Here is a 72,089-nt window from a genome sequence, read left to right as displayed (position 1 = left end):
CCAAACGTTTTAAGATGAATAAAAATACGTTTCTTCGAAAATGTTTTAATAACGTATTTATCGTGTTTTTCTGGGAACAAAATCCGCAACCTTTTTATAAAATGAAGTACTCTGATTTTCATAAAGCATAAACAAAATCGGTCTTTTCTGGCCGTGATTTTGGGGATGTCACACCCTGATACCTGCTGACCATGCTCAAAGCAAAGGCCACATCAGGGTGGGTACGAGTCATAGCATACATGATCGAGCCAACAGCGGAAGCATACGGTAATTGGCTCGTCTCAGCTATCTCTTCCTCTGTACTCAGACTCTGAGTCTTACTCAGCTTGGTATTGCTTTGGATCGGTAAATCTCCTTTCTTGGAATTCTGCATGTTGAACCTTTTCAACACCTTATCCAAGTAGGTACTCTAACTAAGTCCAATTATTCTTTTACTCCTTTCTCTTAATATCCTTATCCCTAGGATATAGGCAGCTTCCCCTAGGTCCTACATAGCAAGGCACTTCCCAAGCCAGGACTTAACCTCTTGCAAGGTTGGGATGTCATTTCCTATAAGTAGTATGTCATCCACATACAGTACCAAGAAGCTAACAATACTCCCGCTAGCTCTGACATACACGCAAGACTCATCTTCACTTCTCGAGAAGCCAAACTCTTTTACCTTCTCATCGAAACAAAGATTCCAGCTACGAGATGCTTGTTTTAATCCATAAATGGATTTCTCAAGCTGGCATACTCTATTAAGGTACTCTGCACTGACAAAACCCTCTGGCTGATTCATGTACACATCCTCAGCCAACTTTCCATTAAGAAAAGTGGTTTTGACATCCATTTTCCATATTTCATAATCATGAAATGCAGCAATGGCTAGCATAGCCCTAATAGACTTAATCTTTTCTACCGGCGAGAAGGTTTCATCATAATCAATACCCTGAGTCTGAGTAAAACCCTTCGCAACCAGTCGAGCCTTATAAGTATGCACTTTTCCTTCCATGTCGGTCTTCTTCTTGAAGATCCATTTGCACCCGACTGTTTTACGGCCTGGTACATTGCCAACTAAGTTCCAAACTTGATTGTCATACATGGACTGTATCTCGCTGTCCATAGCCTCCTTCCACTTAGCAGACTCCGGGCCTGCCATGGCTTCCTTAACACTGCTAGGTTCATCCAAATTTACCAGTGTACTATCACTGATAAATGTATCACCTTCTGTAGTAATATGAAATCCATAATAAAACGCATGTGTGTTCCTAACCCATGTGGAACGCCTCGGAGGTACAGACTCGTCAGCTGGCTCAACAGGAGTTTCCTCCTCAGGTTGATTGCTAGTGTCTGAGGTTCCTTCACTAATTGATTCTTGAATTTCTTCAAGATCAATTTGCCTCCCACTGTCTCCTTGGCTTATAAATTCTCTCTCATGAAAGACCCCTCTTCTTGCTACAAAGACCACATTCTCACTGGGTCTGTAGAAGAGGTAACCGAAGGATTTCTGTGGGTAGCCGATGAAAATACACCTTTCACTTCGGGGTTCAAGCTTATCATGAGTTTCACGCCTCATGAAAGCTTCGCAACCCCAAATTTTGATGTGGTCCAAATTGGGAACCTTCCCAGTCCACATCTCATGAGGTGTTTTGGTAACCTTCTTTGTAGGGACTAGATTAAGGATATGGGCGGCAGTCTCTAAGGCATACCCCCAAAAAGAGATTGGTAGCGAAGCTCGACTCATCATAGAGCGCACCATGTCTAACAAGGTTCGATTACGCCTCTCAGCTACACCATTTAGCTGTGGTGTCCTGGGAGGAGTCAATTGTGAGACAATCCCACACTCCTTAAGATAGTCAAGGAACTTGGTACCAAGATACTCACCACCTCGATCGGATCGAAGCATCTTAATGTTCCTGCCCAATTGATTTTCTACTTCCTGTTTGAATTCCTTAAACCTTTCAAAGGTTTCTGACTTATGTTTGATTAAGTAGACATACCCATATCTACTAAAATCATCAATAAAAGTCACATAATACTGATTAGCATCCCTTGTGGCGGTTTTGAATGGTCCACATACATCAGTATGTATTAGGTCCAACAAACCCTCACCCCTTTCACAAGTTCTAGTGAAGGGTGATTTCGTCATCTTTCCAAGTAGACAAGATTCATAACTATCATCTGATTTAAGGTCGAATGATTCCAAGACTCCACTCTTTGGGAGTTGGCCTATGCGTTTCTTGTTTACATGTCCAAGACGACAATGCCACAATGATGCTTTATCCAGGCTAGTAGAAGAATCAATATACAACACATTACTTCCTAAGTTTTCTACAATCGACACAGTTTCATACACACCATCACAAGGTAATGCTTTAAAATAAAACACATTTTTAAAGAAAGCATTAATACCACCACATTCATTATCAAACGAAAAGGTAAAACCTTGTTTGTACAAATCATGAAAGGAAATAATATTCCTTACCATTTCAGACGAGTACACACATTTATTCAAATCTAATTTTAACCCATTATTCAGCAACAAAGTATAAACTCCCATCTTGGAAACAGGTGAAGCCTTCCTATTCCCCATGATCAAGTTTATCTTCCCGTGCTCCACATCCTCACTTATTCTTAGGCCCTGCAAATCAGAACATATGTGAATACCACATCCTGTATCAAGCACCCAAGAGTTAGAGTATGGTGAGTTATTAGACAATATTGTGTAAATACCTGCGTGGGTAGGTTTCACTTTCCCATCCTTCAGATCCTGCAAGCATTTAGGGCAATTTCGCTTCCAGTGCCCTTGTCCTGGCAATAGTAGCAATCAGCATCCTTGGGAATGGCAGAAGGAGTGGCAGAACCGCTCTTGGTCCTTGATGAGGAGCCTTCAAGAGACTTTCCCTTGGTACCCTTCGAAGGGTGCTTCCTCTTTTTCCCTTTGCCTTGCCCGATAGCCAAAACAGGGGTAGATGTAGGAGTAGGAGTAGTAGAGGTAACAACCGACTTGCCCTTAAGACCGGTTTCAACGGTCTTCAAGAGTCCTTGAAGCTTGCTAAGGGTAAGTTCCTCGTTGTTCATATGATATGTCATACGAAAATGGTCATAACAAGAAGGTAAGGAGTGCAAAATGATGTCAATTGCCAACTCCTCAGGGAAGTTCACATTCAGCTTCAGCAAACGGTCCACATACCTTTGCATCTTTTGCATGTGGGCCGTGACGGATTCACCGCCCTTCATGCGGGTTGTTAATATGGAGGAGGTTATTTCATACCGCTCTTGACGAGCACTATGATGGTACCTTTCCATCAGGTCTTGGTGCATCTCAAAAGGTAGAAGTCCTCATAAGACTTTTGGAGCTCGGCTGTCATCGTGGCCATCATGATGCATGCCACCTTAGTAGCATCTCTCTCATGTGTCGAGATCTCAGCGATCTCCTCAGGAGTAGCAGTAGACTCATCAAGCTCTTTCAACTCCTTATAGAGGACATATTCCTTGTCCTCATAACGAGTTACCATCCTGATGTTCCTTATCCAGTCCATGAAGTTGGAACCATCTAAGATGACTCTCCCACAAAGATTCATGAGAGAGAAAGAACCAGTTGGGTTAGAGCCCGAAGCATTAGTGTTGGAAGACATCTGAAAGAAGAAAGTAAGTTTAGATTAGATATATAGAGTCCTTAATAAGACACCCAAATGTAATATTAAGGCTAGGATCCAATCACAATATATTATACTTAGAAGAGGGATGCCGTAATCTAAGTAATAATATATTTGAAAGGTAGGTGAATGACGATTCACCAATTTCCACCACGAAAACGAAATGATTTATTAGGTTTTAATTGGATTTGAAATTCCTAGATTCTTTTGAGATTCATTGAACTTTTCAATGGCATGTTTCAATCTTGATTGTGCCCTTCAAGTTTTGTGACTGGGATGCCGAGGATCACAAAACAAGGTGTGAATAACCATGCCAATTCACTTGGTACCCTTAATATTATCACCTAATCAATGTGTCGGTTAACCACACACGCTCCATTGATCTATGACAAACATTAAGTCACCCTTTGTGATCCTTACTAGTCCAAGTTAGTGTGCCGGTTAACCACACACGCTCCACCAACGACTTGGTAAGGTACAAAGTGTGAATTCCATGGATTAGCACCATGTTCACATTTTTCCTAAAGTAACTAAGATTGGGAATTAAATAAAAGATTTAGTTACTTTATAATATTCATCATACTTAATGAGAATTTATAAGTCTTTATCTTACCCGTTCGGCTAACAACCCTCCACCAGTCAAGCAAGCGGTGGGTGAGAGTATACACCCATTAAGTCGCTATTTTATAGGCAACAACCTTATACCCACCTTATAGACCGACTTCGTGAATGAGGCCTACGAACAGTAAAACGACTTGTTCCTATACATAGATACATATATATATATATATATATATATATATAATTAACCATTAATGTTATAAATAATATAAGTGTGTGAAACTTTTCCAAATTCCAAAACTTGAGGACAAGTTTTGTAACTCTTTAAAACCTTTCATTTCATAACTTATGAATTAAAGGTTCATAAAATGAAGACTCTTCATTTTATGTAACTTATGTGTTTTTAATGTGTGTTAAAGAAAAGTGACCTTTGGATATCCATAACTTGAGGACAAATTATGGACTCCATTAAAACACATAAATGATCAAGAATTAATACTAAACAATTCAACAAATAATTCCTATCATCTTCTAAATTCATAAGAACATGAACATGATTATCAAAGTTTCAAAAAAAAAAATTATATGAACACATACAAAGCATGAAATTTTGATATATGCTATTGTAAATGGATTAGAACAACCATTACACCAACTAAAATAAGTTTTAAAACATCAAAACAATTTGGGGTAAAGTTTCTAGTCCATTTCCAGCAGCAAAAGTCGAAAATCTGCATTCTGAACCTTCTACTCGCCGAGTGCACGAACCTACTCGGCGAGTAAGATGAATTTTGCCTTGGACTCGGCGAGTCCATCATGCAGACAGCAAAAATTTCGACTTTTCTCACTATTTTGCATCAAGTATCAAACAAGCAAGCCTAGGCTCTGATACCACTGTTGGGTTTTGAGCAATCTAACACTTCCTAAGTGTGCATGCAACCCTAATAAACCTTGGATCTATGTTTGTCTAAATACATGCAAAATAATAATTTTCCAAGGTTCATAACCTATCTAACATGGCATGGGGTACTTTTAAACATAAAAGAATTAGATGAGATTACATACCTTTTTGATGAGTTTGATTCTTAAGGAGTTTGAGGGCCAAGCACCAATAGTGTGAATGCCTCAAATGGAATCACAAATCACCACAAACTCTTGGAAAACTTTGAGAGAGTGTATACACACTACAATTTTCGGCCACACACAAACACACACACTAGTGGCTATTTCATGCAACATAAGCATGCTTATATAGTGTACATGATTAGGGTGAAACCCAAATAACCCATGACCTTTCCTTTTCCAAGGATCCATGGGTTAAAAGCTCCATGGATCATCCATGGACTTCCATACAAGCCTAGCCCATTAACAAATGGGTGTTAGCCCACACCATATAAAATCAATAGCCCACAATCTAATTAGTCTTCTTTTAATCTCTAAATTAATTCATAATTAATTTAAGACTAAGACTAATTAAATAACATGACTTCATATTAATATATTATAACTTATAATATATTAATAATCATATGTATATAACTCTCATAAAATTATCCATAAATAGTTTGGATGAAATGCAACCCAAATGGACCATGCTGGGTTGGGTCAAGTATATACCAAATAAGTTATGGACTTAGACACCTTATCCAACAAAACTCCACCTGCCTCTCGGGAGGCACACCCGGAAACTCCTGGGGAAATACGTCCGGGAACTCTGTCACTATCGGGACATCGTCAAGCAAACTTGGCCTCCCAGAGGCCTCCCGTGAATCCATCACATAGGCTACGAACCCCTTGCAGCCCCACTGCAAACTCTGCCTCGCCCTGGCAGCCGAACAGAATGTTGACCCACTACAAGTCCCCTCACCATAAACTGTCAGCACTCCCCCACTAGGATCTTGGATCATCACCAGCTGTTGCTCACAGTTTATTACTGCCCCAAATCGACTCAACCAATCCATACCCACGATAACACATACGTCCCCCATTGCAATCGGGACCAGATCTATCGGAAACCCAACGCCGAAGATCTCAAGTACACACCCTCGAATCAAATCTGTGGCATACACTACTCGCTCGTTAGCTATAGAAACACGCAAAGGTCTACTCATCGCCTCTCGCTGGATACTGATGTGCTTACTAAATGCTAATGACACAAAAGAATGACTCGCACCCGAGTCAAATAACACCAAGGCAGGTACATAATTCACAATAAAAGTACCTATGCATAACATAATATAAACACAAGATCTTATTAAAACATAAATAAATATGAATAGAATACATACCAGCCACGACGTTGGGCGTTGCGCGGACCTCCTCCGGTGTCAGCTGGAACGCTTTCCCTCGCGCCTTTGGCGCCTCGGCCTTCACCGGCCGACCCTCAATATCTCGCGTAGCAGCAGGGGCAGATCCCTACGGTGTCCCCTGTGCTGCCCCTCAACTGTGGACACTCAGCCTTCCGATGTCCGGCCTGGTTGCAATGAAAGCAAACCATGAACCCCTTGGGCAATCCTTGGCGATATGCCCCTCCTTGCCACACTTGTAGGAAGCACCAGACCTACAAACCCCCTCATGACCCTTACCGCACTTCCCACAAGTGCGACCCTTCTGTCCCCTAGATCTTGAATCGGCGGGCTTTCCCCACTTAGCAGCCGGTTGAGATAGTGTCGGTCGGCGATCCCTGCTTTGAGACTCGGCCTCCTCCATGGCCTGAGTCTCCAGCTCAATCTACCTCTTCCGGGCATTTTCCTGGAGCTCAGCAAATGGCCGGTTTGATGAGTTCGTCGTGAACTCATGAACGTCTCTCCTCATAATGCTCAGATATCGGCTCATACGTGCCTGCTCAGTCGACACGTGCACAGGGCAGAACATCGCCCTCTCATGAAACATCCTGTTAATCACAGTAACTGACTCCGTACCTTGCTTGAGGGTCAAGAACTCCTGAGCCAATTGTTCCCTTTCCACCAGGGTAATGTACTCATCTCTGAACATGGTGGTGAACCTCTCCCAGGTCACCGCTGAAATCTCCGCGGAACTAAGATGCGCAGTCGCAAACTTCCACCAGCCCTTCGTTCCTAAGCGAAGCTGGTTCAGCGCAAACTGAACCCTCATATGCTCTAAACATGAACATGTGTAGAAGCATCCCTCAATGCCAAATTTCCATCTCATCTCAGAAATCGGGTCCTGCATCCCATCAAACTCTAGTGGCTTTGTGTTGTTGAACTCTCGGTACAACAACGAGTCACCCCATGTGGCCTGGCGGCAGCAACACTTGCAGTGGCTGCAACAACAACAACCTCAGTAAGAGTAGCGTACCGCTCATCAAAGGTCTCAATCAGTGTGGTATTAATAGACCCGAACATCTCCGGAACCTCAGCTCGGACGACAACAACCACTTCCTCATGAATCATCTGGCGGAGCTCCTCATCGCTCACCCTTCCCTCGCTGGTCTCTGGTCTGTGGCACGTCCCAACCATGATGTCCCTGAAATACAACACAAAAAATATCAGGTAATCGCTGGAGTATACTCGCACTCGATAACCCAACCCTTCTTGATTCCTATTACCCTAAGGATTCCTACTTGGGCTACACACTGATCCAGTGTTTCCAGTAGTACGGGCCCGATACTACCTTCCACATTGTACCAGTATTCATCCCAAGTCATCCTCCAAGGATCCCAAGTCACAAGTACTATATCTCTTTCCACACGTAAACTACCCTTCGGTAGACTCTCATAGCACCTCACTACTACTTACTCATTCTAAACATCCCATGGAAACAGAAATCTTCCTAGGCTAAGGCATCACAAATCAGGCCACTCTAGTCATAATATGAATACTTAGCCTACTCTAGCATGCATAATACATTTCAATATATATATATATATATATATATATATATATATATATATATATATATATATATATCATAACACAAAATGTAAGGGTAATTTTGGAAATCACCCGTTCGGGCGTTGGCTGATCGTACACACTGTTTCCTTGTGCATCGTCCAAATTCTTTTACTCTTTTAGAAAAATTGTTTATTTTATGAAAATCTTTCTCAAATCCTCAATTTGATTTTAAATACACCCAAAGGTGAATCTGAATCCCTAAAACCAAGGCTCTGATACCAATTTGTGACACCGTTAAAATTTCAACAATTTTTCATTTAATTTTAATAAAACATTTCATTCCAAATCATCCCAAAATCATATGACCAATATTTTCACCAAAAATTAAACACAATACAAAATCCATATCCCAAGATCTCAAAAAGAAACATGTCATCTGCAAGTGTGTACTGATCATGCAGGCGCCTTCCTACGATCATCACTGGAACCTGAAACACATAACACACAAACGGTAAGCATAAATGCTTAGTATGTTCCCCAAAATACCACATACAACACATATGCCTTTCCAAGCCATAACTCTATAGGATCTTCCGATCCAAGTGTCTCAGGGGATTTCCATCCCATAACTCTGTTGACCTTTCGACCCACTCGGTTGACCTTCCTGTCCATATCATCATACTCATATCATAACATATCACATATATAACATGCATCACATAAACATCATACGCATAAGACCTTCCGGTCACACCTAGTTACCCCATCGGGTATGGCATAGTGAGAAGACTGACCTTGCTGATGTCGGATAATCTCTCGAGCTCGATTCCTCGATGTATCGCCTCCTATATCATTAGTACATCTCTAATTAATACCTTCCTAACTTAGTTTGACTTACACTATTAAGTCAACTCTAATCAACCCTGGTCAACGCTGGTCAACGATCAACCTTTGACCCGACTCGTCGAGTCTTGCATACTCTCGTCGAGTCCATACGTGAACTCGAGTCCTTTGAATCCCTTCTGACTCACCGAGTCACTCACCCAACTCGGCGAGTCATCCACTGATCTGAATCACGGGACAACCCGCTCCGAATCGTCGAGTCTGCTCATGGACTCGGCGAGTTTGTTTCATGCACAACCTCAAACGACCTTCTGAGATCATATCTATTCCTCTAATCCTTAAATCTAACCTTTCCAAGCTCAATAATCACGTAAAGTCTCTATCTTGATGTACATGCAACAACTAAATGACCATATATGATGATTTAGCCCCAAATACCACAACCAAAGGTCATAACCTCCATTGCTCTCCATAAAGCTCGATGAGTGAGGCTCTCTGGACCTCTATGGATCTAGATCCAAAGCCTTATCACCAGAAAGGTACTATTGGACATCAAATCAACCTAAAAAAGGGCATAAGAAACCCTAAATCCATAAATACTTCATAAAACAGAAGATGAGCCGAATTTAATACCTCAAATGCGATGATCTTAGATTTAAATCCACAGAATAGCAACCTCCTTTCCTTCCTCTTGGCTAGGACCTCCTTCTTCTTGCTAAACAACACCACAAAGGTCAAGAATGGCTTCCTTTCTCTCTCAAAATGCTCAAGCACTCTAGGGTTTCTCTCTATGGACTGGTAGCCACAAATGAAGGCCATAAGGGCCTTTAAATAGGTCCCAAACCCGAGAAATTAGGGTTTCTTTCGTCAGCTCTAACTCGGCGAGTCACTCTCCTGACTCGTCGAGTCCCCTCATTAACCACATCATCTAGTCGCGACCAGACTCGACGAGTCTGAGCACCAACTCATCGAGTCAGCCTACATAAATAAAGAATTGCAACATAAATTAATATACCTGGGAAACTGGGTGTTACATTTGGGTTATTGGGTTAATTATTCATTATGGTCATATTTATTGTTATTTGGCGCGAGCTTATCCAGTTTAGCGTCCCAAGTAGTTATTTGATTATCAACGGATTGAGGTGGGTCTCCTTACTATACTCGTGGATCAAAGGCACCAATGCCGGCCCACTAGGATATGTTGAGCTAGTTGTCTTTGTGACTCTTGCATGATATGTTGGGCTAGACCCATGGATCAGGAAGAGCTAGGCCCATTATATGTTATTTAGGGTGCTAAATGTCTTTATGACTTTTACATTTGTATGATCGGTCTAGGCCCATTGGTTTGGTAAGGATAGGCCCAATATGCGGACTGGGCCCAATGTGAGGGCTAGGCCTAATGATATATATGGTATTTGGTATTTTGGGGAACTCACTAGGCTTTGTGTTACGGTTTTTATGGTTATGGTTTTAGGTACTTTCGGTTCAAAAGGGAAGGGCCCGACATGATCGCAACGCATCCACCTATGTCTCCACATTGTGATGATTTTGGGATAGTACTCTGATGACTGTTTTATTATGAAATACTTTTAGATGTTTGAATAAAAGATAATTACTATTTTGATTGAATTAAAATTGAAATTACCTCATAATTTTTGGGACGTTACAAGTTGGTATCAGAGCCTTACTTTGAGGGATTCATGCACACTCTCAGGTATTTTTGAGCTCAAATTGAGGAATTGATAATGTTTTGAAAGAAAATGAGTTTCTAAATTTTTTTTGTAAAGGGAATAAAATTGTAAAAGGATTTTATAAAGATGAAGGGGGTGTGATGCGTGCAATCGGCGGAGCTCAAGTAAGTGATTCCCAGAATACATATACATGTTGATATGGTATATGAATGTTTACATGCTAGGATAAGGCTAGGGATACTTACAGGAATTGCATGATAGATCGGCTTGATATGTGATGCCTTGTTGCCTAGGAAGCATTGGATTCTAAATTGAGAGTATTTAATGGTATCAATATTTGCTAAGTGTATGATCTAAAAATTCTATACGAGTAGGATCATATAGCCATAGAATGTCTAATCTGGCCTTATTTCATGTTCCTTGTCTGGTTGTGGTCCTAGGGTAGAGTCTTTTATTCGGTAGTCTATGTGATCCTGTATTTTGTATAAATTGCATGCATGAGGCAACAGACAGTGAGAATGGAAGTTCCTAGAACGAGTTGTAGTAAGTGAGCAGTGAATGTCCCTTGTTTGATCTATGGCTTGGAGTATTACTGCATGAATGTTGCTTTCTTTGTGCTTTTTTGAACTCTTAGGTTATGTGAGTTAAGTATTAGGTGAATATGTTAAGTCACATGTGGCAAAGGTTGAATAATCTCAAAGCGATGAATTTGACCCTATTACGCAGTTCTTGTCTGAGTCCAACCGTTGTGGGGATGGTTCTTTACTCAAAGGATTATCCAAGCTTTATTGCATGTGATGGTATTCATGAGGTGGTTAGCTGACATTATAGGGAGTACTTCAGCAGCCGATGGTAGGGTGAGGTCGGAAACCTAAGAAAACCTAGGAAGTGTTTTAGTGGGTTTAGTTGCGCTGTTTATTGAGTACTTAGAGTACCGGTTTGAGAAGGCGACCTTGAGGATTCGGGATGATCCTTGAGGAAGGTATGGATTGGTGTGGAAGGTAGTATTGGACATATACTACTGAAAGAACAGGATCCATACTCGAATTGAGGATAGTCTCAGAGAATATAGGAAGCCTGTGGGATGAGGATTCATGGTTATGTTCTGATCATTCACATGGTTGTTTTTTTTTCAGAATGACGATGATCACTCAGGAAGGGGGTTCATGTTCTGGTTTTGGCTTGGGTGCAGGAGCCGATCGATGAGCGGATGCGGGAATTCATCTCGTCGGAGATTACCCGCAATATTTTGGAGCAGATTCTAGTGATCTTCGGTACGGTCAAGGAGGGGATTATGGAGATTTTAAATGAGTGTCTGGGCGCGATCTGTACTGATATTATGGTTATTGTTGGACATCACACTCTTTCCTTCCGTGAGTCTCATGCTTGTATGGGGAAAATGACCTCATTGCTAGTAGGAGATGGTTAGCGGATATGGCTAGCACCTTTCGGATGATTTTCTGCCCCATGGGGTCGAAAGTCATATTTTCCTCCTATCTTCTGAAAGACAGAACCCGAGATTGGTGGGAAGAGGTAGACTTCACTTTGAGAGTCGAAGCCCTGGAGACGATGACTTGGGATGAGTTTGTGACCTGGTTTAGGGTAGAATTTACACTAGCTATTAAGGTGCAACAATTGGCGAAGGTGTTTCAGGACCTTCGCCAGATGACTGAGACTGTGGCAGAGATCACTACCAAGTTCCAGAAAAGGGCTTTGTTGGTTCCGCGATATGCAGCAAACGGGAAGATGGAGAAGGTAAGGTATCATGACATGCTAAGGGACGACATCATGGATTTTATAAGTTTTTCAGGGTGCGAGACCCTGAATGATATGATTACTAGAGCCCAGGAGCATGATATTGATTAGGAGTACCTCGGGAAGAGGAAGTCAAAGTAGACTCAGATTACGGTGGGCCAGGTAAAGAGGCCCAAGACTCAGGATTCACATTTGGGAGTCCATCAGGTTCGGGCCATTGTCTCAAGTGTGGGAGGAACAATGAGGGAGGATGTTGGTAGAAATGTCGAGGATGTTTCAATTGTGGTAAGATGGGTCATTTTAGTAGGGATTTCCCTTGTGGGTCGGTTATGATGTGTTTTCACTACAACAAGGTGGGCCACAAGAAGGTCGATTGTTCGATGTTGAGGAGTGGAGTAGTGAGTGCACCTCCTCCAGTTACTTTGAGGATCACTTCTGGTCGTGAAGGTAGGGTAGGAGCCCCAGCAACGAGGGTCGAATATTGCAGTGTCAGTCATGGGACGCCAAAGTTTCATCAAATGTTGTCGCGGGTATGTTATCTATTATATTTCTTCCATGCCTTGCTATCAATATTTATATTTCCTTTTAGAATCTTGTGTCAGTATGTGTAAGCGTCGTCTTTAGTTTAGTTCTCCACATTACCTAGGTTATATCATCAAGAATTGTTATATGCCATTTTTTTGCATGCCAAGAGTTATTAGTGGGTCGCATCTTGTTGAGCGAGATTCAGTGTGTTCGGTTTTCCTATTCTTTGATGAGTTCAACTTAAGGGTATCTCTTGGAAGATCTATAGACAAATTAGCAGGAGTAGTTCAACAATGAAGGCACAGTTCAGACGTGTTAGTGTTTGTTCAAGTAGGAATGACAATCGTTCATGGAAGGGCCGTTGGGTCCAATCACTATCGTTTCTAGGGAAGGAGTGGTAGCAGGAAGATGATGGTGGCATTCGCATGATTTTGTTTGGTTGTTAGAAACATTTAGGCGAAAACCTCGTCGAAATCTGAGTTATAACGAAGAAGTTATGACTCCTTAATGTTTCGCGACACAACCGGCACGCCGCCGTATGACGTAAAAATTGAGTTTTCGATAAACTACTTTTTAGCCTTTATGATCTAAATGAAATTTGTAGTATTCTTTAAACCAAGAACTTTCATAAAAAGAACGTCAAAATCTGACTTCGTATGAGGAAGTTAAGATTTTTCTAAGATTCGGTATAGCAGTAGACAGCTAAAAACTAGAAATAAAGATCGAGTGCTTTTTAGCCATCACAACCTAAACGAGAATAAAATGTGTCATCAATAGTAGTACAAAAGTAAAAAGACAGACAAAAATGGACGTCGGATGAAGAAGTTATGAATTTTGAACGGACTTATCATGTCCTGGCCTATTAAAAATATAACTTTAAAAATAAATTCAAAATTAGCCAATGGAGTCTAAATGAAAATTATAGAGTATAATTTCACCTATGCGTGGGTATAAAGAATGTTAAAAACGGAGCTCGTATGCGAAAGATACGAATTTTTGAAGTTTGTGGCACAAATTATGAGGCTGGACCGGAGAAGTACGCCCAAAGTACTTCGTTCGTACGCCCAGCGTACTCGGAAACAAGGTCAGGAGTCGGTCGCATCACCCTCTCTTCGCATAATCGACACGCAACAGCTACGTCTGAGGCCCGGGTTTCGAACCATCAACACGTCGCTAGTATGCCCTGCGTTCTCGCAGGTACGCCCAATGTACGAGGGTCAGACTCATTATAAATAATATGCATAGGTATCTGGATTTATGTTACAAAATTTCAATATCTTTCACTCTAAAACCCTTCTCTAGCCTACCTTTAACCCCCGGAGTCCTAGTATCATCCGTAACACCGGAAGCAAGCCCCGACGCTCCGAAGTTCCTGAGAAAATCATATTTTTCTAGCCGAAACTCTACTCAAGTAAGGCCGATTTTCAACTAAAATCCCCGAATTCGTCAGAGAAAGTCATATTTAGAGTTGAATTGTTACACAAATTAATCCCCGATTATTTCACGATGAGTTCAATATATAGGAACAATTGTATGTTACGTGTTATATGTGCCATGTGTTTTTCCGTGTTATTATTCTGTGCTATTATGGTAGCAAAGGTGTACCTTTGACCATGTAATCAATGGAAGGACTTAGATTCACAATGGTATTGGTATGTATCCTCTGGCAGTGTAGAGCATATCTCGTAAGAGAATGACTTCTACCCAATGGCATTGGTAGAAGGTTAGATAGGGCTAAAATCCTGAAATCTACCAAAATGTTTAAATTAGAAAGTGTATATCTTCTGTGCCATTTGGGCCGAAGCTTTATTGATGTATATCAAGTATTGAAATTGTTATGTCTCATTGATTGTATATCTTTGAATCAAATCATTGATTGATATGGAAAGCTTGTCACATGATTCGCATATGTCTTTGTTGTTCTTTGTTCTTCTTTGCTTTTGTCATATTGAAGTATATATGGCGTAATGTTATATTGTATCTATTATTGAACTCACTAAGTGCCACCGCTTACCCCTCTCAGTGTTTAATAATTGCAGGTAATAAGTATCCAGTATAGTCATATACTGATAGAAGATTTTGAATAGTTAAAACTATTACTTTTGTATTTGTACGCATGTATGTATAAAACTATAATATCCTGGGTAGTTATGTAACATATAACACTTTATAATAGTCTAAATAGTTGGTTTGTATCTAGTCTTTTGTAACCAGTTTATCAATGTAAAATATTAATTATGAATATTCATGTAGCATGTTTTGGAGTAATATGATGTAGTTAAATTATGAAAGGGGGTCTTTCAATCATGGTATCAGAGCAATAGTTTAAGTGAACTAAATTCCACATATTGGTATTTAGACTTAAACTATTGGAAGTTTAATATATGATCGGATTCGTTGTAAGTATATGGATACAAACCATAGGAAAGACTTAAGTAAAGTATTAGGTAATAATAAATCCTAATATTCTAAAATGCTATATTACTCCAAATTTCAGAGCAATGGCTGAACTGGTGAGTAGCCATACGCCAGAAGTGGGTGGAGATCCACGTCTTGATGAAGGAGATACTCCACTATCCCCTCGTAAGGAGCGAATTACGGATAAACTTACTGGTGTTATAAGATAAACTCTCGAAGAACACAATAAGAATAATGATAAAGGCAAAGAAAAGGTCACCAAAGAATCTTCTAAAGGGGAGGTGGAATGTCCTTCATTAAAAATGTTTAAGAGTAATGGTGCTACAGAGTTTTCAGGTGTTCTTAATCCTATTATTTCTCTGACATAGATCCAGAACACAGAAAAAGTATTTCGTATCTCTCATGTGGTTGATGATGACAAGGCTAATTATGCTTCTGTAATGATCATCGAAGAAGCCTTGGTCTGGTGGGAAGCAATATATGAAGCTCTCAATAAGTATGACCAAGAGAAAATATAGTGGGAAATGTTCAAAAACTCGCTTTTTAGGAAAGTAATGTCCTCTAGACACTAGGAGGAGATTGGAGAAAGAATTCCTCAAGCTTAAACAGGGAGGAATGACCATGAATGAATATGAAACTCAGTTCAATCAAAAAGCACGGTTTGCTACAAAGTATACTCCAACTAAAGACGAGAAAATTTAGTTATTCATGGAAGGATTACGACATGAAATCCACGATTTCGTAGTCAATCGAGACGTTCTATCATTTGATAAATCTGTTGAGTATGCCCGAATACACGAGCATGACTTAGAGATACGTGGTGCCACTATTTCTGTTCCAAAGCATCCACGTACTGATCAAACTTTTTCTATTTCCTCTATTCCACCAGATCAATCCATTCTATCTAAACCTAGCAAGCAAGTGCAATCTCATAATATCTCTTGTGGCCGCGGCAGGTCACAATCTCTTTTCTCTTCAATCCACATCATGTCGTATTTATGGAAAGAATCATCAGGCAAATGCAGAATAGAAAAGGAATATGTGGTCTGTTATGGATGTGGAGAAATGGGCCACATAAAGCCAGCTTGCCTAATGAAGGATGTTACTTGCTATGCATGTGGTGTTACTAGCCACAACAAGTGTTTCTGTCCTACTCTTACTAGCCAAATGGTAGGAAGTCAAGCTTCCGTTCAACAACCAAAGAATACTCTAACTAAAAAGGAGGAAATGCCAAAAGCTAAGGGTTGTGCATTCCATATTACCACAAAGGAGGCATGCGAGGACCCGAATGTTGTGACGGGTACATTTCTTGTCAACTCTAGACCTGCTCACATCTTATTTGATTCTGGTGCCTCATATTCTTTTGTGTCTCATGGATTTGCACATTCTTTTCAAATTGCTTGCTAAGCACTTGCGCAACCATTTCACGTAGATACTGCTGGAAGTATATCATTACTTGCTGATATAATCTATATGGATTGTGTCAGAGAAATTGAAGGAAATAATTTTCTTGCTAACTTGATCCCTATCTCCTTGCCCAACTTTGATATTATTCTCGACATGGATTGGTTGTCAAAGAACCACACAGAACTCTTGTGCTATGAAAAGATAGTACGCAATCCTATTGAAGGGGAGAATCCTATTTATGTCTATGGTGAACAAAGAATCTTAAAAATAATCTCTTTCCTCAAAGCCTGTAAATTCATATCGAAGGGATGTTCTATTTTTCTGGCCTATACAATTGATATCTCAAAAGAGGAGAAGAAAACTGTAAATTATGTTCCCGTTGTTAACGAATATCCTGATGTTTTCCTGATGATTTGCCTAGACTTCCTCCGGACAGGAAAATAGAATTCCGAATTGACCTTGTGCCTGGTGCTGCTCCGATTGCAAAAACTCCTTATCGTCTTGCACCAGCTGAAATGAAGGAAATGATGATCCAACTGCAGGAATTACTTGAGAAAGGCTTTATTCGATCGAGTACTTCTCCTTAGGGTGCTCTAGTGTTATTTGTCAAGAAGAAGGACGGTTTGATGCGAATGCGTATTGATTATCGTGAGCTTAATAAGGTAATTATCAAGAAAAAGTACCCACTACCTCAGATCGTCAATTTGTTTGATAAATTTCAAGGTGTTAGCTATTTCTCGAAGATTGATTTGAGATCTGGCTATCATCAGTTGAAAGTACACGAGTAGCATGTACCGAATACTGCTTTTCATACTCGATATGGGCATTATGAATTCCTTGTCATGCCGTTCGGTTTGACAAATGCTCATGATGTATTCATGGATATGATGAATCATGTATGTCATCCAATGCTCGATAAATCTGTCATCGTATTCATTGATGATATTCTAATCTATTCCAAGTCTGAAGCTGATCATGCCATTCATATTCACGAAGTATTAGAACTTGTTCGAAAGGAGAAATTATATGCTAAATTTTCGAAATGTGAATTTTGGCTTCACCAAGTTCAATTTCTCGGCCATATGATTTATGGTGAAGGTATATTCGTAGATCCTGCCAAAATTGAAGCCATTCAGAATTGGGAAGCGTCTTGTAATGCTTCTGAAATTCATAGTTTCTTGGGTCTCGCGGGATATTACTAGAGATTCATTAGAGATTTCTTACATATAGCTATATCTCTCATGAGTCTTACAAGGAAGGAAGTGAAGTTCGAATGGAGTGAAGCCCAATAAAAAGCTTTCTCAACCTTAAAAGATCTTTTGACTCATGCTCCAATCTTATCACTCCCAGAAGGTGATAATGATTTCTCCGTATATAGCAATGCTTCAAGGTTGGGACTCGGTTGTGTGTTGATGCAATGTGGTAGAGTAATAGCCTATGCCTCAAGACAACTGAAAGAGTATGAAAATAATTATCCCACCCATGACCTTGAACTTGCTGCAGTTGTGTTTGCCCTAAAACTTTGGAGACATTATCTTTTTGGTACAAAATGCCAATTGTTTACCGACCACAAAAGCCTCAAGTATATATTCAATCAGCAAACTTTGAATATGAGACAACAACGAGCTATGGAACTTATCAAAGATTATGACTATGAAATCATGTATCATCCTGGAAAGGCCAATGTAATTGCTGATGCTCTTAGCAGAAAAATTTATTGTAATAGTATGTGTTATACTATTACTCACACTACAGTAAAGTTCAATATTCTTGATGAACTAGAGAAATGGAAAGTAGAGGCCTTAAAGCCAGAAAATGTGAAGAAAGAATGGATGATACATTGTATTGATGTTTTACTTGATGATCCATGAGGATTGAAGGTATTTAAGAATCGGCTATGGATTCCAAAGATTGGTGGATTAAGACAGAAGATTTTGGATGAAGCCCGTAAATCTAAACTGTCAATACATCCTAGTACAAGTAAAATGTAAATTGATGTATGGGTTGATTATTGGTGGCCTGGATTAAAGAGAGACGTTGGAAGATATGTACATGAATGCTTAGTATGCTTACAAGTCAAAACAGAGCACCAAAAGGCTTACGAAACTCCAGAAAGTCTTAGTGTTCCTTTGTGGAAATGGGAAGAGCTGTCTATGGATTTTATTACCAAATTGCCAAAGATTGCTAGATAGCATGATAGCATTTGGGTAATTATCGACCGCCTAACTAAAAGCCCACATTTTCTCTCCATGCGTGAAACGGATCCAATGGAGAAATACGCACACGTATACTTAGATGAAGTTGTTGTGAGACATGGTGTGACACTAAAGATCATTTCCGATTGTGATACTCGCTTCACTTCTCACTTTTGGGCAAGTATGCAACGTGAATTGGGATCTCGAGTTGCTCTCAGCACAGGTTATCATCCCCAAACAGATGGTCAGACGGAGAGAACAATCCAAATAGTAGAAGATATTCTTCGTGGAGGTCTCTTGGTAACTGGGATAAGTACTTACCTCTTGTCGAAATTTCATATAATAACAGTTACCACGCTTCAATCAAAATGCCACCATATGAAGCACTATATGGACGTAGATGTCGTACTCCATTATGTTGGTGTGAAGTAGGACAAAAAATCCTTGGAGGCCCTGAATTGATTCAAGGAACCACCAACAAGATTCAAATTGTACTAGAAAGAATGAAAGCGGCCCAGGATCGACAGAAGTCCTATGCAGAAAAGAGGAGACGACCTATAGAATTCCAGGTGGGTGATTTTGTAATGCTAAAGGTATCCCCATGGAAAGGCATTATGTGATTTGGGAAGAAAGGAAAACTGAGTCCTAAATTTATTGGTCCTTTCAAAATCATCCAGAGAATTGGTAAACAATCATACCGCTTGGAACTGTCTGAAGATTTAGCAGGTATTCATGATGTGTTTCATGTGATTTATCTGCGTAAATGCTTGAGCATATATGATGAGATGGCCCCGTTATCCAAAGTAAAACTGGATATTAAGTTAAGATATGTAGAAGAGCCCGAAGAGATCATAAATGAAAGAACGACTAATCTATGTAATAAAGAAATGGAGTTGGTGCTTGTCAAGTGGAAACACCATCGAGGCCCAAATTATACTTGGGAAAATAAGAATGAGATAAGAGCAAAATATCTCCATTTGTTTAAATCGTTGTAATTTCGGGGACGAAATCCTCAAAAGGAGGAGATATTTGTAACATACACGTTCAGTTATCGTGTTTTGTAGTTTAAAAATAAATAATATTATGAAATATTATATGATATTGAGCGTCGGGTTCTAACAGATAGTTTTTATTAGAATGAAGTAAACTATGTTTATAATCACTCGGAAAATATTGAAAGTCTTATGAGATTCCAATCAAAAAGTCAAATATTGAAATTTAATGAAAATATAAAATTTGAAATAAGTATAATTTTATTATTGAAAGTTGTAGATAATTTCGTTAGAAAGATTTAGGCAAAAACCTCGTCGGAAACTAAGTTATAACGAAGAAGTTACGACTCCTTAAAGTTTCGCGACAGAATTGGCACGACGTCATATGACGTAAAAAGTGAGTTTTCAATAAAACTATTGTTTAGCCTTTATGATCTAAATGAAAGTTGTAGTATCCATTAAACCAATAACTTTCAAAAAAATAATGTCAAAATTTGACATCGTATGAGGAAGTTATGATTTTTCTAAGATTCGGTATAGTAGTTGACAACTAAAAACTCAAATTAAAGATCGAGTGATTTTTAACCATCACAACCTAAACGAGAATCGAAAGTCTCATCAATAGTAGTACAACGGTAAAAAGACAGACGAAAATGGACGTCGGATGAAGAAGTTATGAATTTTTAACGGACTTATCCTGTCCCGGCCTGTTAAAAATATAACTTTAAAAATAAAGTCAAAACTAGCCAACAGAGTCTAAATGAAAGTTGTAGAGTATAATTTCACCTACGCGTGGATATAAAAAACGTCAAAAACGGAGCTCGTATGCGAAAGATACAAAATTTTGAAGTTTGTGGCACAAATTATGAGGTTGGATTGGAGAAGTACGCCCAGCGTACTTAGAAACAAGGTCAGTAGTCGGCCGCATCACCCTCTCTTCGCATAATCGACACGCAACAACCACGTCCGAGGCCCGAGTTCTGAACCATAGACACGTTGCTAGTATGCCTCGCGTACGAGGTATACGCCTCGCGTTCTTGCAGGTACGCCCAATGTACGAGGGTCAGACTCCTTACTATAAATAAGATGCGAAGGTCTCTGGATTTATGTTACAAATTTTCAATCTCTTTCACTCTAAAACCCATTTCTAGCCTAATTTTAACCCCCGAAGTCCTAGTATCATCCCCGACACCCGAAGCAAGCCCCAACGCTCCAAAGTTCCCGAGAAAATCATATTTTCTAGCCGAAACTCTGCCCGAGTAAGGCCGATTTTCAACTAAAATCCCGGTTTTGTCACAGAACGTCATATTTAGAGTTGAAATGCTGCCCAAATTAATCCCCGGTTATTTCACGGTGAGTTCAATATATAGGAACATTGTATGTTATGTGTTATATGTACTATGTGCTTTTCCGTGTTATTATTCAGTGCTATTATGGTAGCAAAGTTGTACCTTTGACCATATGATCAGAGGAAGGACTTAGATTCACAGTGGTATTGGTATGTAGTCTCTGGCCGTGTAAATCATGTCTCATAAGAGAATGACTTCTACCCCTATGGCATTGGCAGAAGGTTAGATAGAGCTAAAAGCCTGAAATCTACCAAAATGTTTAAATTAGAAAGTGTATGTCTGTGCCATTTGGGCCGAAACTTTATTGATGTATATCAAGCATTGAAATTGTTATGTCTCATTGATTGTATATCTTTGAATCAAATCATTGATTGATATGGAAAGCTTGTCACATGATTCACATATGTCTTTGTTGTTCCTTGTTCATCTTTGTTTCTGTCATATTTAAGTATATATATGGCATAACGTTATATTGTATCTATTATTGAACTCACTAATTGTCACCGCTTACCTTTCTTAGTGTTTAACAATTGCAGATAATAAGCATCCAGTATAGTCATATACTAATAGAAGATTTTGAATAGTTAAAACTATTACTTTTGTATTTGTACACATGTATGTATAAAACTATAATATCCTGGGTAGTTATGTAACATATAACACTTTGTAATAGTTTAAATAGTCGGTTTGTATCTAGTCTTTTGTAATCAAATTATCAATGTAAAATATTATTTATGAATATGCATGTAGCATGTTTTGGAGTAATATGATGTAGTTAAATTATGAAAGGGGCTCTTTCATTATGTAACAGGTTGGATTTTGGTCAAGACTCGTGGTGGGAGTTGTTAGTGCATATATGCAAGATTTTTAGTTCAACAAGTTATAGATTAAGGAATTTGTATGCCAAGGGTATCAGTTGGAGGGTTTAGGGTCAAAAGGACGTTTTTAGTTCTGATGGTAGAAAGAGGCCCTGGTGATGGTGTTTTAGAATGGTTCTACCTGTGTGGAGGTCAGGAAAGTTATGGGGCTTCAAAATTATAGCAGTAACATATTGGTTCGACGATTAAGGGATTATTGATTTGTTCAACATTTGGAGGTTTTGTTCGGAACGTTGGTTCCCAGGATGGTGGTAAGGAGTGATTTCGAGGACGAAATCTAACTTAAGGGGGGGGGGGGGGGAGTCGTAACACCCTGTTCCGAAACGTTTCCTAATTCAGGGCTGCGACTCGAGGATCAAATATCATAAGGCTCAGGGCCTTCAGGAAAGAGGGATTTAGACCCTTATGAATGTGGGTAATTTAGGTTAAATGATCCAAGGGTTCGATTTGTGATTTGAAGCCCAAAGGTATAACCGTAAAGTGGTAGTTTGGACTTTTTATGAATTTTAATTTTTAGTTTGGGAGGCAATGATGAGTTGATAGAAGTGTAAAGTTTCTCGTTATCTTTAAGGGGATATAAGGATCATCGAAATCACACTTAAAACAAAGAAGTTACGACTTTCAAAAGTTTGGTGATAATTAGGGTTGAGTTTTGTCTATGCTCTCACCCATACCGAAAACACCGGGACTTCTTTATTATTATTTTTTTGTCTTGTCATTCTTATTGCTATGGTGTGAATTTTGAAGATGACTTTATTAAAAGAAAATCATGGTTATTATAGATCCTCTAAATGCCTATAATCATTAGTATGCAACAACGGTACATTATCAATTATTTTTTGACTACTAATGGTTGATTAGTGTATTTAATATGCTGGCGTTTTCTTAATTTCTTGCATCATTAAGATTTCAAAGTCCTTTGTTTCATCTTTTTTCCCTTTACATATTCTAAAATATACTCAATATTTATTTTTCACGATCTTCCAACTGTATGATAATATTTTTAAGCTTGTTGGCATTGTCTTGTATCACTAAAAAAAGAAGTAGGGAATTAGATACTTATTTCACAATATGATATGACTTTGTTACACAACATTTCATGAAGTATCTATCGTTCCCTAGATAACTCTATAAGTAGAAAATCAAAATGATAACAAGATCAAACTCAAAATTAAATTCATTTAAAAGTTTTTGGTTGTGTAAATTATCACATTCAATAAAGGTATACGTGAGTGATGTTTAAGAATAAATTACACTCATTTGTTGGTTTTCGATTGGCTAGATCGATTACTATATGATTTACCATGTAACATGTGCAAAAAACCATTTTGATGTTTTACGATCTAATATATATTTTTTGAACGAAATAAGAATTTTCTTGTATCAACACCCATGAAATGAATTTAAAAGCTTATTTGATGGTGATGTAGTTTAATCCTTTATTAAAAAAATATATACGAAAATATGACGACTACAACAATTCATAAAAAGATCCCACTTTTCATATCAAAGAAAGGATATCGGTCAAACACTTTTCAGAAAGAAAATGTTTCAAACTTATGTTATACAAGGATGTAACCTTTATGTTATTTCTTAAATTTATAAAGAACAATTCAAATGATTCAATTTAATAATTTTTGGTGAGCATATATATAAAGTTTATTAGAAAAAGTAAACTTGTCAATTTGCAATTTTTTTCTTAAGATCATTTTGAGATAAAATTATAGCTTGCATTATTATTTTATAATATTTCATAGTATTATTTTTGTGATTAATTCTATTTAAAATTAAAATGGATTAAAAATGCAATAATAAGGGCATTTTGGTATTTGACTAAAAGGTTTTCAGTATTATTTTTGGAAATGAGTACGGAGAATAAGAAATAGGATTGATTTAATTCTTAACGGCAGAGGGGCATGTCTTCCCCTCTCCATTCCATTACCAACTCCTCTCACATTCATTATTTCATTTTTTTCAAAACACACACACACACTCTCTCTCTATCTCGTGCTTCAAGGTCTTCTTCCCTCATCCAAGACCTTTACATCTTTCAAAAATTGAAGCCATCAAAACCCTAAATTACAATCCTACGCTTTACCAATGACTTCGTTTTTCTTAAAAGCAGCAAAACAAAAGATGTGATCTGAGAATGGGATTCGGAGCAGACGATTGAATTATATCTTCACTTATTGATTTGGTAAGTCCGGGTAGTAATTGTGTAGTTGGATTTCTTCTCATTTTTGTTTTAGTGACATTACGAGAAGGATAATGATGTTGATGTCAAACTGTAAATCTGTAGCTGATTCAACTTGTCGTTTCCCTCCAGTCCATCACATCTTTGATTTGTCATTGTCAACCCTAATTTTCTCAAAATGAGAAATCGAGGCGGTGTTTGTTAGCAGTTACAGTCGCTACATTATTTTGGTGGTAATTATCGTACTAATTTTGAAATCCGAACAACGGAAAATAGTTATTTTGAAATTTAGATCCTGAACTTAGGTTTACTGTGTGTTCGGGAGGAGTATCAAATAGGTTCATAATGTATGGATTTAGAATTTTTTGCTTTTGTATACTAGGTATTGTTTATTTGAGCAGCTAAATGAGCAAGTTGGACTTATCTAAGCTACGATTTTGCAAATTAATTATTTCCTGATGCTAGCAAATCTCCAAACCTCATGTTCTAGTTAGCATTTAGCTTACAGATGAGAATATTTTACTTCTACGACCGAAGAGGGTTTTGACTTTTGATATGGGGTGTTAGATGGAAGATGTATAACAAATTTCCTGATGCTAGCAGATGTCCTCCATTTTTTTCTATGATTTTACACTTTGTAATACTTTTTGACTTATTGATTGCTGTTCTTACATCACAGGTCCAGCTTTCTTGATATCTGTTTGTTGTTTGAGAAATTATATTCCAATCATATATGAGAAGATGGAAGTTGAGAAACGAAGTTCAAAGGGAGGGTTTCTTCAGTTGTTTGATTGGAATGCCAAATCTCGGAAGAAACTCTTCTCAAATAAACCAGATTTACCAGGTAACCCACATTACAAAATGCTAATGTTTTTGCTTTCCTTTAACTCGGTGCTTTATCCATGCTTCATACTAATATCTAATGCTTTAATGTCACACAGAAAGTTCAAAACAAGGAAAAGAAAACTTAGACAATTTGGCTACATCAAGGCTTCAACAGGTACAATCAAAGTTAGTTTTTCATGGTTTCAATTCTTCTGATTATTAAACTTTGACATGTGTATGATGTGAATGTATGTAGATGAAGCTACATGAGAGCATGCATGGTCCAAGTCTAATAGGAAATGATTGGGATTCATCCATGAGTAATGATGAAGGATGTGGAACAAAAGCCCCTGGGGTGGTGGCTAGACTTATGGGATTAGATTCTTTACCAACTTTAGACGCTTCTGACCCTGGTTTTACCCCATTTATTGACTCCCAGTCTTTTAGACATTCATATAACCCAAGATTGACCACTGAATTTGAAACTGAGCACAATTTTGTAAACTATGGCATGAGAAATAAACTGGATGGTTTTTCAAGAAACCCAGTTGAAGATAGATTACAAAAATTACAAAATCGCCCAATTGAAAGATTTAAAACCGAAGCATTACCTCCAAAATCAGCTAAATCTGTACCTATTTCACACCACAGAATGTTATCTCCCATCAAAAGTCCCGGGTTCATCCTTTCAAAAAATGCTGCTTATATTATGGAAACAGCTTCTAAGATGATTGAACAAAGTCCCCAGTCAACTCTCGGTCAAAGATCCCCATCCTTCAGGTCTTCTTCTATCCCCTTAAGAATCCGTGATCTGAAAGAGAAAATGGAAGCTGCACAAAGAACACCCAAATCACACACTCCTGTGGGTGTGAATTCCTCCAAATCACAAAGAAAATGTCGGACTGAAATTGTGGTTTTAAAGCAAAGTGCTCCAGGAAGTTTGAAGAACAAGAATAAATCTGTTATTCCACCTGCTACCCCTTTGAAAACAGATAAATTAGAGGGAACCACTTCAAGAAATAGTAGGATTCCCATGAAGCAAAAAGACGATTTGGAAAAGAAACAAAGGAATACACCAAAAAAGGTGCATATTCATAATAATATTAATAGATCAACAACAACAGGTAAAACTAAAACCAATGAAGTGCTTACACAAAACAATCAAAAGCAAAACTGTGCATCTAATAAAGATCGATCAAGTCTAAAACCTAGAGTTCCTTACCAAAATAAACCAAAGAAAGGTGTTGAAGCTTCTAGAAAGGAATCTTTACCCAAAACAAAGGGTATTTCAGGGAAGAAAAGGCCAACTGATGGGGATACTAGTACTAACAGTGTAATGATCAAGGAAAAAGAAAGATCTGTAAAATGTAATATATCTGTTGATGGATCTTCAAATTGGGAGTCTGTTGACATGAAAAATGGGATGGATGTTGTGTCATTCACGTTTACTTCACCTATAAAGAAACCTGAATCTGAGTCTTGTGGTCAATCAGGAATGAAGAAAAGAGGGTTGAGTCTTAAGTTTGATGATCAAATTGATTTGGGCACTTCAAAGCTTCCTACTTTTGGGACACCCATGATTGATAGTGATGCTTTGAGTGTTTTATTGGAACAGAAACTGAAGGAATTAAGCTGTTTAGTTGAAACGTCTCAATCTGACATTGTCAATGAAGGGTCTTCTCCAAATTCTGATAAAAATGATAACAATATGCAGAAGGACAAGGGTATCATCCAAGATGATTGTGATAAACCGGAGTGGCAGGTATATTTGGTAAAAAGACTCAAATACCCTTTTAACCTTTTGACCTCATAAAATTAGAAATGCTGCATGTTAGGTCTATTAAAAATTCCAGTTTGTGTATATCAGAGCCAGATAGACATGAAATGTAATAATTGCATAATTTAACAAGTAATACTAGTCTAATTAATAAAAAAATTTAAATTTGCCGATAATATTAAAAAACTTTTATATAAATATGGAATTTATATCGAGATCTTGCTTTATTTTCAGGGTGTTGAAGTGAGAGAATGCAACAGTGATGAGAGTGGGACAACAACATTAACAAGCAATTGCATAACTTCCAACAGCACAACCACCTTAACTAGCAATGGTAAGATTCCGATGGAATTGGAATTCATGATTCCATTCCATGGTGTATTTGGTTGCCATATGGACTAATTTCAATTCCGTAGGACTTCATATTTTTACTATCACCCACTCCACAATCCCTTAAAAGGCTCTATTTGGTTCATGGATTCCGATGGAATTGGAATTCATGATTCCATTCCATGGTGCATTGATGGAATTTAGTTCCGTTAAAATCCTCAAAATTCCATGTTTGATGGATTTCACCATTCTTACACGAGGGGGTAGAAGAAATTCAATTTCACTCTTCCCTTTTAAAAAAAGGACCAAAATACCCTCATTATAAAAATATAATACAATGAACAAATTTAACAAATTATAAAAATGCTTCTTTTCAGGAAACAAGGAGTATCCTTACACAAGAAACATGGAACATTTAGCCGAGGAAATAGAATTGCAAGATTCCGCTACCTCGCTCCCCAATTCCAACACCATATTCCAGTTCACCTCAATGACAAAATGGTCCTCACAATGGGAATTGGAATACATCAAAAAAGTACTCACCCACGCCGAAATGCTCCTCGACCAAAAGGGCATAAACGTCAATTTATACAATCATTTAGAGACCCACAACAACAAAAACATGGACCCGTATTTGAAAGTACAACGAAAGGCTATTTTCGACTGTGTGAGTTTATGTGTGGATGGCAGACGCGAACGCGCTTTCAATGGAAGCTATGAGGAATGGGCAAAATGGTCATTGCAGGTAAAAAAGAAGGAATTGTTGGCGGATGAAATATGGAAGGAGATATGTGGGTGGACAAACATGGAGGAGATGGAGGTGGATGAGGTGGTGGAGAAGGACATGAGTAGTGGAGAAGGGAAATGGTTGGATTTTGAGATCGAAGCCTTGGAAGAAGGCATGCTGCTTGAAAATCATCTTTTAACTGCATTGATCGATGAAATAATAGTCGATTTTTTGCACTCTTGATTTCATGTTTAACTAATGCATTCTACTTTGTTGTAAAAAACTAAAAAAAAAAAAAAAAATTATATTACTTGGTACGTCATTTATTAACCTTTTTAGAATCATATTATGCAAGTAAAATGGACAAATAGATTGATGTTTAGATTTCCGTGTAATTTCAAACACATTTGGTTAACGAGTGTAGTCTTTTAGTGTCGAGTTTTAGTTACATATTAAAACTGAACTCTTATGACATCCATCTAGCACATTGTTGAATTTTTTTCATCTTACATGATATTCTTGAAACTGTATTTTTGTATTCGAGCCTCAATGACTTTAAGAAAGTTTCAATATCAATGTGGACTTTTGTAGTTTTGACAACAAAGTAGAATGATGCTCTTAGGATAGTTTTGGAGAAATAGGCGAATTTTCTAGTCTCTACAATGTCATTTTTAAATTGGGCTCATCAGTTCCATACGACAGGGTGATGTGTCTGATCTACATATTATATTATGTTTTCGGGACAATATTTTTCCTAAAACTACCTTCTAAATTTTCATTATAAATTGAATTTTATATCAACTTTCTAAAAAGCTATTGTGTATTGGATATAGATTTATATGTTTCTTAAAAACGTGACAGATTGGAAAAATAATATTTTTTTTTCTTCTGTTAATATATATATATATATATATATATATATATATATATATATATATATATATATATAAAATTGGAGATGAAAAAACCAATAATGATGAATGAAAGAAGATATCTGTGGGAGCCAGTTATATCCTGGTGAGGCATGTAAGTGGTCCATTTGCAACCACCACCAAACAGGATCCCTACTAGGCTACTACTCTACTGTCTACTCTTCATTTTTCAATTCTTCCAACATTCAATGCCTACTGTCACCACGTTCTAATACATTTCTGGGATGTTTCATCCGTTAAATTTATTACATTTTTAAAATTTGCATGGTTGACTATTTGGATGTTAAATATAATACTTTAAATCGATCATTTTCTAGATAAATTGATAAAAAAAAAAAAAAAAAAACTGTTGCATGTAACTTATTTGAATAATATAGATGTGTAAGTTGATATGTCATGTTTCGTGGAGGACCTTGGAATATGTGAAAACGAGTGTATGAATGTGAAGTTGAACAATATGACATTAATGTATAATCCCAACGAAAGTTACTAATTAATGGTTTGCACCAACTTGGCAACAATGGGTGCCAAGTGGGTCCTTACGAGAATTATGCAAACGTTGATGGGCCTATAAATGAAGGAATTAGATCATTTAATGTTTTGATTGTGAAGTTAATTGTGATGTGTGACACTCATAATTAGGGAATTAAGAATTTTTTTTTTTTTTTTTTTTTTTTTTTTACCATAGTCAAAGTTCATGCAAGAGGGAGGGGAAGGGGAGAAGGAGAGATTTATTTTATGGTTTTCTCTTAAAGAAGAAGGTGTTCGAGGTGATTTAAGGATGGTTGGTATATAAGAATATGTAACACCTAAAATCTTTATGAATCGTTTTCTCTGTTCATCTTTATGTATGGGTATATTGTAGGAATCTTATGTCACTATTGGACGAAGGTTTGGTACCGAAAGTGTTGTTTCTACAAGGTCGTATTAAAACACGTCTGGAGAGGATCTTGAAGGTCGTACCAAAGCGTATAGGAATAGATGCTTATGTCTAATTCTTGTAAAAGCAAGAGGCAGGGGAGGGGGAGAAGGAGAGATATATCTTTTTTTAATGGTTTTCTCTTAAAGAAGAATGTGTTCAAGGTGATTGGTATATATAAATATGTAACACCTAAAATCTTTATGAATCATTTTCTCTGTTCATCTTCATGTATGGGTATGCTGTAGGAATCTTATGTCACTATTGGACGAAGGTTTGGTACCGGAAATGTTGTTTCTACAAGGTCGTATCAAAACACGCCCGAAGAGGATCTTGAAGGTCGTACCAAAGTGTATAGGAATAGGTGCTTATGTCCAATTTTTGTAAAAGCTAGAAAGGAAATTGTATAGACCATACCAAGCCCCCTGTACGATCTGTAAGAAGGAAGGTGTGGACCATACCACCTCCCGTGCACCAAGAGATTTTGGTGGTCTACTGCACAGTCATGTGTGGTAATTGCTACATTCTATACCACTTGAAGCAGGTCCATACAACTTATATGAGACTTTATACATAGTGTACTAAGTGGATTGGCAATTTGATATGGCCAACTAAATAGCTAAAAGATGGAGATTTTAGTATTTGGCTTCATTTTTCATTCCAAGAGTGTTTGTAAGTATTCAAGGCGCGATTTTGAAGTAGGGAATGTGTTTATATAAGTTGGAAGGGGATTTTAATTTTTCTTGGTTGAATTAACATATCGAATTCAAGGTAACCGACCTAATCATCTCTTTTGATAATGTTTGTAAATTAAACCTTATGCCTTCTCATGAGATTGATAACATAGTTATATAAAAGCTACACTGTACTTAATGAAACATTGCCTAACAAATAACTTCCTAATCTAATACAAATACTTATAGAATAATAATATGTCTAATACACCCCCTCATTGAACAATGCGATTGCTCAGGCCGTTTCTGAAGTCTTTAAAAAGGAATTTTGGGTAATCCATTGGTAAATATATCAACAATTTGTTATCTTGAAGGAACATTGAAGACTCAACCTTGACCTTTAGCAACCAAACCATGAACAAAATAGAGTTCATTATGATTTGTATGTTGGTATTGAATTGGATTTCTAGAAAAATAAACTACATTTACATTATCACATACATAAGAGTGACTTTGTTAATTGGTAGATAAAGCTTTAGAAGTAAATTTTAGATCTAGTAAGTATCTTAAACGACATTAAAAATGCCACAATTTTTGGCCTCTACACTAGGTTGATGCTTAGATGACCAAGAAATAATATTATCACCAAGAAAGACACACCTGTGACAACCCGATATTTCAACTCTATGTAACGACCTAAAAAGTCAAGTATTGTAACCACTTTTGTTATAATGAAATTAACTTCGAAAATAAAATGTCCAAAAATCTCTAATTAAATTACCTACTATGTTAGATGTCATTAAACCGTGATCGTACGTAAAAAGAACGTTCAAATCTGACTTCGTATAAGGAAGTTATGAATTTTTCCAAGTTCGGCTTAGCAACGGACAGCTAAAAACTCGAAACGGAGATCGAGCGATTTTTGGCCAGAATGACCTAAATGAGAATCGAAGGTCTCGACAATGGTTTTTCAACGGTAAAAAGTCTGGCAAGAACAGACGTCAGATAATGAAGTTATGAATTTCTAACGAAATTTTCTTACCACGACCTTTTAAAAATAAATAATAAAAATAATTTCAAAATTTGCCGACAGAATCTAAACGAAAGTTGTAGAGTATAGTCTCACCTACGCGTGGATATAAAGAACACCGAAAACGGAGTTCGTATGAAGAAGATATAAATTCTTGAAGTTTATTAAATATTAAAAATATAATTTTTATATTTAATTTCGGTATTATCCGAAGGGTGAGTCACGGGCCGATCCGAGTTACGCCCAACGTACACTCGTACGCTCAACGTACTCGAGGCCTAGGCCTCGGATCGTCCATGTCACCCCTATGCGAGGCTATGCCCTGTCCCATCCGAAGTCCGAGGATGCGGTCACGCATGATGCACGAGTACGCCCAGCGTACCGAGGCGGTTCCCACCCCCTATAAAAGGGATGCGAGGGTTCCGAAGAAAAGGGCCAATTCCTCTCATCTTTCTCGCGTTTTGCCTCGTTTTCCGTGCACGTGCTATCCCGAAGTCCCGGTTTCCTTGCTCAAGTCCCGAAGGTCGTTTGTGCTCCCGAGATTCTTGAGAATCCCGAGAAAATCTGCTTTCTCGAGTCGAAATTCTGCTCGGTTTTCATCTAGCCTTCTTCGATCTTTAAGTGAGTTCATACCCCTATAAGCCACACTTTTAAATGTTTTATAAATATTTGTATATGCTTTTAGGGTAGGGAATACAAGTAAAACACTTGATTATTATCGTGTGTTATATAAAGTTTCATTATACGTTTTTTTATCAATGGAATCATATGTGATTTATAACTATTATAGGGAAACTTTCATATGCAAAATATACCACGATAACATCTTATCTTTTGAAATAAGAAATGATTAATGTATTTATATAAATCAAAAACTCTGCTTATATTGTATTTATATGTGTCCGTTTTGGCACTACAAAAATTATACTTTTCATAACAAGTGAGCATTTCACTAGGGATTACTATACAAACGAAACACACTTTTAGAAAACTATAATAGGTATAGTTTTACGAGAACATCACGAACTTTTACATACTAGAAACACTCTTTCAAGAAGTTACTTTCACAAACAAGAACAAACGAACATTTTCATACGTAACTCTGTTTTATACTAAGTTTTGTGAGACATTAAACTTCACGTACGCTCGAGTACACATTTCAAGTCCTATATTATATATCAGAATCCCTTGGAGGGGGAGCATGGTGTTTGTGTATAGATCTATACAGGATTGACAACCCCACGCCCTGAATGTTAGCTACAGTACACCATTTGGGGTGACAAACGTCAGAACATTCCAACGCCTGAAGAACGTTGTGTATAGGCATTTCTAGTCAATAGCATGGTTATAAAACTCACATAGAGTATTAAAAACACATTGATTTACGGGGTTTTTCAGACGTATTGGAGATTTTATACGTACATAAATTAACTACTTTAGGCATGAAAAACCTAATTGTGATACAATTTTGGAACTTCTAAACCGCTACCCACATATCGGAAAACATAAATTTTCTAGAAACAAACATTGGTCTTGATTTAAGGCTACATTTATACCAGTAGAAAATATGAGATTTTCTAGGAACCAACGAACATAAACAAACCATTTCAATTTAGTTCATGCAACATTTTCATTTAATACTTATGAAACTCACCAGCTTAAATGCTGATCTACTCTTTCAAAACTACTTGTATGTCCCAGGGACTCAGTAATTGCAGGTACCAAACAACTTTTTGAAGAAGGAACGCTACGGCACCAGTTTAAATTCATATTTTTGGCATCATATTGTAATTGGTTTTGAACATGTACTCTTTTAACAATGTAAACTTTCAATTATATATATGATGGTTGTATTGCTTTCTTTACTATGTATTCATTTGTTACGTTACCACATGAAGTCATCCGCCCCCGAACGTTTCCGCCGTTCCGGTTTGGGGGTGTGACAACACCCAATCAACATCTATATAAACAAACAACTGTTTTGATGAAGTGATGTGTAGTATGTGGTCAAAATCAAGAGTACCTTGTTTGTATTGGAGAATTTGTTTGAGAGTAGTCACATGAGGGTCTCTAAGGACATGCATGGTAAGACATTTGTTGGTAAATATATCAACAATTTGTTATCTTGAGGGAACATGGGAGACTCGAACCTTGACCTTTAGCAACCAAATTATGAAGAAAAAAATAGAGTTCAATATGATTTGTATGTTGGTATTGAATTGGATTTCTAGAAAAATAAACTATATTTACATTATCACATAAATAAGAGTCGCTTTGTTAATTGGTAGGTAAAGCTTTAGAAGTAAATTTTAGATCTAGTAAGTATCTTAAACGACATTAAAAATGCCACACTTTTTGGACTCTACACTAGGTTGATGCTTAGATAATCAAGAAATAATATTATCACCAATAAAGACACACCCAATCAACATCTACATAAACAAACAACCGTTTTGATGAAGTGATGTGTAGTATGTGGTCAAAATCAAGAGTACCTTGTATGTATTAGAGAATTTGTTTGAGAGTAGTCACATGGGGGTCTCTAAGGACATGCATGGTAAGACATTTGTTGGAAGACATAGGATATGTCATTACGTGTAAATGTAAGATATTGAAGAGCACCTGCAAGGCTACTATAAGTAGTAGGACTATGCTATGGGTCATCAGTGGCATTAACTTTGCCTTTGTTGCCGATTGGATTATTAATCAATTTGTAAGATGACATGTACACACATTCCAAAACTTCTATATTATATTTCTTTTGATATAAAAACAATACATTTTGATGTCGAGAAACCATGATACCTAGAAAATAGTTGAGAGGCCTAAGGTCCTTCATTGAAAACTCAATTTTCAAGTTTAGCCATTATGTTCTTGTGAAGATGATCTGAAGATGTATTAATAATAATAATGTATACATAGAGAAAAATGTTAGCAGTATTTGTGCCATGCCGAAAAATAAACAATAAGTGATCTAATTTGATGTGTAAAACCAAGTATGGAAATGAAATCCACAAAGTGTTGGTATCATGCCCGAGGTACTTGTTTAAACCATATAATAATTTTTTGAGTAAGCATATAGTAGGATGGAGAAAACCCATAGGTTGGTGCACGTTTCATGAATCTTGCCATGCAAAAAGTTATTTTTTTATTTATTTATTTATTTATTTATTTATTTTTTTTTGACATCTAATTGGTGAATATTCCAAGATAAAGAAGCATAAATGCTAATAGTGGTCGGTTTAATAATCAACCTTTTTTGGGTTATAGTGTATACAAATATTTCGAGAATAAACAAGAAACTTGTAATGGAAGGGTTATAAATATCACTATATGTAACACCCATTTCAGGTATGATCTCATCCATCTTAATGTAAGCCTTCATTCTGGGTGGCCACGGCGTGGCGGAGCCTCACTACGACGTGGCAATGTTTACAAAGATCGCTGGGTTTAATAGACCCGCCATAGTGTGGTCATATGTGCTACGATGTGGAAGCTAATTTTAATGAAACCCTAATTTCCAGACTTTACACAAAGAAATAAAGTTTGCAATTTAATGACTCTTGGGAGTCCCAAGGGCTTATATCTGATAGATCTGAGATTATGTTGTGATTTTGGTATATTACATGTGATTTGGGTCCCCTTTTCCTCTTTTGACCTAGATTTGAGGAAGGACATGCATGAGACATGCATGTCCATAAAGTTTACATTTTTAGAGATCAACAGGACCCCTAAAAGCTTTCTGGAAAGTTTGGACTTGTATCTCATATGATTAAGGACTTAATGGATGAGTTAAACATCTTTAATGTCCTTTAGAACCTAGGTTTCGAGATCTTGTCTTAATTGAGTGTCTTAATGAATAAAGTTGGACACTTTATCCATCAAGACGTTGGGAAGGAGTAGATATGGGATTTTGAGCCCCTGAAAAATGAGTTAAGAGCAACTTAACTCGAATAAGCAATTCAGAATGGTCCCCACGATATGGAATTAGGCTGTCACGATGTGGCGACTAGAGGTCAATCGACCATCTTGTCGCTTTGTGCCCGTGGCATGGCCAAGGAAGGCCACGACGTGGAGGAGTTGTCAAACTTAGCGGACGGTTAGGGATTCCACATCCCAGTTTAGTAGAAGGTCAACATGGAATCAAGAGATCTTGGGTAGATCAAATATGTAAATCCGTTATCAGGATGCGTGTTATGTTTTGGTCAGGCACTTATGGGTGAAACATGTGTTGGGAGTCGCCTTGTTTTCAAGTGAAATGTTTCAACCGCGATGAAAAGATAGGGATTTAATCTTTCCAGTGGTTAACAAAATAGTTTAGGGTTGAAAGAGTTTTGTTCGGTCCAAATTGTGAATTGGAGTTTCTACAAATGTAGGAAGTGATAATTTTGTCAGTTGAGAAGGCAAACACTGGTTAGGGTTCACAGTTTTCGGGCAAAGTAGGTGGGTTTTCTTTCGATTGTTGAAGACAGAGTGGTAAGGTTCACTTATTTTCCAAGAGGTGTGATTTGCTGTAACGACCCAAAAATCAAGGGTGAAAATTTCATTTTTAATACAGTCAAAATGCATATATCTTTAAATCCAAACGTTCCAAAAACATAATTAATTATAAGCATTCATCAAAGTTCTCTCCAAAACCATATATCGCGGAAAACACGGGTGGGTGCATATAACACATAGGGATGCCCTGGAAACCATATAAATCACATAATTACATAATCACATAAACCATATTAATCGCATAACCATGCATGTACACATAAACCATATCAATCGTATAACTATGCATGTACATATATAAAGATGCCATGGAAACCCTCCAAGGTCTCATATACATAATCACATAATTCATATCAACTACACAAGTCATGCATATAACACATAGGGATACCCTGGAACCCCTCCAAGGTCTCATAAATATAATCAAATAAATCATATCAACTACACAAGTCATGCATATAACACATAGGGATGCCTTGGAAACCCTGCAGGGTCTTACTCTGGGTGCCCTGGAAACCCTCTAAGGTCTTAGCTCAATGCTATGGGAACCCCCACATGGTCTTAACTAAGTACCAATAAAACCATACATAGAAACATATAAGTTGAAAATGAAAACATATAAGGATGCCCTGGAAACCCTCCAGGGTCTTACACCGGGTGCCATGGGAACCCCCACATGGTCTTAGCCTAATGTCATAGGAACCCCCACATGGTCTTAACTAAGGATGCCATGGAAACCCTCCAAGGTATTAAACCTAGTGCCTCAGGAACCCCCCGAGGTATTTACCTAGAATTTCGTGGAAACCCTCTAGGGTCTTACACCTAAGTGCCCCGGGAACCCCCCTGAGGTCCTCCATGCAAGTATCACAAAGACGACTAGTATATTACATTCCACATAATCAATTAGCATACCACATAACACAAAATCAGCTAGCAAATCACATAATATATAATGGTTCGGCCTTGGTGCATTCGACCCATTGGTATGGTGGGGAGACTCACCTCACACTGCTAAAGTCCAGCGAGTAAAGCCCTAGCTGCTGGTTGACAGGTTCCCGAACTGTCAACATCAAAACAACACCCAATTAATAATTGGGTTCAATACGTAACCATAAGTCCATGCTTAGGGTAAAAAGACTATTTCACCCTCAACCTAAATTGGTTTAAAACCAAGGTCCAAATACACAACTTGAAGCCCCAAAAACCAATAAATGAACCAAGGCCCAACATATGGCCTAATTTTCCAAATTGGGCCCAAAACTCTATATGGGCTTATCTTAAGGCCCAACCATTTAATCCATTCCAACCACTTGGTATTTTGATGGCCCAATATCTCATAATCATCAAGGCCCAATTATAGCCCACTTATGGCCTAATTTTCCAAATTTGGCCAAAGACTTTCCAACAGGCTTTATCCTAAAGCCTAATAATTTCCTTACTCCATAAATATGTTCCCAATTGGCTGAAAAAGACCCATAACATCTTAGTCCAATAAGTGGCCCAATAAGAACCCAAACCCAATTAGTGTTTTTCACATAAAATGACGATTAGTGTTAAGTGTTCCTACTTAACCCACTAAGGACTTACTCCATTAAGGACATAATCCATTAAGTCCAAACATCCAATGAAATCAGGCTTGAGTCAAATCTTCACTCCAATGGTAAAAATGCGGGTCCCGAAAAGTCCAATCCCAAATATCCATTATTAGGGGTTTCTAAACCCTAATTAGGGTTTTCAACCCAATCATAACCCAATAAACCCAAAAATAAATCCTTATATCAATTAGGGCTTCATTAGGCTCACTAGGGTCTTATAAGGCCTATTAGGGTTTCATAAGGCGGGCACCACCCACTACCACCTCGGGTAGTGGTGGTCAATGACGACTCACTATGGCGGGCACCACCTCACGGTGGTAGTTATGGGTATAGTCCAAGCATCCCAATTGAAGTCAAAATACAAACAGAGCACACCGCAACCCAACACGGCGGCTGGTGTCGGCAGGAGGAGTAGCCACCACCTCACGGTGGTGACTATGAGTTTCTTTTCATTATTCTAGCACCGAATACAATATTACAAAGCAAAACCATAAATAACACATACACACATACTAATATAAACACACCAACACAGCCACTTTGTGGTGGCAAGTGGCGGTAGAGAGTCGTAGCCACCACCTCACAGTGGTGGCGGTGGGGTCTTTCTTCGGATCTCTGGCCAAGAAATGCTCTTGTAGCCCTAAACCATCGCAACACACAAACACAAACACTATATCACACACACAGCCACCACCACACGATGGTTGGTGATGGTAGAACAGAAAAGATGGCGGTAGCCACCATGATTGGCAGCCATGGTGGTTTTATCTGGGTTTTTCTGGCCAAACAAGCCCAACTACTACGAACAACACATCAGATACACACGCATGTTTGTGATACGTTGCTGAAACGCACACAATAGCCTCCCTCAGGGTGGCGTAGGTTGACCGGAACAACCAATAAAGTAGAAGAGTCGCGTGGGGCCGACAATGGAGCAATAGATGACCGCTTGGAGCTATGGCGGCAATGGAACATGTCATAAAACAACCATAGCGAACGATGTCATCGGCCAAGAACAACGGTGGCGTAACAGTGGAAAGAAATGGAGACAGAGGAGTTTGGCGACCCAACTTGCAAACAGCAGCAACATGATCCTTGATCTCCCGTTTTTTCCTGACTAACACGCATCGGCTCGTGGCTCTTTGTCTTTAGTGGTAGCGGTGGTGATCGAACTCGACCAGACAGCAGCGACCGGAGGTTAAGGGTGGAGAGGGTGGCGTTTGCACTTCATCCCTTAGGGTTAGGGTTTTATAGAGTTTATATACCCGAAACACAATGGAACATATTGCCATAATGGCAGAAATGGTCCCTCCCCATAAACATCTTTGCAAAAGAAGGCCCAAAAATTACTCTTTATACCCCTTCTCCCACAATTCTCTTCATTTTAAGTCCAAAAGTTACCAATTACACACTGACTTCTAAAATCCTTACGAAATAAGCCCCAAAATTACCCTTTTAACCCCTAAGATCCAAAATTATAACATGCGGCTCCCTAAAACCAACACCCCACAATATAAAATGGATTTAGGGAGACTATTCGTTCATCAATTTTATCTATTTGTTTATTTAATAAACAAGATGTTACAACTTTCCCCCACTTAAATCAAATTTCATCCTTAAAATCATTCCTTACGATCCCTTACACGCCTAACAACTCGAACGACATTGTCAAAACCACAAGCATACCCCAGCCTTCCCATGGCAACCAAAACCATCCCCCACAGGGTTCTAAACCCGAAGATGAACGAATTTCTTGCAACATGATCGCATTTACTCTATCTGAAACCTGGAGTATCATGATGATCTGTCTCTCGACAGACCGCCCACATCGAATCATTGCCGACTTCACTACGCTTATCTCCCAATTGGCTATTCAACTTCTGACATTATTTAGTCCAAACGTAACCATCTTATTATATGCCCCGAATGACAAGCAACTCCACACACATATCTCAAATAACTGAAATCACTCGAACTTATCTTGCTGCCACATAGCTGCTTTTCTAAAGAACAACCGGGACCTCCCTGGTCCTAACTTTTCTGCCAACTTTCTGAAACACCTGCCACCTACCCGATCATTGAGCCAGGATCACACGCACAATAGTCCCACATGACCTCTGAAGGATACCTCGTCTGACAATAACTGCCTTATCTATACTGCTACTCACGACTCCTTCAATCATTTGATCCATCCCATCGTGATAGGCTGAAAACCTGTCGTCACTAAATCCAACACAAAAAGGTGAATGCAACCAGAATAACTGTAGTCTTACATCATACCCGGTCTCCTTCGGCCTACCATTTCCAGATTCCAATTATGTTGTGACCTACTCATAGCCTTGCGAACTGGCCCACATTGGCCTCAGTCATCCGAACGAATCCGTGAATGCCACAACTACCCTACAGTCTTTCTACACTTTTCACACTGTCTGACTACTTGTGAATGCTATGGCTCCCCCGTAGTATTACAACACTCTCTCCATACTATCTGACTACTAGTGAACGCTACGGCTCCCTCATAGTCTTACAAAACTTTCACCCTACTGATCATGAGTGAATGCTACGACTCCCTCGTAGTCTTACAACAATTTCATACCAATTGACCATTAGTAAATGCTACGTCTCCCCCGTAGTCTTATGGCACTTTCATACCAACTGACCATTAGCAAATGCTATGGCTCCCCCGTAGCCTTACAACACCTTCATAGTTCATACCATCTGACCATTAGTGAATGCTACGGCTCCCCATAGTCTTACACCACTTTCATCCTAACACAACTGTATCCCAATACCTTACCCCTGATCTATCAATTCGAAATGCCTACAGAGTCAAGAACGCACTTGACCGAACACCCGAATTGAACTCAATTCATGATTGGAGCCCCAACCTCACTCCTCAAGTTCTCCTCTCAAGCACCAAGAAACACTATTCACACGCTGGGGAGTTTTACCAAACTCCCAACTCACACAACCCTCATACCAAACAACCACTTGGGCCTCCTTTCTCCCTGACGGGGATGCGAAACTTATCCCAGTTTCAAAACTGCTCCTGTTTCTGTATACTTGCGTGATTCTCCGCCACTTAGATTCGACTAAGTTTTTTCCAACACATGAGATTTGAAGGATTCCCAATCCTTCTTACTTTTTAACAACCAACTGCTGACAACCTGTTTCTTACCCGTGCGAGTGTTCTATTACTAACCAAAACCCCCAAAGTCTACACAACTCCTAAAGATCAGACGACCACTTCCCACATCCTAACACAACTAATAATCTCAGACGCCTTGAAATGATGCCACACTTATATCCTGAAGTCCAAATAACCGATGCCCAGTCTAAAGCGTCAATAGTAGACCACTTCCCCTGGCGCTTCCAAAAGCCGACCCAAGCATAATGAACGAGTCACCAATACTGAATGTAGAATCCCCCCCCCCCCCCCCGCATCACCTCCCTAAACCGATCTCGACCATAGACCCAGATAACATTGAACGCTCCAAACCCGCAAAGAGGGAAACAACCTTCACTAACCACTGCGTAACTCATGGTATGCAAATGGGATATGACAATGTTTGAAGGTATAATGCAACACAAGTAGGGAAACAAACCCAAAGATACACTTACTAAACCCTTGAAACAAAATACTCCCTTGTGTAGTTTCCCGCAAGTACCGCACTTAATTCGGCTCTGCTGGCCTCTCAAAAGCTGACCTGAAGTCTTGGGTCTCTTTCCGGGACCCTCCAATATAGGCAACCAATCCGGTCCCTTCTTCCCAATGTGCTCCAAATCAATCCCTGCTCTTAATCTCTAGAAATCATATCATTCAGGGTCTCGCACCCTGACACACTCACCAGCTCAATCGTCAATGGATGAACTGCAGTACTTGAAGCAATCTCTACCCTAAACCGGGATACAAACTACCCCCAATACATAGTCTCTAATCCCAAAAGTGAAATGGATCCCACAATCAATCCTTGACACCTGATACAAGAGATCCAAGGCGAACTCAAAATCCTGGCAGTCCTTCCGCTAATTAGCTCTCCACCGGAGCCGGGACCAAACCCTGGTCCTTCCCCTTGCGTGCTCATCCGCATTCTACACAACAACTATCCCATACGATCCAATCATAATCAAGATTTCTCATTCCCTGGCTTCTTAGATTCTTTAAGACTTTCCCCGATTCGAGTATGGATCCTGTGCTTTTAGTAGTACAGGCCCAATACTACCTTCCACCTATCCATACTTTCCTCTAGAATCATCCTGAATCCTCTAAGTCACCTACTCCGATGATGTAGTAAATGTATTCTAAACAACAACACAATATCCACTGAAGCACCTCCTAGGCTCCCCCTAGGTTCCCAACCTCACTGAATCGCCCCACTAACTCATTGGAGCGTATCCTAGGCTCTCTTAGGTTCCCAACCCACCCAGTCCTCGGGTGCTGAAAGATTCTCAGTAATGTCAACTAGCTACCTTATAAATATAGCCACATGCAACAAAGATCAGATAATCCTTTGAGTAACAGAATCAATCCTAGAACGGTTAGACTCAAACGAGAGTTGCGTAATAGGGCCAAATCCATTACTCTGAGATTATCCAACCCGTGCCACATGTGACCTAGCATATTGTAACATCCCAAAATATGACCCAAAAATTTTTGTTAAAACATTACTAAAACCATATTTATAAAAACCCGTATCATAAGTCATAACATAATTTCTGAATATTAATTCAAAACATAATCTTATTACCAGAGTAAAACATTCCTAGGCTAACTGGCTGTGGTGTGTACACTGCAACCTCTCCGAGCTCCTCCTCTGAAAACTGAGTACCTGAAACCAAAAACTGAAACCGTAAGCACGAAGCTTAGTGAGCTCCCCCAAACTACCACATACCATACAAACATATAAGCACATACTAGGCCTTGCCCACTGCATCGGACCGAGGTCAGGACTAACTGGGGACTTGCCCCCCCTGAATCGTACTGAAGTCCGGAAACTGTCTGGGACCTTGTCCCCTGCATCGGACCGAAGTTCGGACTATTCGGGGCCTTACCCCCTACATCGGATCGAAGTCCGAAAACTGACTGGGATCTCGTCCCTTGCATGGGACCGAAGTCCGGACTAACTGGGGCCTTGCCCCTGCATCGGACTGAAGTCCGGAAACTGATTGAACAAATCATAACATAAACATATCAACTAGCGTGAACACACATATATTGCATACTGCATCGGGCCGTAGCCCGAAACACATAACACATAAATCATGTCTGATCCGCGAAGGCATCAAACATACTAACTACTGCATCAGACCGAAGTCCGTAAATACTGCTAGCTAAACGGGCCGACATTGTGGCCTTAGACCCGTTCCTACTGGAAGAAAACTCACCTGAACTGCTGAGCTCTACTGATAACCCTCTGGCTGCTAACCGACCACCTTCTGAGCTGCTGCTCCTCTAGCTCTCTAAACTACCGATATCAAGATGATACATAGTCTGACAGTCCTCCAAAAGTCAACTAAGTCAACTCTAGTTAAAGTCAAATTTTTGGTCACAGTCAACCTTCCATGTTGACCCTACTCGCCGAGTCAGCCTACTGACTCGCCGAGTTCATAAGCTCTCAAATCCCTTTCATTCGCGACTCGACTCGCCGAGTCAGACCATGACTCACCGAGTCTACTGATTTCTGAGTCCTGACCTTTCCAAGTCACTGAGTCCCCACTCATCTCACTGATCTGAGTACTAACTTGAAGGGTTTGGGGTTTCGCTACTTGACTCGCTGAGTCCAAGAACAGACTCGCCGAGTCCAAGGCAATCTTCAACAGACTCGCCAAGTTGTTCTTCCAACTTGCCGAGTTCATGCTCATGATCATACAACTCGCCGAGTACACCCATGTGAGTCGCCGAGTCTCTTCAGTTCTTAATCCATACAGTGGCTTTTCGAGCCATGCAAGGGCTCAAATCCATAGATCCATTCCTCTAGAGCCTAACCCCCACATAAAGTGGCAAACTTTACGTGTAACTAAGGAGTTATAGGCTTAGAACACTCTAGGGCTAGGGTTTGTAACAAAGGGGCTACACCAACAACTTATTCGCCTAAACTTTATGACTTTATGGGTTATTACCAACCTAGATTTGAGGTAGCAACCTCAGATCTACTCCAAACTCGAAATAGATCTCATCCATACTCAAAATTCCCAAAACTCAAACATAAGATAGATCTAGATGCACATAATCCCAAACAATAGACTATTACCTCAAATGAAATCTCCAATTGAAGTAAATCCCGGATCTACACCACTCCTTTGCAGCCAAGCCCTTGATCTTCAAGCCCCTCTCCAATATTCTCTCCTAATGAAGGCTCACTCAATTCTAGGGTTTCCGGAACTTAAAAGGGGAGCAAAGAGGCTAAGAGTGGGTTATAATGTGCTTTATATAGGGCACCACCTCCGGGATTAGGGTTTTTCTTGCCCAGACCAGACTCGCCGAGTCCACTCGCTGACTCGCCGAGTCGGTCACTTACTCAATGACCCGGATCCCGTTCCGACTTGTCGAGTTCCTCCCTGGACTCGACGAGTTGACTCTTGATTTAGTGCTTAACCTTTCTTTTCTTGGTCTTCCTGATTCTGGGTGTTACACATATTCACTTAGTAGCTATCTCACTTTTCTAGAAGTCCTACAAAGCACAAAGAAAGCAACATTCGGACCACGGAAAACTAACTGATATATTCCAGTCAAACAATTCTATCTATAAATACCATTCACAATCAGGTGACTCCTATCACTAATCTCATCCTAGGCTCACCCTAGGGTAATCTACGACCCACAAACTATCATAGAACATTCAGACCACATACCACAACCCATGCTATCCACATCCTCCCTCGTTGTGGGTTGCCTTATGCAAGCAAATTATACACAGAACATGATCTAATAGACTGTCGAATAATAGACTGTACCCTAGGACCACAACCATACAAGGAACATAATATAATGCCAAATCAGTTTTTCTAAGGCTATAAGATCCTAACCGCATATAATTTAAAAGCATACATGTAGCAGTTACTAATCCCGATGATCATTCCTATTCTAGCATGGCATCCAATATTCCGAAGGCTACAAGCACCACATATCAGGCCAATCTATTGCTGACTACTCAGCACTAGCATGCAAGTCTACCAGCTCATACAACAAATAAAGGTATCTCCTCTAGACCTAATTAGCATGCGATTCACAGATTCGTACGTCAAGTCATAACATATAACATATATGGGTATTCTAGGGAAACTTACTAGAGCTCGACTGATTGCATGTACCACACCCTTTCTTGTCTTATAATTCTTTCCTTAAAACACTTTTTTTTTTAAACTTTACAGATCCTCAGCTTGAGTTTAGACACACCCGAAAGTATGTCCGAATCCCTCAAACCAAGGCTCTGATACCAACTTGTAACGACCCAAAAATCAAGGGTAAAAAATTCATTTTTAATACAGTCAAAACACATATATCTTTAAATCCAAACATTCAAAAACATAATTAATTAAAAACATTCATCAGAGTTCGTCCCAAAATCATATATTATGGAAAACACGGGTGTGTGCACTCCGATCTAGCTGAGCCTTTCCTTTCCAAACGATGATACCTGAAACCACGAACAAAACTATAAGAACAAATCTTAGTGAGTTCCCATAGCATACCCCTCATAATCACATAAACCATATCAATCACATAACCATGCATGTACACATATAAAGATGCCATGGAAACCCTCCAAGGTCTCATACACATAATCACATAAATCATATCAACTACATAAGTCATGCATATAACACATAAGGATGCCCTGGAAACCCTCCAATGTCTCATACATATAATCACATAAATCATATCAACTACACAAGTCATGCATATAACACATATGAATGCCCTGGAAACCCTCCAGGGTCTTACTCTGGGTGCCCTAAGAACCCTCCAGGGTCTTAGCCCAATACCATGGGAACCCCCACATGGTCTTAAATAAGTATCAATCAAACCATACATAGAAACATATAAGTTGAACATGCAAACATATAAGGATGCCCTAGAAACCCTCCAGGGTCTTACACCGGGTGTCATGGGAACCCCCACATGGTCTTAGTCCAATGTCATGGGAACCCCCACATGGTCTTAACTATGGATGCCATGGAAAACCTCCAAGGTCTTAAATCCTAGTGCATCGGGACCCCCCCCCCCCCCCCCCCCCGTGGTCTTTACCTAGAATGTCGTGGAAACCCTCCAGAGTCTTACACATAGGTGACCCGGGACCTCCCCCACCCCTTCCCGAGGTCTTCCATTCAAGTATCACAAAGACAACTAGCATATCACATTCTACATAATCAATTAGCATACAACATAGCACAAAATCAGCTAGCATATCACATAATACATAATGGGCCAGCCTTGCTTCCTTCGACCCATTGGTATGGTGATGAGACTCACCCTGCACTGTTGAAGTCCCATGGGTAAAGCCCTAGCTACTGGTTGACAGGTTCCCAAACTGTCAACATCAAAACGACACCCAATTAATAATTGGGTTCAATACGTAACCATAAGTCCATGCTTAGGGTAAAAAGACTATTTCACCCTTAACCTAACTTGGTCCAAAACCAAGGTCCAAATACATATTATGAAGACCCAAGAACCAATCAATGAACCAAGGCCCAACATACAGCCTAATTTTCTAAACTGGGCCCAAAACTCTATATGGGCTTATCTTAAGGCCCAACCATTTAATCCAATCCAACCACTTGGTATTTTGATGGCCCAATATCTCATAATCATCAAGGCCCAATTATGGCCTAATTTTCCAAATTAGGCCCAAGACTTTCCAACGGGCTTTATCCTAAAGCCCAATAATTTCCTTAGTCCATAAATATGTTCCCAATCGGCCCACAAAGACCCACAACAGCTTAGTCCAATAAGTGGCCCAATAAGAACCCAAACCCAATTAGGGTTTTTCATATAAAATGATGATTAGTGTTAAGTGTTTCTACTTAACCCATTAAGGACTTACTCCATTAAGGACTTCATCCATTAAGTACAAACATACAATGAAATCGGGCTTGAGTCATATCTTCACTCTAATGGTCCAAAATGCAGGTTCTTATAAGTCTAAACTCAAATATCCAATATTAGGGTTTTCTAAACCCTAATTAGGGTTTCCAACCCAATTATAGCCTAATAGGTGCAAAACTAAATCCTTAGATCAATTAGAGCTTCATTAGGCCCACTAGGGTCTCATAATGTCTATTAGGGTTTGATAAGGTGGGTACCACCCACTACCACTTCGGGTAGTGGTGGTCAACGACAGCTCACGCCGACGGCCACTACCTCACGGTCGTGGTTATCGGTTTAGTCCAAGCATCCCAAATGAAGTCAAAATACAAACAGAGCACATCGCCACCCAACATGGTGGCTGGTGGCGGCAGGGGGCGGCAGCCTACACCTCACGGTTGTGGTTATAAGTTTCTTTTCATTATTCTAGCACCGAATACAATATTACAAAGCAAAACCCCAAATAACACACACACTAACACAAACACACAAATACAACCCCCGAATACAATGAGTTTCTTGGTCCTTTCCCTTTCTTCATGCATGAGATATGAGGTTTTGGTTTGTCTAATAAGTTAGGATTTAGTTGTTGGACCCTTTCTAGCCTTGGAAAGTTATAAATTTGGAAACTTTATGACTTAGATCGTTTTTTGGAAATAGGTCTGGGTGTTAGACGAAGTGTCTTAATAGATTAAGCACTTAATAGAAAAGAGAAGGTACCTAGTTTAGACCCCGTTTTCTAGCCGTGAGAAGTGCACCATGCTGAGCGTATTAGCTGAGTAGGCCGAGCGTACTCAGCTTGAGTTTACTCATTGACTTTTGACTTTGACCTTTGACCAGGATTAAGACCAAGTTTGACTTAAGCGCATTTTGGGTAATTTGAATTATAGTTTGAGATTTGGGTCTCTGTTAATGGTAAAGGCGACCGGTAGCTATTGCTTTAGACTCTGAGGTGGGTCTTCTCACTATACCGATTGTTCGATGGCACCAATTTCGGCCCATAATTTTTTTATGTAGAATGCTAGATGTTATGTGACTCTTATATGTTTGTATGATCGGGTTAAAATAAACCCAAGGGTTGGGCCTATTATTGTATGATCGGGTTGAAAAAAACCTCAGGGTTAGGCCCATTTTTGTTTGATCGGGTTGAAATAAACCCTAGGGCTAGGCCTATATTTGTTTGATCTCGTTGGAATATACCCGGGGGTTAGAACCAATGATATGTACGGTATGTGGTACTTTGGGGAAACTATGTAACGTCCAAATCCTGGTATGTATATTAAGCCAATTCAGTTTTGCAAAAGGACTCGACGAGTTGGAGGCCCCAAACTCGTCGAGTAGAAACGAATTTTTGGACACAGGACTTGAATTCTACTCAGCGAGTCGAGAAGCCTCAACTCGACGAGTAGGGATGCCAGAGTGAAACCCTAATTTTTAGGCTTTGCACCCTATTTAAGGACCTTAACACTTCATTCTGGCCTCCCTTATCGCCTTCCTCAATCCAACAAACCCCTATATAATTCATGATCTTGATCCTTGTTAGTGTGTGTGAGTGAAAAAGAGCGATTCTTTGGTGTTTCCTTGAAGGAGTGGAAGCTAGGAGTGCTTTGTTGAAGGAAGAAGCCTTGGATCTAGAGAATTTGTGGTCAAAGCAACCTTATTAAGGTATAAAGTGTATACTTTGTCTATTCATTTAATAGATCTCTTTATGGAGTATTTTAGGGCTTCAAGGAGTTTATTTTGGGACCATTATGGATGCAAGCATATTGTGAAGTGTAACTTCAGATTCAGAGCCTTTGAGGGACTCCATGGCATAAAGGTGGCAATTTTATGGCCATGGGAATCCGATGCAACATATGAACCACTTTTTAGAGCCTTTTGAGCTAAATACCTCATGCATGGACATAAAGTTAGTAACTTTACGTGATATATCGACTCTAGGGGACCAGATCTATATTTTGGATGCATTAAGCCCGACTAGAAATGACTGTATGGATTTAGACTATGGGGGACTCGACAAAATGTTCATACAACTCAGCGAGTTGGGTCGTGGTCCCCCAACCTTTTCTATTACTAAGTAAGCTTGTTGAGTGTGGGAGATGACTCAGTGAGTTGGCCATGGTTTTGGGTTATGGAGATTGAGGAACTCGACGAGTTAAAGGAATGACTTGGCAAATTGTGAGTAAAAGGTCCCAACTAGGTTTTGAAAAGTTGAGGACTCGGCGAGTCCAAGGAAGAGCTCGACGAGTTGAAACCAAAAGTCTCGATTTTGTCATAAGGAAAAACTTGGCGAGTTAGAGGGTAACTCGATGAGTTGGATTGCAAGTTCGAAGATTCTCTAACTTATGGAACTCAGCGACTTGATGGACCAACTCGGTGAGTTGAGTCAACCAGATGTTGACTTTGACCTGAATGTGGACTTTGACCTAAGGTTGACTTTGAGCAGGGAGTTGACCTTGACTTTGACTTTAACCAGAGTTAACCCTTAAAGGGGTTATGAGTATGAGAGGGTAATTAATGGATATTGTTATGTGTAGGAGTTTGAGATGAGTTGATCCTAGCACCGAGGACAGTACAACTACTTCACGACATTCAAGGTCAGTTACCTTCCAGTAGAAGTGGGTCTATGGCACAAATGTCGACCCACTAGTAAGAGCTAAAGTAGAGATGATTGTCTTTGTGATAATTATCTGGCATGTCACTGTTTGTTATGCTTTATGTGTTAGTATGCTATGATGTTCAGTAATTGTGGTAGGAGGGGTAGGGTAGATCCCAATACCGATTGATAGGGCCGAAGGGGTAAGCCAACACCTGGATAAGCTAGGCAGTATAAGATGTATATGTTTATGCACTAGGATGGTATGTGGTAGAAGTAGGGGTGAAATAGTCTCGGGTACCGGTCGAAAGGACCGAAGGGGTAGGCCAACACCCTGATATGCTAGGCAAGGTACCTGTCGACAGTATCGAAGGGGTAGGCCAGCACCCTGATTAGCTAGGCTAGTTACCGATCGAAAGGACTGAAGGCTTAGGACAACACCCTGATATGCTAGGCAAGTTACCGGTTGAAAGAGACCGAAAGGGTATCTAGTACCCGGATATGTTAGACAGTATGTGCTATGTATGGTATGTGGTATGATGGGGGAACTCACTAAGCATTGTGCTTATAATTTTCACTTTTTGTTTGAGGTCCTACTTCTTCGAAGGGAAAGGAGCCGGCACGGTAGAAACGCATCACACACACGATTTTCTGCATATGAGATTCTTGGGATTTGTACTCTGACATTGTTATTATCTTATGACATGCTTTTGAGTCATATGATTTATGGTTTTTATGAAATGAAATAACTTGATGATGTTTTCTATAAATTTGTTTATGAATTGTTATATCAAAAATGAAATTTTTGGTCTAGAATTTTAGGATGTTACAAACTTACTAAGCTTTGTGCTTACAGTCTATGTTAATGGTTTCAGGTAACTTTCTTTTCAAAAGGAAGGACCCAAATTGATCGTACTACATCTCCTGGAGTTTTATTGCACACTGAATGTTTATAAATTACTTTGATGTTTTGAAATTACTTTGACTATGATCTCCTTTTGGAATAATGAATGAACAACTTTAACTTATTTAATAATGAAATTTTTACTCGGTATTTTTGGGACATTACATAAAATATGTTAGGATTTTACCATTATACACATAGACTTTTTATTAGTCAAACCCCATAGAATGAAAAAGGACCAAAATGCCCTTTCGCCATAAAATACACCATCTCGTGATCTTAGCAAAATTCAAATCACAATTAATCCATCTAGAGTACAAGTTTCTGTTGGTGTATCATATGTATTACTACCTGCCAATAATCTCTCACAGTCTACTATCTCAAATATTTTCGACCAATATCCAAATTTACTGAACATTCAAAACATGTCTCAAGAACTTTGTAAATCAAAGGCATATACCAACAAGGCAACAACAGATTTGCAGTAAACAACATCGTAGTTTATATGAATAAAAAATGAAACAAATATCATTGTTTCATAATAAAATGACCAAAATGTCATTTCCCTAAAATTTTCTTGTTGTACAATTCTTTTGGATATTCTGATAGATTCTAGCATGTAATGTGATAGGGTTAAATGCAAATTGTCAATCCATGGAGTTCCAATGTTAACTCAATACCTTTTTTTAATTTCTTTTTATAATTTGGTTACTACATGTACAATGTCCAAGTAGAGAAAATAACAATTGGCTTGTAGATTACAAAACCTTGTCTATATTACAACTAAACCCATTAACGTCTCTTAGATGATGTGGATGGTACACAAAAAGTTATCTTGTGTATATGTTAGTGATATATAGTGGTCATGTTTACTACATAATTTTAAAAATCAATGAAAGTAGGATGCTAAAAATGCCAAAGAAATAAAACAAACCAATGTGGAGTCAAAAGAAATAATGATCCGGGACAGGGTATTTTAGTAGGGACGATTTGTATGTTATGATCGAAATAGAATGAGATGAATTGTTTGATTTAAAAAATGACACAAATGCACCAAAGAGTTGAAGTTGGAGAATAACCAACAATTGGATCCTATGTTACCAAAATGAATCATACATACACATGAAATTGAAATTCAAGTTTGGAAAGTATTAGGAGTGACTATTTGGTTGTGATTATGGTATCATCGAAGTAAGAACCAAATTGCATGATTTATGTCATTTTAAATTTAAATACATATAACATTCCATAAAAATACATTGGGTTATGTTTTATAAATGGAATACCAATGATTCTGGAAAACATTCATCACATTTAAGCTTGATTTTAGCATAATCATATCGAATTTAAAATAGACAGTGTAAACTTGCAGTGAATAACACCTTATATTTAGCAACATAAAGAACAAAGGAATGTATTTACAATTGACATTGGCATTGATATTAATGAATATAATGATGTGACATTTAAATGAAAGTGAAGAACATAAGAAAATGACAAGTGGAATAATAATAAGTCTAAATTCATAGAAAATGACATGTGTTAAATTGAATGGGAAGTTGACATTTGACAAAAAAAAGATCTTGATTTATTAGGTTTGATATGTCTAATATCTTTCCTAACTAGGTTTTGTTATGGTTTTTATTTGTAGTTGTTAATAACTTGCAACAATGAACTTCGTTTCCTCTTATTAAGCAAATGACTTACGAAAGCTCCAGTTTTATGAGTTCGGGAAGTATAAAAACACCAAACACCTAATGATTTTACACATAAAGGGTAGTAGCTTTAATGTATAACATAACCATTCATAATGGTAAATCTTACGGTTAAGATGTGAGAACATTTAAAAAACTTACTTGCTAGAGATAAATAGTTTGGCATTAGTAAGAATTCATTACATAATGTAATGTAGGGGGAGTTTTATGAACTTAAAGAACACATGCATATAGTCTACTACCATGCCAATGGTGTGAATGCATGAAACTAATGATGAGCATCCATACGTACTATGAAGGATCCCACCAAGAGGGAGACGTTATATATCCAATTATCAAACCACGATAAGTAACAAATTAATTCTTGGTTGAATGTTATCTTAATGTGAAATGTCCGTACTAAATGTGTATGATTTGAAAACATGTGCATAAGTAAGGCTATGTCATATCATGCGTGAGGGAGGAAATATACAAACTTTAACATGTTCATGTTGAAGGCTATATGATATTATGCATGGGGAGGCTAAATTATGTAGTGCCCGAGGGAAGTTAGTTCTCTCGGATTTCTGTTTATGGTAATAGATACACGAACCATGTTGACTTTTGTCTATTTTGTATATGTGTTGGAGCATGATGGTAGTATTGTATGTATTAATATTAGTTAAAGTACATCTATTGATGAAATATCATACAAAAATATATTTTTCAAATAATTGTTCTGGGTGTACTTTTAAGTTGGGATGTTACAAGTTTGTATCAAATTTGTGGTTTAATCGAATAAGGTGTCTTAAGTAGTTTCCTAATCTTAAAATGATAGGATGGAAGAAAGAAATATAGCGAATAAAAATCTTATATCACAGGTTAGCCAAGTATTAGACATCATATAGGATTATGAAATTTTCTAAGAAATGCATGTTTATAATTCTCATCATGTAAGGTAATGAAGGTTGTAATACATTATATGAGTCTGAAGAGAAATTATTTTATTTTACATAGAAGATGGTGCATATAAGACGCTTCTAGCTTAGAGGTGGAGCAAGAAGGGAAATCGTAAGGAAGAAGCAATATGATCGAACCATCTTATCAGAAAGGTTAAATGACTTCTATGCAATATGTAAGGAGAATTTTCAACGAGAAACTTAAATGAAGATGAAGAACCAATAAATCAAGAAGTTAGGCCTCCGAATATTTAGGAGGTCATTTCGGAGGAAGTTACCAAAGCTCTGCTTGATCTTCTTCCACATAATAGTTGGTTAAGAATTAGAGGTTGTGGAAAAGTGGATGCATGATAACCATCAATTATTGTAAATGATGACGACCGATCTGACGCTACAGACTAATGCTATCAAATACCTTCCAAAAGGGCATTGTCTGTAAGAATAAAGAATAATACACATATAATATGTTCTTAGATTGTAAACGAACAAAGTTCAAATATGTTGGATCATGATGCTAAAGTCGATAATATCAAAATACAAGCAACGTAATCAATAAATAAAACACCATGATTGAAACATGGATCATTGTTTAAGAATCAATAGCAATCAATTATCTATAATATGGTTAAGAATTACTTTTGTGATGTCAATTTATAGGAATCATCTATCTATAATATCAAAATACATGTTTTGTTGAGATTGTTAAATTATGATAAGTTTGCCATTATGTAGTACTCTTGTTGCATATTACATATCTTTGTTATTATGTAGTATATGTTGATTATTGATGACCATTGACTCCTTTGATATTTTAATATTGAAAATTAAATCCTTTATACAAATGGTAAAATTAGAGGCGGTCAATTCTATCTATTTATATAAAATATAATAATTAATTTGTACAATATTTTATCTTAAATGTAGGAAATAAATATAAGTTGAAAACTTACTTAAAGTGTGGTATTAGGAATCTTTCTCTCCAAACAAGATGATATCATTTCTTTTGAAATTTTATTATTTAATTTTATATTATTTTTGATAGATTAGCTGAAAAATTAAAGGATACTTAAAAAAATTAGCATATTGAATAAAAAGTCTAGCTTAAATATATATAATAACATAAAAATGTACGTAGAGTATTGAGTTTTTATAATTAATAAACAATATATTTGAAAGAATTAAAAAAAAAATAAAAAAACCTCAATAAAATCATTGAAATGTTACTTCTTTAAAAAAGCTAGTATAAAAAATACTTTAGAATTTAGCGGCCGTGTACAAACATTGTCTTAGTTTCGAATGGTATGAAGGGGCTGTATACAAAGTGTATTTATATGTTTAAAATCCGTTTATATTGGTTTATTCAAGAATCCAGATTATATTATTTCTTAATAGTTAAGAGATTTTCTAATATGTATCCTAAAGGCATATATAATAAGCTTTAATTGAAGATATATATTACTATAATTAATTATAAAATACATTAATAATAATAAATATTACCATAATTACATGTGAAGTGCATTAATAATTTCCATAATAAATGTATTTTGAATTTAATTATGGTAATATTTTTCATAATTAATACTTCTTATGTATACTCTTAGGACACATATTAGAAAATCGCAATAGTTAATAGTATAGTCTTTGCGGTTGTATTTCATCATTAAATTCTTTTTTAAAACATGAACAAGGAATACTGATCGGTAAATGTGACTAGATGATCCTATCCGTTTGATTTGTATTAAAAAGGTGAAAATGTTGATACGTAAATAAAGAAAGAGTAACGATGGATGCAAACATTAAATTGAATTTGCAAGTTGTGGGGATGTTGCTCCCCAATTTTAGGAATCAAAAGAAGTGCAATACGAAATTGAAAACAGAAAGCATCTTAAAATGCTACACTCCAATAATTTCATTATTAAAATCATTTTTAAATTATTTTAACATATGCGAGGTACTATTACTTTTGGAATATTAATAACAAAAAATAAAGCATCAGGTTTTTAAAAATAATATTACTTTCGTCCTAGATTGATAGTTCACTCTTGATTTTTGAAATCTTTTTTCTTTAATTTTGATCTTAAATAATTTTGTTTTTGATAGATAATATTTGATGCAAAATATCTGAATGTATTGTATTTTAAATGTTTTTTCATTGTTTTAAGTTTTATCAAGTAATATATAGCACAAATAAAAATATTTAAAATCAAAATTGAAGAAAAAAAAACTTTAAAAATCAAAAGTGGACTGTCAATTTGAAATGGAAGAAACATACGATTTAAGTATTATATTTTTCACCGAATTTATTCATCGTGAGAGCTTAAATGATGTAGGTAAAGTGGTTGCAAACTATATGTACCAAGTACATTAAAGGATTTACATAAACACCGTTATAGCAAGTAGCAAACAAAAATAGAAATAACAATAATAACAATAAAAGCAACGAGCAGAAGTAATTGTATGCCAGGAGCTTATTTAAAACAAGGAAAAAGACAAAATACTAATTCTCATAATTTTTAAAGAGTTAGGGAAAACTAAGATTATCTAAAATTAGTTATTTATTTCGTAGATGTGTCACCTGTAAAATATATGTTGATTACGTGAGGTAGTCATAAATTTAAAAATAAAAGATATTTTTCTAGCAATTTTGCATATCTCACTTGTAAAAAAGCTATTTTCATACGTGAAATAGTCGTTCGTATTTCATAGTCCATTTCAAAGGTGTTACCTACGAAATGGTTGGTTTAACTTACAAAATAATTAGAAATTGTCAGAAATTTCTAATTTTTGACAATCATATTCGGGAAAATGACTTGCGAGTGTAATTACTTTATCGTCTTGTTTAGATTTAAATAACTTTTTTTTAATATATATTTTACCATTTAACTTGTTAAATATGTTCACATATTACCATCATTACCTACTATAACAGGTAACAATGATAATATATTAACATATTTAACAAGTTAAATAGTTATATCTATACAAAAAAAATTTATCTAAATGTGAAAAAATTTGCAAATTTTTTAGCACTTTTTATAATTTCTTACAATAGTTTTATGATATTTTTTTGCTATAGTTTTTTTTAATACAATGTTTTAAACTTTGCTTATATTTTTTTTATACTTTCACATAATTTTATAAAATTTCTTTTAAACCAAATATTTTCTAAATGTTTACATTTTTTTTTCACAAGTTTTTAATTTTTTTTTACATTTTCATACATTTTTTTTTCTAACTTTCATACAACTATTTCCAAATTTTCTTTTACAACATTTTTAAAGCGTTTCATAGATTTTATATGACGATTTATTACTTTTTATAATAATTAAAATACTTTCGTTAAATACTAGCTTAGAACATTGTGACATCTCCAAATTTCACAGTCAGAAAATACCGATTTGTTTATGCTTTGTTTTAAAACCAGAGTAATCTTTTAAAGAAAACAGTTGCGAAATTTGTTCCTAGAAAACATGATGAATACTTTATCCAAGCATCTCCGAAGAGATGTATTTTATTCATTTTAAAACATTTGGGATGTCCTGGTCAATACAGACACGTAAGCATAAACCGAACTTACATTCATCTATACTAATGATATACATCTCTTTAATCTCTCAGTGTAATGTGTCTTTGTATTGATACCTGTCATACAAAAATATTGAGTGGGTCATATTTGGAAAACCTGATGAGTACATAGAGATTTTAATCCAACAATGTTATAACATATATATATATATATATATATATATATATATATATATATATATATATATATATATATATATATATATATATAATTTAGAATTTACACTATATTAAATTTTCTCCATATATATATAACCAACTCTTACCCCACCCCGTCAATCCTCTCAAGGAGACTATCCATACCCATGGACCTTAAATTTTAACTCTTACTCCCGAATCTAATACATATTGTCGAGTCCATGATTGTGCCCATTCCATACTCTCGGATAAGGGACAATTGGTCTATGTCTAAATCCATACTCCCAGACTAATGATAGATTCTATGTCCTGTCCATACTCCCGGACTAAAGACAACTGACTATGTCTTAATCCATACTCTCAGATTAATGACAACTGACTAAGTCTTAATCCATACTCCCAGATTAATGACCATTAACTAAGTCCAATCCATACTCTCGGGTTAGGGACGAATAACTATGTCTAATCCATGCTTTCGGATCAATGACATATTTTAAAGTTATATTCTCCGTATATATCTCACTCGTACTCATAAAGAGATACTACCCCATAACCATTATAAAAAACCTTAGGTTTACTCTTTAACCTAAGTTATCATAAACAATCAGGTATGTTCTTTAACACATAATTCAGACATCATCAAATATCTCACACAATACATATATTTAATACATTCAAACAATACTTGTATTAAAATCAATTTCATGAAAGGGACCATGCATTCACATGATAAGACGATTATCGGACAGCACTACGACTCTTAAAGTAGTATTCTTCGATGAAACCGGGATATCTTCACACACCGGGTTTCTCGCGGGCAAAGCTTCGGCTCGAAAACTCTTTTCTTCTCGGGATCTTCGGTGCGTCGGGACTCGCTTCGGGTGTCGGGATGATACCTGGGCCTTGGGGGGGGGGGGGGGGGGGTTAAAAGTAGGCTTAAAGATGAGTAGAGTATGAGAGAGGTTAAGGAATTAGCAGCCAAACCCAACTACCTTCGGTTTCTATTTATAGTGCTGATTTTTCGATTTTCACGTCGTGAACCATCATTTCACATCGTGACCTTGGACGTCATCAGGTGCGTAGTCGCAACTTGGGTTTGCCAGGCTCAGAATGGTCATATCACTGAGTTCACGTCGTGAACCCTGACACAGGGTTGGGGTTCGTGCCCCGAACTTCATAAATTCATATCTTTCACATACGATCTTCGTTTTTTTATGTTCTTTATATCCACGCGTATGTGGGATTACGCTCTACAACTCTCGTTTAAACTCTGTCGGCTAATTTTGACTTTATTTTTATTATATTATTTTTAGTAGGCCGGGACAGGAAAAGTCCGTTACTAAATCATAACTTATTCATCCAACGTCCGTTTTCGTCTGTCTTTTTACCGTTAAACTACTATGAACGAGATCTTTGATTCTCTTTTAGGTTGTTTCGACCAGAAACCACTCGATCTCATATTCGAACTTCTAGCTGCATACTGTTATGCTGAAACTTAGAAAAATCATAACTTGCTCATACGAAGTCAGATTTGGATGTTCTTTTTATGCACGATCTCGGTTTAACGTATTCTACTACTTTCGTTTAGATCGCTAAGGCCAAATATCGCTCTATCGTAAATTCATTATTTATGTCGCGCTATGTCGTGCTGGTTTTGTCGCGAAACTTCGACAGGTCATAACTTCTTCGTTATAACTCGGATTTCGGCATTCTTTATATATCCAAAATCCTTGTCACGACCACTAAAACTCCGTTAAGATTATTCATTTTAAATAATCTTCTATCAAAATGTCATTTTTGATGTTCATTGTCTCTAAATTGACTAGCCCTGATCTACAGGAGTTACAAACATTGTATCAAAAAATTAAAAAGTTTATAAACTTCTAATTAAAAAGTATAAAAAATTATATTAACTTTAAAACATTTACATAATATAGTTTTTTGTGTTTTTTATTTGCTACATAATATTTTCTTTGGTCCATTAGGTTACAGGAGGGTAGTTTGGATCCTAAGATGGATCCAGTTCAACATTTATTTCTTCAAATTCAGATTGAGCATCCGAATCATCTTTTGTATTCTCATTCTCCCCCTCGAATGATGGATTTGGCTCTTCATTCGGAGTTGAATCCTCCCCTGGAACGGTGGTTCTAAGCTGATTTCAGGGGCTTCATTCTCCACCTGAACAGGTGTGTGAGATGAAGAGGTTGATGTGAAACCCTCCCCTAAGGTGGAGCATTTACAGCTTGTGGTTGAGACGGAATGTCAGAATCTTTCGGAGTTGGTGGCTAGTGTTCAATATCTTTCACAGCGTTATCAATAATCTTTTTCAACTCATCATCCTTGTTATCTGCTGCTTTGGATTCTAAGGAGATCGCTTTATCTGGTTCGCCAAAGAGGTTCATAGACTCCTCATGAAGGCTGTAGAAAGGAATTGTCATCGGATTTTTCACTGGAAACATTTCCTCTGATTGAGAGTCAATCTTTTGATACTTCTTAAGATAATTGTCAACAAAGGTGACATAGTATGTCTCTTCGATTCTTCTTGATTTCTTGTTGAGAACACGATATACATTCTATGTTAGAGAACACCCCAAGAAAATTCCTTCATTAGCTTTCACATCAAATTTGTTCCTTTGTTCTTTAGAATTAAAGATGAAGCACCTGGAACCAAAGACATGAAGGAACTTAACATTAGGTTATCTTTTATTTAGAACTTCATAAGGGGTAATGGGAAATCTTTTGCTTAGGAAATATCAGTTTTGTGTGAAACAGGCTGTGCCGATAGCTTCTGCCCATAAGTAAAGTGGCAGGTTCACAAACGAAATCATGGTTCTCGCAGCTTCGCATAGAGACCAATTTCATCTTTCAATGACTCCGTTCTGCTGAGGAGTGTAAGGAGATGAAAAGTAGTGAACAAATCCCTTTTCAATCAAGAATTCTTCAAAAACATGGTTTTTGAACTCCGAACCATTGTTGCTGCAAACGTTCCTAACTGACTTTCGCAGTTGAAGCTTCATTTTCTTAATAAACTCCTTGAGCTTGGAAGTAGCTTCAGATTTCTGTTTCAGAAAAAAAAACCACGTAAATCTAGAAAAATCATCAACAATATCTAAAATGTTCTTGTTACCACTAATGCTCTCAATTCCAGATAGACCACAGAGATCAATAGGTAAAAACTCAAGTGGATCGATCACTTTTGTATTCACAATTGTTGGATGACTCTTCCTACTCTACTTTCCAAGTTCGCAGGCCGAACAAGGGTGATCATTCTGAAACTTTAGCAATGGAAGCCCTTACACATGATCACCAAGTACGAGTTTATTGATGTCTTTGAAGTTGAGATGTGAGAGCCTTCGGTTCTAAAGCCAACTATCATCCGAATGTGGTTTTGTAAAAAGGCATATGGTTGGCTTTCTTTTAATGGGATTCGGATTAAGTGGATACATCTCGCATTTTCACTTGGACTTCAACATCATTGTTTTGGATTTCTTCTCGATTAGTTCCGATCCCTCATCATCAAATGACACTTTAAAGCCTGTACCTACAACCAGTTGAGATTAACTTATTAAGTTGTGTTGCATGCCTTACACATAGACTACCATTCGAATAGAGAATTCTCCATTCGTAATCATTCCATAGCCCGTAATTTCCCCAAGAGAGTTATTTCCGAATTTGACTCTCCCCCCATCCTTCAATGCTCTATATTCCCTCAACTCTTCCTTCCTTCCTGTCATGTGACGCGAGCAGCCACTATCAATGTACCATTCAGAGTCAAACTACCTGTCACACATCACCTACAAAGATTAAAGAGATTTAGGAACCCAAAGTTGTTTGGATCCACGTGAGATTTTCATAGACACAAGAAAAGTTATTGCTTCATCAACCAAGTAAGATCATTTAATCAGAGTGGAATTATCTTTCTAAGTTATTTTAAAAACAATGATCATTTCATCTTTAGGATTCTTTTGAAAAGAGGTTTTTCTTTGCTTATCCTTGATTCGTTGCTTAACAACCTGTTTGGGTCCACGTTAGATTTATAGTTTTTAAAATGAATTTTTGACTCCGATACAACCTTTCTTTTACCCTTTATATCTTTTGATATTTTGACAGACTGTGAAACATTAACTTTCTGAGAGAAATTAGGTTTTGTTTGCTCAAAAGATTTTAATTGTTTTGAAAACATGGGTTTTTGAGAAATTTTGAAAATGACTGAGTTTTTGAAAAACTTTTCGGATTCAAATTTGAAGAGACTTTCGCACTCTGATTTGCGTATCTTTTTTGATAAACAAAGTTAGGATTTTTTTTTATTTCCAAAAATGCTTTCTTTCTTTTAGATTTTTATTAAATCTAGCATTTCTTTGATGTTTCTGAGCAACAAATTTCTCAGCAGACTTATGAAGATTAGCCCTAGGTTTTGGATTTCTAATAGGGGTTTCGGACTTTTCAGATGACATATCAGTAGGAACAACTTTAGTTCCACTCAGACTTCCCTTTTCATAGCTAGAGTTGAGCTTGTTCAAAGGTTCTGCCACATATCTTCCCTTCGTCTTCCAAGAGGTCATTTCTGAGAGACCTTTGTTTTCACCTACATTGTCATTAGGGGTAGACCATAAAAATTCAATGCACCCATCAGTGTTGTCTTCTTCTATGAGGGGCGATAGTTCTTTGGTATGATTTTTGTTAAGTCTTAAAGTTGCAAAGACCCGGGTCGGAACAATTTGAACCTTTGGGAAAACAGTTGCCTTTTATGTTAAAATTTTTGAACCATTTTCAGAAATGCGAATCGACATAACTCTCTCCACCCACCACAAAGACCCGGGTCGGAACAATTTGAACCTATGGGCCCATACTACCTTCTACATCTATCCATACTTTCCTCGAGGATTTCTTTGAATCTTCCAGGTAACTTCCTATCCAAACATAAAACTGAAACCAGGTAAGGCTCATGGCCCTAATTTCTTCCTAGACAACCCCTTAGGACACAACTCTCTCCACACACCGCCCTCAACTGCCGAAAGGACTTCCACGACTTCCTCTAACTAGCGCACGGACACAGTTACATATTACTAAAACCAGATAATTCTTTGAGTGAGAGGTCTTACTTTACAACGGTTAGAATCAAATAAGAGCTACGCAGTAAAGCCAAAACTAACCTTCTAAAATTATTTGGTCCGCATAACATGTAACTTGGTGCATTCGCTCACTAGTTAACTGAAGTTAGTTGGAATTCCTACAAGCACGAAGTAAGCAACATTAGGGTCTCGAGTAATAAGAAGCAACCATGTGGCATCCCCATTTTTATGGCCAGAAAAGACCTATTTGTTTATGCTTTATTTAAAAATCAGAGTATCACTTTGAAGAAAAGTGTTGCGGAATTTGTTCCCAAAAAAAACTTGATAAATACGTTATCAAAGGTTTTTTGAAGAAATATATTTTTATTTATTTTAAAACATTGGGATGTCATCGTCAATACATAAACATAAGCATAAATAGAACTTACATTCATTATCACTAGTGATTTATATCTCCTTAATCCCTTAGTGTAATGTAACATCATATCGACACCTGTGATACAAATAAACTGAGTGGGTCAGGTTAGGAAACCTGGTGAGTAGATAGGGTTTTCAACCCACAATAATATAATTAATTATTATGTTTAAACATCAAACAACCAACCCAATTACCCATCCCTATTATCTTCTTTACTCTTAAGAATCGACTATTCCTCGTTCATTCATTCCTAAGGATTATCCTAAAGAATAGGCACAAAGTCCATCGTCGCCAAGGTTTATACAGTAGGCACTAAGTCCATAGTCGCTAGGGTTTAGGCAATAAGTCTGCATAGTCGGCAGGGGTTATACAACAGGCACTAAGTCTATAGTCGTGAGGGTTTAGGCACTAAGTCTGCATATTCGCCAGGGTTTAGGCACTAAGTCTGCATAATCACCAAGATTTATCTCGTTTATTGACAGTATCATTTTCGAGAGTTTACGCGCAATACATGTCAATGGGTTTTTAGAGTACACCAGGTGAAGATCTCGTTCACAACACCTATAGGTTGCGAGCTTGCTAGTGTTCCACTGGACTGTCTAGAATATTTTGTTGTTGTCATCCATACTCTGCTAGATGACGGGGCCAACGCTTGGGTAAAAGGCTTCTCTCATTGTTCACCTCTCACCCTTATCTCATGATCTATATCACCTCTCATCTCATCATCTAATTCATAGTTCATCTATCCATGTTTTACCCAACATATTTTGTAGATATGAAATACATATACAATTTAAATCATTCAAAACATGTAGTTCATCCAGCATAGACAACAAGTATTCAGACAATATGCACACATAGCACGTAATTTATATAAAATACTTCATATCTATGTATAAGATGAAAGTAACTATGCACTCACTTGTTACAGTGACGACTCAAAATTCGAGCAGCGCTTCGCTTCTTAATAATATGATTTCCTTTGACGAAACCTAGTATTATTACCACTAGATTTTAGTCTAATATTCATTGCGACCAATTATTAGTATATTCATCATTAACTTAAAGTCTACTTCATGATCTATCAAGTAAGGAACAACCAGGTAGGATCATATCAGAGGTAGGGTCCGTTTAGTATACGAAGTATACTATTTGGAAATCCCACTTTAAACACCTCACTAAATCACAGTCTAGACATCATCCCCGTAAGTAGATCAATTAGAATAATAACTTGGAATCACTGATAAATCTTGTTTATAAGTTCATAATAACGATAATGAACTTAAACCATGGTTGTAAAAATTGTTCGGCGGTCGACTCACGATAAGTGATTAATCAGACTCGGCGGGGATTAATCGGCGATTAATCGGGGACCCTAAATTATTAATAAAATTATTTAAAAAATCAATATTTCCTAAAAAATTAAGTATTTGGAAATTTTAGATTTTAAAATTTTGAAATTTTAAAAATTTTAGTATAATATTTTAAAATTTGAAAGCTTAAAATTTTAAAATTTTTGGTGTAATATTTGAAAATTATTTTTTTTTTGAATTTTTTAAATATTTCCCACCTATGACCGTCAATGACCGCCAAGCCTGAGTTTGACTGGTTTGACCAATTTCCGCCAAACACCCTAATCGTAATCGGTTTGAGGCCACCAAACGATTAATCGGCCGCCAATGTCGATTTCTTCAACACTGATTTAAACATAAGTTATACTAAAAGTAGGGTAAGCATAACTCACTTACCAGGGGGTTTGACTAGGAACTGGGCTCTACGGGGATGGAACTTCCGAGCCGAATGGTCTTCTTCTCCGATTCGATGGGAGCTCCGGGGCTTCCTTCTCGTGCTAGGGGGTACCCTAGGGTTTTTTTTTTTTTTTGGGGGGGGGGGGGGTGTTAGAAAGTGTTTAGAGAGAGAGAGAGAGAAGTGGGAAAAGGTGTGAGGAATGAGGCAACCACGCACCTCTATTTAGAGGTTGCCTGGAGCGAGTCCACGTCGTGGTCATGCGTAGGCTCCAAGTCTTCGCCTGGTGCTGACACGTGGCACTAAGCGCATGTAAAACAACCAATCTTTAAAAATTCATAACTTTCACATACGAGTCTCGTTTTCGATGTTCTTTATATTCACGCGTAGGTAATGACAAGATCTACAACTTTCCTTTTGAATTTGTTGGCAATTTCTCGACCGATTTTAAATTTAATAGTCTGAGAAGATTATACTGTTAAATGACTGCGTAAAATTCATAACTTCGACATACAGACTCCGTTTTTGTCTGTCTTTTTATCATTGAGCTCCTATTAATGAGATCTTCAATTCTCATTTAGGTTGCGTTGACCAAAAACCGCTCGATCTAAAATTCGAATTTCGGACTGTGCACTACTAGGCCAAATCTTAGAAAAATCATAACTTTCTCATACAAAGTCAGATTTTGGGCGTTCTTCTTATGCATGCTCTCATTTTAATGTATACTAAGAATTTTGTTTAGATTACTAAGGCTAAAAAGTCTTCTATCATAAATTTACTATTTACGTAACACAACGTTGTGCTGGTTTTATCGTGAAACTTCGACGGGCCATAACTTCTTCGTTATAACTCGGATTTCGGCGTTCTTTATATGTACGGAACCCTTGATACATATTCTCCAACTTGGTTAATATTACTCCTTATAACTAATATTTCATCAAAAACTCATTTTTTTATGCTTATTGTGTCAAAATTAACTAACTCGAATCTGCGGACGTTACAAACCATACCCTAATCAGGCCATTCTATCATAAAGGAATCAGTACTAGCATAAATGCCTACAAGCTCCTATAACAGGCATCTAAGTATCTCTCCTAGCATCTTATCATGCAAAATTTGTGCAGACCCCAAGTCCTAACTAGCATGCATTTCACATATTCATAATAAATTCATAGCAGATAATGTTGGATAAAGTGTCTAAGTCCATAACTATTTCTGGTATGTACTTGACCCAACCCGGCATGGTCCGTTTGGGTTGCATGGCACCATGCAATTGGATAGACTAAATGAGAGAAATAACACTTGGAGATTATTAATATATTATAAGTTCTAATATATCAATAATATTATTTGATTAGTTTGATCAAGAGTTAATTTAGAATTAATTAAGTGATCAAAAGATAACTAATTAAATATATGGGTTGATTATGTAAATCATCCATATCTTGTATAGTGGGCTAAGAGGCTCCATGGATTATCAAGTTGGGTTCCACCCATAGGATGCTCCATGGATGCTCCATGGGAGTTACAAACCCATGGGTCATTGAAATGAAGAGTCATGACACATTAGGGTTTACATGGTGTAACCCTAGATGTGTCAACACTATATAAGAATCCTATACTCCACCAAAATCGGCTACACATATGAAACAAGAGGGATAGGCCGATTTCAACAAGTGTGTATTCTCTTAAAAGTCATTCCAAGAGCATTTGGTGTTGTGTGAAGCATTTGAGGCATCACACTTGAGGTGCTAGGCTCACAAGTTTTCAAGGAACATAAGCAACAACAAGGTAAGTTATTCTATCTTTCATTCAAGTTAAAAATTGTTCCCCATGTATGCTAGATAGGAATATACCTTGGAATTTAACTTTGCATGATAATTAGACAAACATAGATCCAAGGTTATTAGAGTTGCATGTACACTTAGGAAGTGTTAGAATGCTCAAAATCCAACAGTGGTATCAAAGCCTAGGCTTGTTTGTTTGTTATTTGTGCTAAAAAGTTGAAAAAAGTCAAAAAACTTGCTGTCTGACTGCTGGACTCGTCGAGTCCATGGGGGGACTCGTCGAGTTCACTTGTATCTTCAACCTACTCGTCGAGTAGGTTTATGCACTCGGCGAGTAGGGTCGACAGAGTGCATATTTTCGACTTTAGTTGCTAAAAATGGATTAGAAACATTACCCTAAACTGTTTTGGTACTTGAAAACTTGTTTTAGATGGTGTAATGTCTTTGCTAATTCATTTACAACAACTAGTTATCAAAATTACAAAGTTTTAAGTGTAATTTTGATTTATGAAAGTGTTCATATTCATGTTCTTGTTCTTATGATGTTTAGATGATCATAGGAATTATTTGTAGCATATGTGGTAGATTAATTCTTGATCATAATGTGTTTTAATGGAGTCCATAACTTGTCCTCAAGTTATGGAAAACCAAGAGTCACACTTGAATTAAAACCGTTAAAAGAACACAAGAGTTAGAAAAATGAAGAGTCTTTATTTTATTACTCTATTAAACTCATAAGTTACAAGAAATGAAAGTTTTTAAAGTTTACAAAACTTGCCCTCAAGTTTTGGAACAAGTAAAGTCATATTAAAACTTTAGTTCCAACCCTTAGAATTTTAAAAGTTAAAATTCAACCCTTATACTTATATTATTATAATTTAATAATTATATATATGTATAAGAACAAAGTCGTCTTACTGCTAGTACGCCTCATTCACGAAGTCGGTCTATAAGGTGGGTATAAGGTTGTTGCCTATAAAATGGCAACTTAATGGGTGTCCACTCTCACCCACTGCTCGCTTGACTGGTGGAGGGTCGTTAGCCGAACGGGTAAGACAAGAACGTATAAATTCTCATTAAAAGTATGATGAATATTATAAATTAACTAAATGTTTTATTAAATTCCCAATCTTAGTTACTTTAGGAAAAATGTGAATAAGGTGCTAATCCATGAAATTACACTTTACACTTTATTTAAGTCGTTGGTGGAGCATGTGTGGTTAACCGACACACTAACTTGGACTTAACAAGGTAGGTAAAGGGTGAATTAAGGTTTATTATAGTATCGGTGGAGCATGTGTGGTTTACCGGCACATTGATTGAGTGATAAACTTTAAGGGTACCAAGTGATTTGCATGGTTACTTCACACCTTGTTTTGTGATCCTCGGTATCCCAGTCACAAAACTTGGAGGGCACACTCGAGATTGAAACATGCCTTTGAAAAGATCATTGAATCTCAAAGAATCTAGGAATTTCTAAGAACCAATCAAAAACCTAATATTTAATATTTCGGTTTTCGTGGTGGAAATTGGTGAATCGTCATTCACCTACCTTTCAAATATGTTATAGCTTGGATTACGGCATACCTCTTCTAAGTTATAATATATTGTGATTGGATCCTAGCCTTAATATTACATTTGGGTGTTTTATTAAGGACTCTGTTAATATCTAAACTAATCTTGTCCTCTTCCTTCAAATGTCTTCAAACAATGCTGCTTATGACTCTTATCCTAATGGCTCCTTTACCCTTATGAACTTGTGCGGGAAAGTCACTTTTGATGGATCCAACTTCAATGAGTGGATCAGAAACATCAGGATGATTACCCGCTACGAGGACAAAGAATATGTCCTCGACAAGGAGCTTAAGGAGAATGATGAGACCACTGCAACTCCGCAGGAGATCGCTGACTTTCAGGCACATGAAAGGGATGCTACGAAAGTGGCATGCATCATGATGACCACGATGACAGTGGAACTCCAAAAGTCCTATGAGGATTTCTACCCTTATGAAATGCACCAATATTTGATGGAAAGATACCATCAAAGTGCACGACAAGAGAGGTATGAAATCATCTGCTCCATGATAACAACCATGATGAAGGACGGGGATTCCATCACGAGCCACATGCAGAAAATGCAAAGGTATGTGGATCGATTGTTGAAGCTTAATGTGAACTTCCCTGAGGAGCTTGCAATAGATATAATTTTGCTCTCCTTACCATCGTGCTATGATCAATTCCGCATGACATATTACATGAATAAGGAAGAGGTCACACTTAGCAAACTTCAGGGACTTCTCAAGACCGCTGAATCAGGTCTTAAGGGGAAGTCGGTTGTTAACACTCTTACTCCAAACTCCACTCCGGTTTTGGCAATCAGGAAAAGTCGAGGGAAGAAGAGAAAGATTTCTTCGAAGGGTACCAAGGTTAGGACCCTTGATGGCCTTCTTCAAGTGGAACCAAGAAAGGTTTCGTCACTCCTTCTTCTGACCCAAAAGAGGATGAATGCTTCTACTGCCATGAAAAATCACATTGGAAGCGGAACTGCCCAAAATACCAGCAAGATGTGAAGGATGGGAAAGTTAAACCCAACCATGCAGGTATTTACACTATCATTTCTAATAACTCACCCCATTCTAAATCTTGGGTCCTTGATACCGGTTGTGGTATTCACATTTGTTGTGACTTGCAGGGACTAAGAAGAAGTGAGAATGTGGAGCAAGGAAGAATAAACTTAATCATGGGAAATAGGAAAGTTACACCTGTCACCAAGATTGAAGTTTATACTTTATCGCTAAGTAGTAGGTTAAATTTATATTTGAATAAATGTTGTTATTCGCCAGAAATGGCAAGAAACATTATTTCCTTTCATGCATTGTATAAAAAAGGTTTCACATTTTCATTTGATAATGAAGTTGGTTTGATTAATGCTTTCTTTAATAATGTTCTTTATTTTAAAGCATTACTGTAACGCCCGCAGATCCGGGCTAGTTAATTTAGAGGCAATAAGTGTCGAAAACAACTTTTCGACGAATGACTATTTAGAATAAATAATCTTAACTAAGTTGTAGAATATTTCTCAAGGTTTCCGTACATATAAAGAACGCCGAAATCCGAGTTATAACGAAGAAGTTATGACCCGTTGAAGTTTTGCGAAGGAACCGGTACGATACCGGGAAGCGTAAATAGTGAATTTACGATAGAGCGAGATTTAGCCTTAGCGATCTAAACGAAAGTCGTAGAATATGTTAAACTAAGAACATCGATAAAAAGAATGCCCAAATCTGACTTCGTATGAAGTTATGATTTTTCGAAGTTTCGGATTAGCGGTAAACAACCCGAAATTCGAATATTAGATCGAGCGATTTTAGCCGATACGACCTAAACAAGAATCAAAGATCTCGTTAAGAGTAGCGTAACGAGAAAAAGATGGGCGAAAATGGACGTCGGATGAAGAAGTTATGAGAATTTAACGGACCAATCCTGTCCCGGTCTATTAATAATATAAAATTTAAAATCGAATCAAAATTAGCCGACGAAGTCTAAAAGAAAGTTGTAGAGTACGTTCCCGCCTTCACGTGGATATAAAGAACGTTGAAAATGGAGCTCGTATGCGAAAGTTATGAATTTTTAAAGTTGAGTGTGCAAATTGCGAAATCTGATGCGAGATAGATGATGTGGCCTCATCTGGGCCGTCGCTTGTTGACCAAGGCCTCGCTTCAGATGAGCGACAGCTGGCTCGCTACGCAGCACGTAAAAGAAGAGAACGCCCTGCGTTCGGAATCGCTTGGTTTCAGAAGGACCACGTCGCACCAAGGAGGCTCGAACAAGTGGTTGTACGAACGCGCAGCGTAAGGCCGGAATGCCCTGCGTGCGAGATACTTCCCGCGTACCCTCGCAGGAACGCCCAGCGTAGACCGAGGCTGGTGCCTATAAAAGAGGTGCGAACCCTTCCGACTTTTTCACACATTTCTTCATTCTCTCTCTAGCCCCTTTTGAGTCCCCTAAAGTCTAGGTGAACCCCTAGCACCCTAAGGAAGCCCCGAGGCTCCCGGAGTCCCGAGAAAAGAGCCTTTCGGTTTCGAAACGCTGCTCCAATTAAGTTCCGGTTTTCGATAAAATTCGTTGTAAGTGTGCTACGCTTACGCAGTTTTTAATATAGCTTTCGAATAATTATAGGAATGTTATTAGGTCCTTAAAATAATTATTTGGGCTATTATTATGAGTTATATTGAGTGTTATTAACGCTTATATAATAATAATAATAATAATAATAATAATAATAGTCAGACTAATTAATTTGTCGCGGTTATCTTTAGACTAAACCCTAGTGGTATTGGTACTAGGTTTTATCGAAGGAAATTGTTTTGAGAGTATCGAAACCCTGTCTGAGTGCTGAGTCACCACCTTTCAGGTGAGTGCATAGTCCCTTTCATCTTACACATAGATATGAAGTATTTTAATATAAATTACGTTCTGTGTGTGCATATTGTCTGAATACATGCTGTCTATGCTGGGTAAAAGATTTTTATACATGTTTTAAATGATTTAAACTGTATATGTATTTTATATCTACAAAATGTGTTGCGTAAAACATGGGTAGATGAAATAGTTGTTTTGTGATAACACGATGGGAGACATCAATGTTGTCAGTGATCCAGTCATCTGGTGGAGTATAGATGATGACAATGGGCGATACTAAACGGTCCGGTGGAACGCTAGTAAGCTTGTGACCTGTAGGTGTTTTTGAACTAGGTGCTTGTTAGGTATTTTGAACTGAGTGTGTTTACTACATATCTTTGAACTAGGTGTGTTCACTAGGTATTTTGAACTAAGTGTGTTCACTAGTTACTTTTGAACTAAGTGTTTACCAGATGTTTCGGACTAAGTGTTCACCAGTTATAATCTATAAGCCTTGGTAATGATGGACTTCGTGTCGATTCCTTAGGATGATCCTGAGGAATAAATAAACGAGGAATAGCTGATTCTTAGGGTAGATCCTTAAGACTAAAGAAGATAATGGGGATGGGTAATTGGGTTGATTCTTTGATTGTTTAAACATAATAATTATATTATTGTGGGTTGAAACCCTATGTACTCACCAGGTTTCCCAACCTGACCCACTCAGTTTATTTATATCACAGGTGTTGATACGAAGTCACTTTACACTGAGAGATTTAAAGAGATGTAGATCACTAGTGTAAATAAATGTAAGTTCTGTTTATGCTTATGTTTCTGTATTAACGATGACATCCCAAACGTTTTGAAATGAATAAAATACGTATCTTCGAAAATGTTTTAATAATGTATTTATCATATTTTTCTGGGAACAAATTCCGCAACATTTTTATTAAAAGAAGTACTCTGATTTTTATAAAGCATAAACAAAATCGGTCTTTTCTGGCCGTGAAAATAGGGATGTCACAATTACCTTGTGATGGTGTGTATGAAGCTGTATCTATGGTAGATAACTTAGGAAATAATGTTTTGTGTATTGATTCTCTTAATAATAATAACTTGGATAAAGCATCATTATGACCTTGTTGTCTTGGACATATAAGCAAGAAACGATTAGGCCAACTCCAAAAGGATGGAGTCTTGGAGTCGTTTGACCTAAAGTCAGATGATAGTTGCGAATCATGCTTACTTGGGAAAATGACAAAGTCACCCTTCACAGGCTCGTGTGAGAGGGGTGAAGGTTTGTTGCACCTTGTACACACGGATGTGTGTGTACCATTCAAACATGCCGCAAGGGATGCTAATCGTTATTATTTAACTTTTACTGATGATTACAGTAGACATGGATATTATTTGACCATTCGATAGGTTTAAGGAATTTAAACAGGAAGTCGAGAATCAATTGGGCAGGAACATTAAGATGCTTCGATCCGATCGAGGAAGTGAGTATCTTAGTTCAGAGTTCCTCGACTATCTAAGGGAATGTGGGATTGTCTCACAATTGACACCTCCTAGGACACCGCAGCTGAATGGTATGGTTGAGAGGCATAATTGAACCTTGTTAGACATGGTTCGTTCCATGATGAGTCGAGCTTCGCTACCAATCTCATTCTGGGGGTATGCCTTAGAGGTTGCCGCCCATATCCTTAATCTAGTCCCTACAAAGAAAGTTGCCAAAACTCCTCACGAGATGTGGACTGGTAAAGTACCCAAACTAGACCACATCAAGATTTGGGGTTGCGAGGCTTTTGTGAGACGCGAGACTCATGATAAGCTCGAACCTCGAAGCGAGAGGTGTATTTTTATCAGCTACCCACAACAATCCTTTGTTTACCTCTTCTACAGACCTAGTGATAATGTGGTCTTTGTAGCAAGAATAGGAGTCTTTCGAGAAAGAGAGTTTATAAGCCAAGGAGACAGTGGGAGGAAAATTGATCTTGAAGAAATTCAAGAGTCAAGTGGTGAAGGAACTTCAAACACTAGCCCTCAACTTGAGGAGGAAACTCCTATTGAGCCAATTAACAAATCT

The 72,089-nt window shown here is 37.6% G+C and overlaps 1 protein-coding gene across 2 annotated transcripts; it reads left to right on the top strand.

Moving 5' to 3' along the window:
- The first annotated feature begins 24,031 nt into the window (after positions 1–24,031).
- LOC145015272 (uncharacterized) lies at positions 24,032–28,471 on the top strand. Of its 2 annotated transcripts, none has more exons than XM_078973725.1 (6): positions 24,032–24,306; positions 24,983–25,147; positions 25,245–25,303; positions 25,385–26,899; positions 27,140–27,239; positions 27,613–28,471. In XM_078973725.1, exons 2-6 carry the CDS (start codon positions 25,045–25,047, stop codon positions 28,203–28,205), a joined length of 2,370 nt encoding a protein of 789 aa, XP_078829851.1. In that variant the 5' UTR covers positions 24,032–24,306; positions 24,983–25,044; the 3' UTR covers positions 28,206–28,471. The 2 variants fall into 2 exon arrangements, with proteins under 2 accessions (XP_078829851.1, XP_078829852.1); XM_078973726.1 differs by having other exon boundaries at positions 24,033–24,306; positions 25,385–26,890.
- Positions 28,472–72,089: the final 43,618 nt, after the last annotated feature.

The sequence above is a fragment of the Lactuca saligna genome, chromosome 9 (genome assembly GCF_052625555.1).
Source record: "Lactuca saligna cultivar CGN05327 chromosome 9, ASM5262555v1, whole genome shotgun sequence".
NCBI lineage: Eukaryota > Viridiplantae > Streptophyta > Magnoliopsida > Asterales > Asteraceae > Lactuca > Lactuca saligna.
Note: the sequence above shows the minus strand (reverse complement) of the source record. Positions and strands in the feature narration are given on the sequence as shown.

Excerpts from the sequence above, each read along its gene's own strand:
- LOC145015272 (XM_078973725.1), top strand. The coding sequence starts at position 25,045 with ATGGAAGTTGAGAAACGAAGTTCAAAGGGAGGGTTTCTTCAGTTGTTT. Across the intron at positions 25,304-25,384 it reads CTACATCAAGGCTTCAACAG|ATGAAGCTACATGAGAGCAT; the intron begins GTACAATCAAAG and ends GAATGTATGTAG. Across the intron at positions 27,240-27,612 it reads AACCACCTTAACTAGCAATG|GAAACAAGGAGTATCCTTAC; the intron begins GTAAGATTCCGA and ends GCTTCTTTTCAG.